Source organism: Muscardinus avellanarius (assembly GCF_963383645.1).
Source record: "Muscardinus avellanarius genome assembly, chromosome: 14".
NCBI lineage: Eukaryota > Metazoa > Chordata > Mammalia > Rodentia > Gliridae > Muscardinus > Muscardinus avellanarius.
In genome coordinates this window covers 17,440,841-17,512,929 of record NC_137800.1, presented here as the reverse complement: position 1 = coordinate 17,512,929, position 72,089 = coordinate 17,440,841, and the positions used below count along the sequence as shown (strand labels likewise).

At 42.9% G+C, this 72,089-nt stretch overlaps 2 protein-coding genes across 2 annotated transcripts; one reads left to right on the top strand and one right to left on the bottom strand.

Moving 5' to 3' along the window:
• Nucleotides 1-16,589: 16,589 nt before the first annotated feature.
• Nucleotides 16,590-25,831, bottom strand: TMA16 (translation machinery associated 16 homolog; the record flags this gene model as incomplete). The annotated part of the gene is made up of 7 exons (XM_080710219.1): nucleotides 16,590-16,779; nucleotides 18,146-18,188; nucleotides 21,556-21,704; nucleotides 22,809-22,893; nucleotides 23,622-23,659; nucleotides 24,337-24,449; nucleotides 25,805-25,831. The coding sequence occupies 7 exons, from the start codon at nucleotides 25,829-25,831 to the stop codon at nucleotides 16,590-16,592; spliced, it is 645 nt and encodes a 214-aa protein (XP_080566345.1).
• Nucleotides 25,832-57,319: 31,488 nt separating this feature from the next.
• TKTL2 (transketolase like 2) lies at nucleotides 57,320-59,188 on the top strand (the record flags this gene model as incomplete). The annotated part of the gene is made up of 1 exon (XM_080709745.1): nucleotides 57,320-59,188. The coding sequence occupies exon 1, from the start codon at nucleotides 57,362-57,364 to the stop codon at nucleotides 59,186-59,188; it is 1,827 nt and encodes a 608-aa protein (XP_080565871.1). The 5' UTR covers nucleotides 57,320-57,361.
• Between the last annotated feature and the right edge of the window lie 12,901 nt (nucleotides 59,189-72,089).

The following is a 72,089-nucleotide window of genomic DNA, read 5'->3' as shown; positions in this document are numbered from 1 at the left end:
CTTTCTGAGTGGATAACAATGATGTCATTACGGTGCTGGTAACAGGAGGCAGGAAGGCCAATTAGGGCATTCCCGTGCTTACTACAGGCGCATCATGGTGCTCATCAGGGTGAAAGGCAGAGCCAGCCTGAAACACACCAAGACTTTCGTTTTGGAAATTGAACCAGTAATACTTACTATAGTTAAATTAGATTCAAGAAGAGCACAGAAGAGATAGGGAAGAATTGAGGAAGCCTTACAGAAGGATTTCTGGCTTGAGATATTACATAGAAAAAAACAAAACAAAATGGGACAACTGCAGTTCTGGGCAGACAATAGGGAGTAGGATCCAGAACACAAGTTTAAGCATTTGCCTTTTAAAGGAGAAAAGATCCTACACTCATTAAGTCATGCTGGGATCCAGCCCTAGCAGGAGTCGGGGTCTGCGAGCAGTGGGGTGAGGAGTCGGTGAAGTAGAGTGGAGGAACAGCTCACAGACTCAATGGAGGGTGAAGCCGCTCTCTTTATTTTTTACTTTTCCTCTCTCTACTTTTGGTTTTGGCAAGCATTTTATTTATTTTTTGGCTACCTTTTACATTTTTTTATGATCTGCAAATCAGAAGCCTTACTCATTAGAATAGCATGTGGTGCATTAACACATGCTCTAATAGCATACCCCTGAGGAGTTTGTCTAGAGCAAATAAGCAATACCATATTAGTGGCTGCCAATAATCAAAATAAATCATAAAAATAGGTATCTTGAGTATGGGGAGACTCACTTTTAAATATAGGAGCTACCTATCCTGGTGTAAACCACCTATGGACATGAGAAGAAATCATGCCTGGAGAAGAAGTTATCTGCATTAGATTTTAAATATGTGGCATAATTAAAATCAGTAGAAGAAACAGACCAATCATAAATCAATGTTTCTGAGCTTTCTGGAAAATATTGAATAGCATATTTTATAAAGCCACAATCAAAACAATGAGGATAAATATTGTTACTACACAAATTATTCCAATATAAGTCCTTTTGATCTAACAACAGTTCACAAGGTTCCAGGGCTCCGGGTAAGGATTTTTGTATATATTGTTCTTCATTATTATATTGTCCAATGGAAACCATTTCCAATTGCCATAATAAACGACGTATGCCAGTGTCATCTGGAGAATCAGCAAAATAAGACCTATAATCAATTGATAAGCATCCAGAAGGGATTCTAGTTTTTAAGGTTGTAAAACATATTGGAGTATTTTCAGCAAATCCTGAAAAATTAACATTATGAGAAGTTTTATGAGGAATTAATGAGTCAGCAGTGCCCCCAAGAAGTTGAGGTTAGTTTGTAAATTTGGTGGTACTGGGGTTCCTGGAAACGCTTCTACCTCCGGGCTACACTCCCAGACCTATTTTTTATGTTTTTCTTTGGAAACAGGGTCTCTTAAGCAAGCAGGGCTGGCTTTGAACCTGCACTATCCTCCTGTCTCCACCTCCCAAGCACAGGGATTACAAGTGTGCTCCACCATGCCCCGTGACTTTAACATTTTTATGTCCCCAATCAGGAACTCGCAATAAAGGAGGATCTGGAAAATAAGCCCAATAAGAACTAGAGGCAGAGACAATAAGTACCTGACAAGCAAGAATATTTAGCATAGCTATAAAAAGTTTTTTTTAGGAGTAAGAGAGCCTCTTTACAACAGGACCAAATTTTTAGCCCTTGAGGTCAGTTGTTTTAACTATCCCCAAATAGGAGGTTGAAAAGAGTAAGTTGTCTGAGCCTGTCATGGTGAATGAAGATTGAGATTAGCAAATTCGTGTTGAAGATGGTCAGCCGTTGTCTAGAAGGTCTGCGGGTATGAGCGAGGTGGAATGTGAGCCCCCCCCCCCCCATGGCAATGCGGTGTAACGGCAAATTAATTGATCAGGAATCCACAAAGGTGCTTGAGCATCCTGTGGAAAAACACAAGCATGCCCTCAGCCGGAAGTTAACAAAATGTCAGGTTTTGTTTCAGAAGAGAGCAGAGGTGCTTGCTCCCAGGTAGCTACTCTAGTGGCCAGACAAACTGCCTCATGAGTTGGATCTAAGGCATCTTTAAAAAGATTCTATAAAGAAAAAGCATCTACAGGGACCCTCTACAGTTCATGATCAGTATAGTACAGTTTCATTTCCTTTCCTAACTTGTTCCATGTTTCTTTTTTAAATAGATTTTTATTGGTGCATTATAGTCAAACATCTCAATGGAATACAAGCACACATTACCCAATTAGCCTTTATCCAATCCCCATCCCATTTCCTCCCCCTCCTTTGATCCCATGCATGATTTACTGATTGACTTTGATATATTTGTTTAAGTATATCATGTGCTTTAAAGAGATTCCATCTTCCCCCTTCCTATCCCTTCTGATAGGTCACTGTAATTGCTCCTCCATAAGGCCCTTTCTTCAACTAGATTTCCTCCTATTACCCATTTCATCCTAGTTTTTGAATATTGGGGGAAGCATCTAATTTTTTTATTTTCTGTGATATTTCCCTGTGGATGCTGCATTGCAGCCTCTGATCCCACTCTCAAAGGCCCCAGCACCAGCCTTGCCGCCTGGCAGGCTTCGAACCCAGCTTCAGAGGCCCCAGCACCGACCTTATCTTATGGCAGTCTCCTTTCCAGGCCTTGCTGGTCCCAATACTGGCCTCACCACACAGCAGGCTCCAATCCTGGCCTCAGAGGTCGCAGAACTGGTTTTGCCTTACAGCAGGCTCCTATTTTGGCCTCGCTGGCCCTGGGACTGGCCTCACCACATGACAGGCTCTGATCCTGGCCTCAGAGGCCCCAGCACTGGCCTTGCCTTATGGCAAGCTTTAATCCTGGTTTTGCTGGCCCCGGCACCAGCCTCACTGCATGAGTCTCCGATCCCAGTCTTGGAGGCCCCAACACTTGCCTTCCCTCATGACAGGCTCCGATCCTGGCCTCACTGGCTCCAGCACTGGCCTCGCCACATGGCAGGCTTTGATCCTGGCCTCGCTGGCCCTGACACCAGCCTCACTGCATGGCAGGCTCCAATCCTAGCCTTGCTGGCCCTGGCACCGCCTCGCCACATAGCAGGCTCTGATCCTGGCATCAGCCTCACTGCACAGCAGGCTCTGATCCCTGACATAGAGGTCCCAGTCTCTACCTTGCCTTATGGCAGGCTCCTATCCTGGCCTCGCTGGCCCCGGCACAGGCCTCACTGCACAGCAGGCTCCAATCCCAGCCTAACTAGCCTCAGCACCAGCCTCATCACATGGCAGGCTCCTATCCCGGCCTTGCTGGCCCCAAGCCAGCCTCGCCACATGGCAAGCTCTCATCCAACCTTGCTGGCCCCGGCACTGGCCTCACCACATAGCAGGTTCTGATCCTGGCCTCGGAGGCCCCAGCACTGGCCTTGCCTTACAGCAGGCTCCTATCCTGGCTTCGCTGGCCCTGACACTGGGCTCACCACCCAGTAGGCTCCAATCCCTGCCTCAGAGGCCCCAGCAACTGGCCTTGCCTCACAGCAGGCTCCGATCCTGGCCTCACTAGCCCTGGCACCAGCCTCACCAAATGGCAGGCTCTGATATTAGCCTCAGAGGCCCCAGAACTGGCCTTGCCTTATGGCAGGCTCCTATCCCGGCTTTGCTGGCCCTGGTACCAGCCTTACCACACAACAGGCTCTGATCCTGGCCTCGGAGGCCCCAGCACCGGCCTCACCTAATGGCAGGCTTCATTCCTGGCCTCATTAGCTCCAGAACTGGCCTCACCACGTGGCAGGCTCTGATCCAGGACTCGCTGACCCTGACACCAGCCTCACTGCACGTCAGTCTCCTATCCCGGCCTCAGAGGCCCCAGCACCGGTCTTACCTTGTGGCAGGCTCCTATCCTGACCTCTCTGGCCCCAGCAATGGCCTCACTACATGGCAGGCTCCCATCCTGCTGCTACCTTTGTGGAGATTTCTTCCAAAGTTCAAGGTGGATTGGATCAGATCTCTATCTCTCCCAACTACTGGCCGCCACCGCCATCTTGGTTCTTCTCCCAAACAACTTTCCCACACTGCATATTGTCCAGAATTCTCAAGCATGTCCTGGCATCACCCCACGGCAGGCTCTGATCCTGGCCTTCCTGGCCCCAGCATCGGCCTCACCCCTCAGCAAGCTCCAATCCTGGCCTAGGAACCCCCAGCACTGGCCTTGCCTCATGATAGGTTCTGATCCCAGCCTCGCTGGCCCTGGCACCAGCCTCACCCCTTGGCAGGCTCCAATCCCAGCCTTGGAGGCCTCAGCACTGGCCTAACCCCTGGGCAGTGTCCGATTCTGGACTTGCTGACCCCAGCACCAGCCTCACCCCTCAACAGGCTCCTATCCCAGCCTCCGGGACCCCAGAACCAGCCTTGCCTCATGGCAGGCTCTAATCCTGGCTTCAGAAGCCCCGGCACCAGCCTCACCCCTTGTCATGCTCCAATCCCAGCCTCGGGGGACCCAGCACCAGCCTTGCCTTATGGCAGGCTCTGATCCCGACCTTGCTGGCCATGGCACTGGCATTGCCTTAAGGTAGGCTCTTATCCTGGCCTCGCTGGCCCTAGCACAGGCCTCACCACATGGCAGGCTCCTACCTTGTCCTTTCTGGCCCTAGCACAGGCCTCACCACATGGCAGGCACCTATCCTGGCTTCCAAAGCCCCAGCTCTGGCCTTGCTGTGCATCGGGCTCCGGTCTCTGATCTCTGTCACTATGAGCAGGTCATCTACAGATGTTCCTTTTTTTCTTCCTTTTTTTAAATAAATTTTTTGGTGGTACTGGGGTTCCTGGAAACTCTTCTATTTCCGGCCTACACTCACAGACCTTTTTATTTAATCTATTTTTTTTGAAACAGGGTCTCTTAAGCCTCGAACCTGCTCAATCCTCCTGTCTCCACCACCCAAGCACAGGGATTACAAGTGTGCACCACCACGCCTGGCGTTCTCCCATTTTTTAAAAAATATATGATTAAGCAGTACATTTCTTTTGCAAAAGCTGGGACCCCAAATACCTAGTGGCAATGATTTTTGTCTCCCCTCCAAAGGCAGAGGTCCATAGCTTCACTTCGGAGAGCAGGCTCTGCTGCTCCATGTGCACTCTGGCCTCCTGCTTTGCACAGAGGAGCGTGGTGGCCATGAGGACTGATGTCTCCCAGAACATGCAGCATGGTGGCCCATCCCGACTATGCGGGGCTCCTTCTGAAACCCCCCAAACCCCTTTGCCACTTAGCATGTTTTCCAGAATTCCTGAGCTTGTGTGGCAGGAGCAGTCTACTGTTGGGGAGATTGCCTCAAAAGTTCAAGGTGGATTGGACTAGATCTGTCTGCCCTTCCAAATACTGGTTACCACCACTGCTGCTGCCGCCACTGCTATCTCGGTTCTCTCTGGGATGCGTGGCTGTGCTTCCTGCCCAGCACTGCTGGGCTCCTTCTATCACACCCGGATCATTTTTCTTACAAGGTATGTTGTTAAGTGTTCCCCAGCACATGCGGCTGAAGCGGTCTTTTCTGTAATCTCTTCTGGGATGTTCTTCCAAAAATCACTTTTCTTGCATGGTAGGCGCCTCCTTGCCATCTTGCTTCTAATTCTGCCATTTTCCACTCTCTCTCCCGTATTCTAGATAGTAAGTCATGGCTGGAAATATCTATTTAAGTTGTCCCACTCAGATATTAAACCAAAATCTGATGTCCAGGGCTTCTCTGAGGAATGCATGACCTTTTTGGTGTGCCACTGCGACTGCGGCTGTGGCCATCTTCCCTCTGTTCCCCTCCAATATATTTTATTTTATTTTATTTTATTTTTTATTTTTTTATTGGTGCATTGTAATCATACATGACACTGGAATACAAGATTTGAGAGGATATACAAGCACACATCATCAAATTGGCCTCCATACAATCCCCATCCCATTCCCTCCCCCTCACTCGATACCATGTTTGATTGGTGGTTATCTTTGATACATTGGTTTACGTGACTCCTGAGTTTTAAAGAGGTTCTATCTTCCCCTACCCCATCACCTCTGATTGGTCACCTTAATTACTTCTCTATAGGGCCCTTTCTGCAACTCGACCTCCTGTTACCCATTTCCTCTTAGATTTTGCTAGCTAAGGAAAGCATCTGGTTTTTACTTGCTGTGATATTTCTCTGTGCATGCCGCATTCCATGTTCTGATCCCACGCTTGACATCCCCAGTAGAGGCCTGGCCACCCAGAGGACTCTGATCCCGACCTTGCTGGCTCCAGCACTGGCCTTGCCTCATGGGAGGCCCCAATCCTGGTCTCGCTGGCCCCCGCACCAGCTTAACCCCTTGGGAGGCTCTGATCCCGGCCTTTGAGGCCCCACCACCGGCCTTGCCTAGTGGCAGGCTCCAACCCTGGCCTCACTGGCCCCGGCGTTGCCCCAAACCATCGGCAGGCACCAATCCAGACCTCGAAGGCCAGGCACCAGCCTTGCCTCAGGGAAGGCTCTGATCCTGGCCTCGCTGGCCCCGGCACCGGCCTTACCCCTCGGCAGGCTCTGATCCTTGCCTCAGAGGCCTCAGTAGTCTTGCCACATGGCAGGCTCCGATCCCGTCCTCACTGGACCCAGCACCATCCTTACCCCTTGGGAGGCTCCAATCCCGGCCTCAGAGGCTTCATAAGTGGCCTTACCTCATAGAAGGCTCTGATCCCAGCCTCGCTGGGCCCGGAACCAGCCTTACCCCTTGGCAGACTCTGATCCTGGCCTCGAAGGCCTCAGTAGTGGTCTTGCCTCATGACAGGCTCCGGTCCCTGCCTCGCTGGCCCTGGAACCGGCATAACCCATCAGCAGGCTCCAATCCACACCTCAAAGGCCCCAGCACCGGCCTTTCCTCATGGCAGGCTCCAGTCACGGCCTTGCTGGCCCCGGCACCAGCCTTAACCCTCAGCAGGCTCTGATCCTGGCCTTGGAGGTCCCAGCACCAGCCTTGCCTCGTGGCAGGCTCCGATCCTGGCCTCGCTGGCCCCAGAACTGGCCTAACCCATCAGCAGGCTCCAATCCAGACCTCAAAGGCCCCAGCACCAGCCTTGCCTCAGGGAAGGCTCTGATCCCGGCCTTGCTGGCCCCAGAACTGGCCTAACCCCATGGCAGGCTCTGATCCTGGCCTTAGAGGCCTCAGTAGTGGCCTTGCCTCACAGCAAGCTCTGATCCCCACCTTACTGGCCCTGGCACCAGCCTTACTCCTTGGCAGGCTCTGATCCTGGCCTCGGAGACATCAGTAGTGGCCTTGCCTCATGGCAGGCTCTGGTCCCGGCCTCACTGGCCCCGGAACCGGCCTAACCCATCAGAAAGCTCCAATCTAGATCTCAAAGGCCCCAGCACCGGCCTTGTCTCATGGCAGGCTTTGATCCTGGCCTTGCTGGCCCCGAAACCGGCCAGGCTCCAATCTAGACCTCGAAGGCCCCAGCACTGGCCTTGCCTCAGAACAGGCTCCAGTCCCGGCCTTGCTGGCCCCGGCACTGGCCTTGCCTCATGGCAGGCTCCAATCCCAGCCTCACTGGCCCCTGCACCGGCCTAACCCCTCGGCAGACTCTGATCCTGGCCTTGGAGGACTCAGTAGTGGCCTTGCCTCATGGCAGGTTCTGATCCCAGCCTCGCTGGCCCCAGCACTGGCATTTCCCCTTGGCAGGCTCTGATCCTGGCCTCAGAGGCCTCAGAACCGGCCTTGCCTCATGGCAGGCTCCAATCCTGGCCTCACTGGCCCCCGCATTGGCCTAACCCCTCGGTAGGCTCTGGTCCCCACCTCAGACGCCCCAGCACAGGCCCTGCCTCATGGCAGGCTCCAATCCCAGCTTTGCTGTCCCTGTCTCCGGCCTCACCACTTGGCAGGCTCCAATCCGAGCACCCTGTTCACTCAGCAGGTTGTCCCATGTTCCCGAGGGTGCATGGTGGTGGCATTCTGCCGCTGGGGTTATTTCTTCAAAAGTTCCAGGTGTATTGCATCAGAACTCTGCCTCCTCTGAGTACTGGCCGCTGCCATTGGCGCTGCCACCACCATTTCAAATCTTTCCCATGTTATTTTCCCACACTGCATGTTGTCCAGTGTTCCTAAGCATGCATGATGGTAGCATTCCACCTTTGGGGTAATTTCTTCAGAAGATCATAGTGGGTTGGATCCGATCTCTGCCTCTCCCAAATACAAGCCTCCACCGCCATCACAGTCACTGCTGCCCATACCACCTTCCTCCTAGGTCTCCGCTAAACTCTCTCCTAACAGATGATGTCCAGGATTCTTAAGGATGTAGAGGAGAAGCAGTCCTCTTTCGTGGGGATTTTTTCCAAAAGTTCCAGTTCAGTTGGATATGTGCCGCAAACCGACTCAGTCAGGACTGGGGTGATCCCACTCGCAATAGAAAATCTCAGAAAAGATGGGGGAGGATAGGGTGACGTACTGCAGCCTCTTATCTGCAGCGATTCTTTCCCTTCTAGGAAATAAATTTCTTTAAGTTCCTACTCGTGGCACTTCTTGGAAAGAACCTGACATGGACAAGAGCTTCTTGAGCTAATGACACTTTATTACAAGAACCCAGAAAAATATATACCCTTCACCAGTAAAGTTAATAATAAGAGAAAAAGAGGGGAATGCAGTCACTGTAAAACAATAGTGAATGACATGTAAACAAAGGTAAAAAGAAACTAGTCCGGCTTTCGGCTTTCAAGAGATTAACTCCAGATCTCCTCCTGGATCTTGCAGACAGGCAGTTCCAAAGGGCAATCTCCCAGAAGAAACGGGCACGCCCAAGGCTTGGAGGCCTCTCGGGGAATCTTCTTTAACTTTCTTGGAACTTTCCATCTTTTGGGCTCAGTCCATATGGCAGGCATGGGGAGATGTGGTGATTCAGGTGGATGTGATAGAGATTTCTCAGGTATTGCCGCCTTACCTTCTAAAATCTGAAAGCTTAAGCAAACTCACAACACAGTTTGGCAGACAAACACCAAAAATACCATGTAGTTTTTAGATTTAGTTGTCAGATATACTTCCTTAGCTGTGAAGCACTTTTCTTCAAACGATAGGCTTATTAGAAACCTATTCATCTTATAAATAATCCATATTCCTGTCCCAGACCCTTTGCAATATCCTTTCCTTGGCCGCATGGCGCCTCCCCCATCTCGGGCAGGGCTCATACTGGGTGTAAAGGTCAAGAATCTTCCTAGCCTTCAGCTCCATTGTATTGGGCAGTATTAGTTGCTTATAAACTGGGTTGCTTTGATGGTACACCCAATGTTTGTCTTCCTGTATCTGGGCAGGATCACAAAGAGTGGGGAAAATAGAGGCATCGGGTCGCCTCCCCCTCTAGGTTAGTTAGTGATTAAGTTGAAGGTCAGAGATTGAGGGGAAATCTGCATTTGTAATTAGTGACTGGAATGCTACCACTGCATCTAATTTCTAACTAGGTTTTATTACCATTTGAACAAAGCTGAGGACATTTAGAGGTTTGGACAAATTACCAAAAATTTTATTTTCCACGGACTCAGTTTCTCTCACAGTCCTGATCTTACACCATCGAAGCAATTTGTGTGGAGAGTTAAAGAATCATTGCTAAAAGAATAATAGTTATGAAAGAATATCTAAAAGTAGAGGAGTTTTTGGCCAGAGACGACGCCCTCTCTCAGGGTTAATCACCAATATGACTACGTGGGGAATTGTCACACACACGCAGATGCCGAGAGGTAGTGGGCGGTCTTGGCAAATATGTTTTGTCTGCATCTCCAGTATACTGGCTGCCGTCACGCCATCTTGACTCCTCTCCAATATTTTTTTTTTCTTTTTTCTTTTCCTTTTCCTTTTCCTTTTTTTTTTTTAAATAAGACAAGACAATATGTGTGGTTTGAGGAAGTTGTGGCTATCAGGCACTCAGTAGCAATACATTTTTTTTTTTCCTCGCTTCCAAAAGGATAGTTCAACAGTCTCACCGTGCAGAGCAGATTCTGCTGTTCTAAGCGCACCACAGCCTGGTGTAGCACAGCAGAGGTGGGTTCCTCTGTTCCTGCGGTTAGGTCTCCTGTTTGGTACCGGGCCTCCCAGAACTTGGGCTCGGCTCGGCCTCCTGCCAGACACCATGCCTTCCCCAGGGTAGGCCGGCTGCCTGCCCCCCACCCAGGGCCAGGGTCTTGCAGCCTGGATCTCCGGACCTTCCAGTGGGCAGGTGTGCCCCGCTCAACCTCCACCCAGGGTCCAGGGCCTTGCAACCAGGACCTCCGGACCTTCCAGGGGTCAGGTAGGCCCTGCTCGACCCCTGCCCGTTGGACCAGGGCCTTGCGGCGCAGACCTCTGAAACTTCCAGGGGCAGACATGCCCCGCTGGACCCCGCCCGGGGCCCAGGGCCTTGCAGCCGGGACCTCTGGACCTTCCGGGAGGCAGACATGCCCTGCCCGACACCCGCCCGTGGGCCCAGGGCCTTGCAGCCGGGACCTCTGGACCTTCCGGGAGGCAGACATGCCCTGCCCGACACCCGCCCGTGGGCCCAGGGCCTTGCAGCCCACCCCGGTCCTTCTGGGGGCAGGCATGTCCTGCTCAACTCCCGCCCGGGGGCCCAGGTCCCTGCAGCCGGGACCTCCAGACCTACCAGGGGGCAGGCATGCCCTGCTCGGCCCCCACCCATGGGGCCAGGGCCTTCTGGCCTGCTCCGGTCCTTCCGGGGGGCAGGCGAGCCCCGCTCAACCCCTGCCCGGGGGCCCAGGTCCCTATGGCCCGCCCCGGTCCTTCTGGGGGCCAGGCGTGCCCCCTCAACCCCCGCCCAGAGGGCCAGGCCCCTGCCTGAACCTTCCGGGGGGCAGGCGTGCTCTGCTTGACCCCTGCCCAGGGGCCCAGGGCTCTGCAGCCCGGCCCGGCCTGAACCTACCCAGGGGCAGGCATGCTCACTTGATCCCCACCCAGAGGCCCAGGGCCCTGTGGCCTGGCCTGGTGCTTCCGGGAGCCAGGCGTGCCCCCTCGACCCCCGCCCAGGGGCCCAGGGCCCTGTGACCTGGCCCAAACCTTCCCGGGAAGCAGGCGTGCCCTGCTCGATCCCCGCCCAGGGGCCCAGGGCCCTGCAACCCGGCCCGGCCCAAACCTTCCCGGGGGCACCTCTCCAATATTTTTAATAAAAGACAGTATGTGTGTTTTGAAGAGGTTGTGCGATCCATCACTCAGCAGCAATGGATTTTATCTCCTCTCCAAGAGCAGAGGCCCACAACCTCACCGTGTAGAGCAGGATCCGCTGTTCAGAGCACACCATGGCCCCCAGTGCAGCATAGTGTAGCGTGGTGACCAGGTGCACTGAGCTCCACGCGCCGCGCCGCTGAGCTTCCCAACCGGCACTGCTGGGCTCCCTCCACCACGCCGAGATCATTTTTCTTACAAGGTATGTTGTTAAGAGTTCCCCAGCATGTGCAGCTAAATCGGTCTTTTCTCTAAACTCTTTTGGGATGTTCTTCCAAAAATCACTTTTGCGTGGCAGGCACCTCATTGTCATCTTGCTTCTAATATCTACTCTCTATCCTGTATTCTAGATAGAAAGTCACAGCTTGGAAATGCCTCCTTAAGTTGTCCCAATCAGATATTAAACCAAAATCTGGTGTCCAGTTCTCCGAGGAATGCATGTCCGCCATCTTGCCCTCCAATGACCTTGTTCCATGTTTCTAAGTTAAAAGTTCCTTCTTCAGGAAACCAAGGGGCGCATTCTTGACAAAATGAAAGAATTGTCTCAGCTGGAAGGTGCAGCAAAGTAAACAAAAAACAACAGTAATTTTTTTCAGAGACATAAAAGGCAACAGTTGAATGTTGCTGATAGTAGTTAAATAGTTAGGAAATATGAAAAGGCAGTACAGAAGCTGGGCGTGGTGGCGCACGCTTGTAATCCTTGTGCCTGGGAGGCGGAGACAGAAGGATTGTGCTGGTTCAAAGCCAGCCCCACTGGCTTAAGAAACCGTTTCCAAAAATAAAAAAGTATAAAATAGGTATGGGAGTGTAGCCCGGAGGTAGAAGGACCTACAGGAACCCCAGTACCACCCCCCCAAAAAAAGAATAAAAATTAGGTCTGGGGATGTCTTCTCAGAGGTAGACTGGCCCTGGGTTCCATCCCCAGTAACACCAAAAAAAAAAAAAAAAAAGGCAGTACAATCATTATCTCAAAGTTAGAAAAAGAACATATGCATACCCAGGTTCATAGCAGCAAAATTTGTAATAGCCAAAATATGGAACCAACCTAGGTCTCCATTAACAGATGAATGGATTGCAAAATATGGGAAATACACACAATGGAATTCTACTCAGCTTTAAAGAAGAAAATCATTTGCGAGAAGACTGAAAGACCTGGAGAACATTATGGTAAGTGAGAAGAGCCAAGCACAGATAGAGAAGAGACATATGTTTTCTCTAATATGCCCAAACTAGGGAGTATTAGGGATAGCAGAGGGACTCCAGATAATGGAGGGGAAACCTCAGCAAAGCTGGAATGGAAGGATAGGAGAGGAAGAAGGCTGAGGTTGATTAATGGAGGAGCTACATCTGAATATGTGTAAAAGTATGAACATAGCATGGTCACTCAATCAGGACACTCATTGTTGGGAGGGGCAAAAGAGGAAGCAGAGGGGAGGACACCAAAGCACAGTCTGAATGTATGCAATTTTTAATATGTTCAACATACAAAAAAAAAAAGAAAAAAAACTGGTGACGGTTGGCAGAGGCTGAATAGGACATGTATTCCTCTGAGAAACCCTGGACAACAGATTTTGGTTTAATATCTGATTGGGACAGCATACAGAGACATTTCCAGTCATGACTTTCTATATAAAATATTAAAGTGACGGATCATGATGGTGGCGGCAGCGGAGGCAGAGGCCAACATTTGGGAGAAGCAAACGGATCCAGTCCAAACCACCTTGAACTGTTGAAGAAATCTCCCCAAAAGTAGACTGCTCCCGCCCCACATGCTCAGGAATTCTGGACAGCATGCTACGTAAGAAAAATGTTCGGGACATGATTGAGGGAGCCCCACATGGCCCGGCCAGGACCTCCGTGCCACATGTCCCAAGAGGCCTGAGCCCTCATGGCTGCCACACTGGGGGCAGTAGTGCACTTGGAGCAGCAGATCCAGCTCTCCGTGGTGAAGCTGGGGGCCTCCGCTTTCGGAGGGGAGGTAAAATCCATTGCTGTTAGGTATTCGGGCTCCTAGCTTCTGCAAAAGACATGTACCATTTTCTCCTACTTAAAAAAAAAAAAAAAAAAAAAAACTACCAGACATCCTGTCCATAGTGACGGGGGTTGAGGCCTGCCAGGAGTCAAGGCTGGGACTGGAGCCTGCAAGGCCGGGACCAGGGGCTGTCACTCAGCGAGGCTGAGCTCCGGGCCTGCTGCTCGGCGAAGCCAGGAATAGAGCCAGTGAGGCCAGACCGGGGCCTGCCATTCAGTGAGGCCGGGACCAGGGCCTGCCACTGGGCAAGGCCAGGACTGGGGCCTGCCACTTGGAGAGGCCAGTACTGGAGCCAGCGAGGCCAGGACTGAGGCTTGACGGGCGGTGACTCAGGGTCTGGAGCCAACAAGGCCAGGCCTGGGGCCTGCCGCATGGTGAGGCTAAGACCAGGGCCTGCCCCACAGCAAAGGGCCAGCAGGTCGCTGCAACTCCGCAGTCAGGAAGCACTTGAAGCTGCCGCTGCGTCACCTCATCTCTCAGCACACTCCCAGATCCAAGCGAACTCTATTTAAAAAAATGGGTTGTGAGTGGATCATCTCATCAAAGTTACTCACTTTCTGGCTTTTAGGATTTCAGTAAGTAGAAATAAGTATGGAAAATAAAAGGACTTCCAAGGGAGAAAGAAACTGTAATTGATCGGATGTGGTGAAGTAGAAACTCCAATACATTGTTGGTGGGATTGCAAATTAGTGCAACCACTTTGGAAAACACTAGGGAAGATCCTCAGAAGAATGTGAAGAAACTTATATGATGCAGAAATACCACTTCTGGGTATCTACCCAAAAGAATGAAAACCAAATTACCAAACTATTGCAGGAGTATCTATGGTCATAGCTGCACAATTCATTGCCAAACTATGGAACCAGCCAAGATCTCCATCAACAGATGAGTGGATTACAAAACTATGGGATATGTACACAATAGAATTTTACCCAGCCATAAAGGAGCACAAAATTATGGCATTTACAGAGAAATGTCACAAAAAATAAGTCAGATACTTTCCCTAACATGCAAAAACTGGGGAGAGATGGGTGACAGGTAGAACTCTAGATGAAGAAGGGATCCTATAGAGGAGCAATGAAGGTGACCTATCTGAGGGGGTGGGAGGGAGAAAATGGGAAACTATTTAAAGGACATGATGTACTTAAATATATCAAAGTCAATCACGAGACCAAGCTAGGAAGGAGGGATGGGAGGGAAGAAGATAGAAATGGGTAATGGCTAATTGGGTGATATGTGCATGTATATCTCCACAAGATTTATACTTCAATGAGAATGTATGACTATAATGCACTAATAAAAATTTATAAATTAAAAAAAATAATTCAAAAATAATTAAAAAAAAGAAAAAGAATAAGGAAAAAATAAGATTCCTCAGTAGTATTGAGGAGCCACCGGAGACCTGCAAACATGCAAATGGAAGTGGTCTTGTCTGACATCCTTCAGCAATGTTTAGCTGCTCCAGAACAGGAATGAACAGGTTAACTGGGAGTTACTTGGTTTGGATATGAAGAGGAAGACTCTGCAGAGTGAGGGGCAAAGGAACTGAGGGAGCATGCAAGGAAGCCACTAGGAACTCTGCAACTGAAGAGAACAAGACAGGAGATAAGTAATGCACAATGGGAAGGGACAGGAGACAGCAACAAGAGTGGGATTCTTCAAATCAACTTTCCACTGTGTCAGGTGCTCCTAAGATTCCAGGTGTGACCACCGAAAGGCCTCTGACAAAATGGAGAAGAGGTCTGGGAAACTGAGTCAGTGTTATAGTTGTCATCCCCACGGCATCACTAAAATGATTACCAAGGGTGAGAAGAGGGAAGCTGAGCCAAGAGTGAGTCTACTGTGACAGACGGACAGACAGAGGGTGTTCTTCTGGAAGGTAAGACAATAAAGAAAGGGAGATAATGGTAGAACTTCAAAGAACTACGGGAGACATTTTTTTGGAAATAGCAGTAGAGGGAATAGGACACCTAGCTAATCTCCAGCCCCCAAAGCACATGTGATGTAAAAAGAGAAGAAGCTTCTACTTGAAAATAGGGCCTAAAGAGATACTTGTGTTAACAAGAGAGTAACTGAAAAAGAAACATATCATTAACCTACATAGGTGGAAGTCCAGACCAGGGGCCAGCAACTACCACATGTGAGTCAATCCAGCCTGTGCCCACTCTGTGTAGCCATAAACTAAAAGTAAGAATGTCTTTTAAATTTTACATTTTAAACACACACACACACACACACACACACACACACACACACACAGCAAGTTAACCTTTGTTCCAAGGCTATGGACTGTGAACACCAGCTTACAAAGATATACCAGTAACCTAAAAGGTCAAAATAAAGTCAGAAAAAAACCAAACCACACCACTCTAAAGCTCTTAAGACAAGTTGTCTCCAAGGCTACTCTGCCCCAGCCAAGAGTAGCATGACGTCGATTATGGTCCTAAATGGCACATGCACTTGTTCAACAAATTGCCCGCTGTCCTAGCTCCCAGCAGTACAGCCCATTAGTTGTATTTTTTGAATTGGTGGCATAGAGAAAAGTGGAAACAAATATTTGATAAATCTGTCACCATTTTGACAAGTTACTCATCTAATGTCCTTGTAAGAACCAGGCCACATAAAATAGTTTTTATTTTCTTTACTGCACTTTATGACTAAGTTTTCACTAATATTTAAAGAGAAATCAAAAAAGAGAGAAACTTGCTGATAACTATAATAGACAATAACTTATGTAATCATAAAACTATATTTTACACAGTTTACTAAGAATAAATCAGCATCAGTTATATCACTGAAAAATAATTAGAATCAAGAGGTGAAAATATAGAAATAAATTTTATTTTAATTTTCCAGAGTAAAAATGTCATAATGATATAAACTATTAACAAAACTTATGCAATAGATAATTAACATTCATTTTTTCCTTTTCTTGAAAATATACTTGTATTTCATCCTTTAAAAAACAGACTAAAGAATACTTGAATTTAACAGGTTTTGTGAATAAAAAATTTTAGAACATCTTTATTTTTCATGACATTTGAAATATTAAGTTATAAATCAATTTAATCTCTCAGTACCTATACTTTAACATAATGAGAAAGAAAAAAATTCATGATCAAAAGGCACTACCCTCTTTTCTTTATAAGTACCGAGCCTTAGGTATTTCACCATAGTAAGTGAAAACTAATATATATATATATTCTATTTTAGGAAACTTCATGTAAATGAAAAGTAATCTTGGGATTTAAAAAACATAACATTTTTAATACTGCAAATGAACTCTCACGTAAAAGAATTAAATAGCAAAATTTTCTATCCAGACAAGTCTTTGCTACAACTGATGAGGATGACCCGGAGCGCTCATGATTTACTTTCAGCTCCAGTACGACAGTTAGGCCACTGGTGTCATCTCTTCATCTGAGTCACTTGAGTCGCTCGATTCACCTTTTAGCTGCATTTCCCCTAAGTCTTTGTCTATAGTTAAAATAGTTTTCCTCTTGCGCTTCTTAGGTTCTGCATCATTAGCACAAAGTTTCCTCATTTTAATATTTGGCAATTTCTTCAGATCACAATCCCATTCCCTAGACAAAAGAAAGAGCACAGCATATTGGGAAGAGTTGAGGTGAAACAGGAATCAGTAAATCTTCAAGAAGAAAGTATACAAATTTACAACAGATTTCAAATGCACTACAAAGAACCAATATAAATGAACTAGAAAAAAAGTCTTAAGAACCGATGCTTGCGTTTTCATACTTATTTTATCTTATCTATAGTACCACCACCTGCATGTGGAAAATATTCAAAACTTTAGAAACAAACAGGAAAATATTAGACAGAAGTTATAAGAAGGCTCTGCTTCCTTCCTTTATTCTCCTTAGGCTATCAGGATATACAGTCTCAACATTCCCAAAGCCAGAACAATCCCTGGCAATTCTAAAATGCAGAGTCAGAAAGGGACTTTTCTTTTCACATACAATGATGTATCACAGTTGAATTTCAGTAATCAAATAATTGTTATTCTTTCAAGAGAAAATTTCCAGTTTTCAACCTCAGTATTTTCTGTGACAATTCTATGTTCAGTTTCTTTAGGAGCAATGTGGAGATTGAGGAACTGAGTTCTAGCCAGCAACGCAGACTATGCTCATTTCTGACTTTCTTGGAAAAAGCAAAGTAAACAATGTTTCAGAAATAAGAACTTCATTTTAGATTTGTTTATGTCTAGATTTAAATTTATCTAATTTCAATTAGAAAAAATTTAGACCTACCAACATGGTCTAGCTAAAACCAAAACAATTAATGAAAAGCATTTTATGTGGTACTTGGGATTGAACCCAGGAGCAGTTTTACCTCCAAGATACACCCCAAGCCCTATTTTTATTTTTAAACTGGGCCTCGCTAGATTGTTGAGTCTCACTACTTGCTGAGGCTGTCCTCAAATTTGAAAAGCATTTTCTGAAGATAAAGAATTTATGTTTGAAAACTAAAAAAATTAACACCCTACTCAGCAGTCTCCGTGATTTCAAGGGTACAGCCAGACCACTGGACCCAGGACTTCCCCAGCATGACTTCCCATCACCATCTTCTGTACAAAGAGGGGGCTGCAGAACAGCCTGCGATGTGATTGAGGCGTCATGTCTGTTGCTGCAATTTTATCATCTTTTAACAAAATAAGAATTGGCGAGGAATAGTGACACTTCTAAAGTGCTGTAGAAGAGTATTCTAAGCTATTTTGACAAACAAAAGGTATACCATGTCTTTTTCATTTTAGCATGTATCAGGTATTTCAAGTGAACATGACTGCGAAATATTTTTACTTTAATAAGAGGAAAACGTTAAAATAAACCTCTAATTTTCTTTTAGCTCTCATGTCTAAACTCAAAAAGGAAAAAGTTTATATCTCATATATTTTACAAATAGCTTCCAGAGAACACTAAAAGAGACACTCACCGAAAAGTTTTCAGATTATTTGCATTTAAAATGTCTGGAATCTCTGGGGGAAAAAAATTATAGCCATTAGGCAATATTTTTCTAAATCACATCATCTTATAGTTTCTCTTCATTTATTTTATCAAATAGAACAAATAATTAACACTAAGAATATCCAAAAAAACCATATTATAGCATTGCCTTTATTAACATAAAAAGCTTGAAAGTAAAAATATAACTGTTTCAGAGGTTATTTAAGAAGAATGCTATTAAATATCAAATTCTAGCACAGAACATGTGAAATAAAACAAACCAACCCAATAAAACAATATAGCAGAGTGGCATTATATTTTTCTAGGTGAAAAGTATAATTTCTTTAAGTACATACTAAACCATGATCTTACAGAATTTCTCTGAGGAATACAAATATTATTTAATATTAAAAATATCACATTATTCCAAATGTAAGAAATTTAAGAGTATACTAAAGAGGCACCATAAACATTTAATAAAATTTAAACCCATTTTTAATAAAAAAAATAGGTGTATGGCAGGTTCCTTACCATAACTAACATCTGTCTTTAAAAAATTAATATGCATAACCATACTTACTACTGAAATACAGATTCTGGCCAATGTAATAAAATATTAAGTAAATTCGGTATCAATTAATGAAAAAGATAAAAACAATAATGTTCTATACAACTATATACTGCTTTTCAATAGTTTCAAATATAAGATTATGAAGGACTAGAGGTTAAAATGTGTAAAGAAAGAACAAAAGCTTTAATAAGAGGAATCCTAATAAAATGACTGAAAGACAGTTATAGTACCAGGCAGCACAGGGGAGGTGTTCATATCTGCTCTTCTCAAAACCTTATGAAACAGAATGTGAAGATGTGTCCGCACATCTACACCTTTGTGAACTAGTCAGAGTTCATAAGCTTCTTTTGCCAGAAGCAGCCCCTGGTTCTGGAAGAGGCACTGGGGTGCTGCTGGGAGCTCTGGTCCTGGCTCCATCACCAGAGGGCATTTTACTTGGACATGCGCTATTATTGCCAGCTACTCTGGCTGCTACATGTTGAAGTCTCCATCTGGAGGCTATAGCAATGGGATAGCAGAGAGGAAGATGGTTTGAACCATGAAGTGGCAGCAGAAGTAACAGCTGTCAAAAGTCTAAACTGTTTTATTGGTGGGTGGAATGTCAAGTGGAAACACCTTCTGAGTCTGTGACTTGAACAACGGTGATACCACTGACTGAAACAGGAAACCTGCAGAAAGAGCAAGTTTTCGGAGGAAGGACTTTGCTTTCTAACATATCAAACCTGAGATGCCTAAAAATCACTCAAGTTGACAGTTTTGAGATACTGAGGTTTGATAATGCAAGTCTACAGCTCTGAGGACAAGCTAGGGTTGGCAATATAAATTTGGAAGTTAGCCGGGCGTGGTGGCTCACGCTTGTAATCCCCGCGCTTGGGAGGCAGAGACAGGAGGATCGCGCAGGTTCAAAGCCAGCCGTGCTGGCTTAAGAGACCCTGTTTCCAAATAAACAATATATATATATATATATATATATATAAAATAGCTCTGGGAGTGTAGCCCGGAGGAAGAAGGGTTTCCAGGAACCCTAGTACCACCAAAAAAAGAGAAAGTAATCGGTATTTTCATGGTATTAAATGAGAAAGAGAAACTTTTAAATAGAAAAGAGAGTTGGATATGGGCCAACTTTCAGTTCCCTAAAATGAAGGGGATTTGACTTAGCAAAGTCATAACAGTAAACTATGGAGAAAACTAGGAGAGGTCAGAGGTTTTTTTTATTTTTGTTGGTGGTGGTGGTACTGGGGACTGAACCCAGAAGCATGCTACGTCTGAGCCCCAGCCCTTTTTATTTTCTCTGGCTTTGAACCTGTGATCCTCCCATCTTAGCCTCCCAAGAGGTCAGGGTCTTCTATACCTAATAAAAAGTATGTCAAAAAATAAGCTATAGAGCTGGGTGTGGTGGCGCACGCTTGTAATCCCAGCATTTGGGAGGCTGAGACCAGAGGATCTCCGTTCGCGGACAGCCTCAGCTACTAAGTGAGGCCCTCTGCAACTAAGTGAGACCTTGTTTCAAATAAATAAAAAATTGGGCAGGGGATGCAGCTTGGAGGTTGATTGTCTCTGGGTTCCATCCCCAGACCCCCCCCCCGCCAAAAGCTATAATTTGCATTAAATGCTGCAAAAAGATGGCTGAGAATCAATGGCCAGTGCAGCAGCCATTTGTCTTAACAACTTGAAGGCCATCAGTAGTGAGTACTTTTGGTTAAGTGCTGGGGACAAAATCTAATTAAAATAAGTTCTAAAGGAAGGTAAAAATAGGACATGGCGACTACGGCACAAACTATAAACTCTGAGAAGGCAAAACAGGACCGGTCGGGTAAACTGCTTTGCCAACTTCTTGCATTGAGTACTATGTCAGACACTCAAGTCTTGCTTAACTTTTAAAAAAGCTGAGTAAGGTGGTATACTATTTATTTGTTCTTTAAATTGACCAATATAAGACCTTAGGTCTTGTTATGTAACTTGCCCTCTTATACAGCAGACTATAAGGATTTGACTCTGGATCTAAATCTATTATTTTTTCTAGTTATGAAACTCACGTCTTAGGAATGAAGAGGAACTGTCATCCACTTCAGTTTCTAGTACTATCCACACAGTATTTCCTTTGGGGCCATACACACACACACACACACACACACACACACACACACACACACATATGCGCCCAGGGCTAAGTGACAGTTGCTTTCATACTCTAAGAGATTATGTTGCTAGATCATGTGACTTTTATAAAAAGCCAGAAATCTACACATACACACATACACACACACACACACACATGCTGACAATTATGTTAATAAAACACTACCTGCAGCCATGCAGCCCCTGGGTACTCACCAATATTTGACTTGGCAAACTTCAGTACCCTTTTTTTACTAAAGTGCTGCCAGACTAATGACATACTTATCTTTAGGAATTAATTAGACATCTTACAATGCAAAGAAAGAAAATTCAATTTCTAAAGTTTCTCAAGAATGACTATACTTGTAGCTAGTTAAAGTAAGAATTAAAATATGAGAAAGACATAGTATCTGCTCTAAAGAAGTTCAGATATGGTTACAGGTGTCAGGACTAAACCTGTAACAAAGTCGATCAGGTACATACTAGAAAGGAAAGGACATCATTCCTGGCACACTAGAGAGAGATGATGCCACTGTCAAAAAGTAATAGCTTGGGCAGGAATACAGGGCAAAAGGAACCCAAAGATTATCTACATAGCAAGAAAGGAAATCAAAGGAAGAAAACCTAAATAAATAAAATTAAACCTTTGAAATAAATTACAAATCTGATAACAACATGTATTTTGAAGAGAAGCATCTCAGAGAACACACCGAAGCCGTATCCTTGGTACTGCTGCCGCTCGCGCTCCAGGGTCTGCTTGATGACTGCTTCCCGGGAATGGTGCCGCCGGCCCTGCCTGTCTTTGATGCTGTTATGCAGCTCAATCTGCTCCAGCTCACCGCTGAATCTATCTAAATACCTGAAAACATTAAGGGTTCTAAAGTCTTTATACCTGGGCTCATGCACATTCATTTAAGTTAATCCCCAGCCTTCGCCTGTCCTTTATACTTTAATACTCCTCTGGGATCCTTGTGTCCTCAGACCTGTTAAATTCCTTTACTAGATAGCTCCTCCATTTCCTTAACCTCAGTGACCAAATCACAGCCAGCTGTCTGTGAAACCGAGGCCCCTCATATTCACCCCCTACTGGCCATCTGCACGGAGATGCCCCCTGGTGGCTCTGCCCTGAACATACTCAAAGTGCATGCCAACACCCTGGCCACACCCATCCCCTCCAAACCTACTCCATCGCTTGGGCTCCCTCCCTCATCCAGCCAGCCATGCAAAGTACAGAGGTATCCTGCCTGACTCCTCTCACTCCTGGTTCTTGTGCATCTAAATTTTCACTAGAGTGAAGTTTCTACTAATATTTCTGGAATCATTCAATCTTCTTCCTCACAAAGATAATCAAGCCGAGGCCACTATCATCTCTTACCTACATCAACCTCTCAGTGGTCTCCTGTCAAAGCCATGTGTCCTCAGAACATTTTCCTTATTCCCAAAGTTTAAATGTGCTTCTCTTAGGGGATTGCTGTAAAAGCCTCCCATGGCTCTGAGTGTCCTAAGATGAGGACCAATCTCTTAGGCTATCACCTGAAACCTTTCCTAAGACAGTGTCCCTCCTTGCACCTGCCACACATCCCACCTTGAACTTGTTATTTCAGTCATATTAAATGTCCAACAGGTCACTACATCACCATCTTTGCTCTCACCTGTGGACCTTTTAGATACCGTTCACTCAGGCTAGAAGTTCTTGGATTATCTGACATAGATCAACTAAGCCCTACCTCCCAGTGCCAGTGTACACAGGAAGCCTCTTCCGACCCTAAGAAACCAGGGTAAACTACCACTCTGAGCCCCAGAGAAAACAAACCGACTACAGCGGATATAGACCCCAGGTCTGCCTGATAACAAAGCCTATCAGCTCATCTACAATACAAAGCAGAGCTCTTTCTCTTAGGAATCAGGCTGGAGAGTTCCTTTGTCTGGCTGACCCTTTGCTCATGATATGCTCAGTGTTTACCTCTCAATTAGTTTACAAGCATCTTTCTTTGAATATCCCACTTTTTTTGGATCCAAATGACTTTGAAACCACTGGAGTTTTTCACCTATAAACAACAAGTACCAAGATAATAATTTAACACCACAAGTCATCATTCAAACAAAGATATTTGTTATAATTCTCAAATGAATGTGTTTAACAGAACCAAAATTTATTTCAATGTTAAATATAAAGTTTTATAGAGTGTGGGCTCAAAAAAATTAACTAGGCTGTCAGAAATTATACTGTCAAATTTTCATTAAGGAAAGAGATGCTGGCCATGGTGGCACACGCTTGTAATCCAAGCATTTGGAAGCTGAGACAGGAGGATCGCGGATCAAGGCCAGCCTCAGCTACTTGGGCCCTCCACAACTTAGTGAGATGCTATTTCAAAATAAAAAAAAAAAAAAAAAAAAGGAAAAAAATAGAATACTCCGGGTTCCATCCCCAGTACCTCAAAAATAAAATAAAGGGTGGGAGGAATGGTCTTTGGCATATATTTTTTTATCTAATATGAATGCAAAAAAGAAAAACCTTACAGAATATGAAGTTCCAAATATTTGAAGAAGTAAAATGGAAAACTCTTCTAAAATGGGTAGATAAACTAAACAGTTTTTGGAAAACTGAACCAGGAATCATTAATTCTGTCTACTTTGAAAGTTTTGGTGATTTTGTTTTGATTGAGCTTGATTAAGAAATTTACTTTGATAAAAATAGAACTTCACCTGGAAAAAAAAATTAGTACAAACATTCAATATAATATAGCCAGAATTAAAAAAAAACAAACCCACTTACCAATAAGGTTGAGACGCAAGGCCCTTTCATTCTTCAATCTTGGGAGAAAAGGTATACACGTTATAAATTTTATTTAAAAATTTTAGAAATATGTCAAAATCAATATCAACAACAAAATGCCCGAAGAACTTTAACGAAATGATTCTTTTATACGTATAAAAAAGTCAATTTTAACAACACAGCAACACAGAATGTTATGCTGTCTTAAATCACTGGAACATCATGTTATTAGAACATTTAGCTATTCGATGACTAAAGAAGCTTACAGAACACACCAATTCTGAGAATGCAAATGAAAGCTTGATTAGACTACGAGTGTTCTGGTGTCTGTTCTGTATCTTCTCTTAAATATCAATGATGCATGACAGTTAACCTATGCCCAAGATATATCAGCATAGCTCCCTCCCTGGCAATCTTGCACCTCTCTACTCAAATACAACTTCGTGAAAAGCATTTCATGACTATCCTACAGAGAACAGAACCACTTCCTCTCTTTACACCCCACAACCCTCGTCACAAGTGATTAAATTTGTGCTTTAGGTAGGCTCAGTGAGAGTCCCTGTAGAGCTTTACCTTCAGTACAGAGAACATTCCCAACCAATATTTATTATGGGAAGAGAGGAATGGAAAATTGAGAAATAAATGCTTGAAGAGTAAATATATAAAAGGCTTTTCACCAATGCATAACACAGATGATAAAAAAAAAGACACTCACTTTTCCCTTTTTTCTTGTTTGTGGGTCTCTCTTGTGATCTGAGCTGCTTTTCTACTATATGGATGAATGACTTTTTTTTCCCGTCCTGTATTTCTTCCCTTTGGTATTTTAGGCTAAATTATAGGAAAACATATGACACAGATAGTCAGATACACTAAGTGAATCGTGTCAATTCTCTTTAGAAATAAATTTTAAGCACAATGATACAATAAACATGAGTCATTATACTAGGAATTAGCACAGGACAAACTAGTTAATTATAAGTCTTTGTTCCCATGATCATAATAGAAGTGATACAGTCAGAACTAATCTCTAAAGATACAAAGAAAGGCATAGACAGGGTCAATAAACTCAGCTGTTCAACTGTTTCATCTTCAAAGAAGGTACAAAGATTCAGACAGTGAGGAAACTCATGGCTGAAAATTAGTGTATGGTTGAGATTAACAGGGAAGAGACACAGAGGATATTAGTGGTAGCAGGATTCTGAAGTTGTTCATGGAAGAGCAGGCAGTGCAGCAGGCAAAATAAAGTTGGCCTCCTGGTCTGTTAAAACCACCAACAGTAACGTTAAATTTTATTGTCCCCACTAGCGCCTTATACTAGTTAACTAGGTGAACAAGTCTTTTGGGCCTCCAAACTATGTATCTCAGTTTATTTTTAATTCTACACCTCCCTGTATCTTATCCCACCTATATAAGAATCAGGTTTGGCTCTCAAAATAATGGCTTAACCCAGATAAAGCTTCATTCCCTCTGGTGTGGGTGCCAGAGGCTCTACTCCAAACCTTCAGGAATCCAGGCTTCTTCCACCCTGATAGGATATAACGTCTTACATAGTTCAAGATGGCTTAACACCAGGCCTACTCTGCAACCAGTGAGGAGGAGGAAAGAAAATTCAGAAAGAATATTCCTTTCCATTAAGAGCATGAGCTGCCAAGTGACAGAAGCTTTTGCATGAGCTAAAACTTAGTCTAATCTTTAATCACTGAAAAAAAAGTACATTACTATAGATTAGGAAAAGGCTGGAGGTCTCTAACATACCTAATCGCCAAAAATACCTAGTGCTTCTAGAGTGTTCTTTCAAAATTAACATCAATTGCTTTAGTTTATCCCTCATGATCTTTCATAATTAGGATGCCCTTTGGCTTCTCCCTGTGGGCCCTTTTACAGAATCAGATTTTCTTTCTAAAACACTAGTCAATTTCCTCTCCCTGCTTCAAGTGTTTCCCTCGTTCAGTCTGGTCATACATCTTCAGCCTGGACAACTGGACAAGCAGCTTCCCATTATTTCCCACACTCCTCCACAGAAGACCTGTCACCCCATTCCCACCCAGCTTCTTACCATTTGGAACCACCCTGTTTATAACATCTTCAGATCACACTTTCACCTCTGCCTGCAAAATCCTTCCTTCTCCTTTTATAACAAATACAGCTCAAAATCACTTCCTTTGTGCAAGTCCCTCAGATACCAACTCCTCATTCCCACAGGCGTTCATTCTCCCCACAGATATTCACCGAGTGCTCCTCTCACTTCTCAAAATCCTTGAGCATGTCCAAGTTTAAACCCTAGGGTGTAATGGGATGTGGGCTACAGACATAGGGAAATAAAAAGCAAAACCGCCAAAACAGAGGAGATATGTGTGTCTGCACACATGCAAGAAGGGCAAATAAGGTGTGGTAAGAATTTTTTGAGCATAACGTCTACCTAGCAAGCAGGAGACATGTGTAGGCAGTCTCTCAAGTGGCCTGCAAGAAGCCCCGTCCTGACACTGGCTTGGGTAAGTTCCTGACTGCGGGCTGCACCGAGTGACTCGCTTTTCATGAACAGCATCTGATAAAGGTCAACTCCAAGATCAGGCCATGAAAGGATTCTGGCTTCCATCTTCCTCACTCTCTTCCTCTCGCTGGGCTTGCTTGGATGAAAACCAGATGTCACGGTTAAGGTGTCCTACGGAGAGGCCCCCAGGACAAGGCCCACGCAGCCTCCGCCAACAGCCAGTGAAGAACAAAGGCCTGAGTCCAAGAGTCCAGGAGGGGCTGAACCCTACTAGGAACCACGCGAGTGAGCTTGGAAACAGATCCTCCCTGCTGTGACGCAACACCAGAGCCCAAGGACCAGGATGACCATGAGAAACGTGGAAGCAAAGGCCCGGTAGGTAGGCCATGCCTGGCTCCCCACCAACAAGTCCATGAGATAATGGTGTCTTAAGCCACTACATTTCAGATAACATCTATTACAGAGAACTGTTCCAAGAACAAAAAGATAAAGCAGAGATGCGCTCTTTGAAAAAATATCTTGATCTCACACATCATAACAAGTACTTTATTTTATTAAAACAATGAAAAAGGCCACACAATCCTAAGAAAAAAGATAAAGTCTATAAAGCTACTATAACTTAAGTAACATAGTTGTTATAAAGTTTCAGCAATATATCTTAAGTCCATAAATAGCTTCCTGTGACAACTTACTTTTATTAGTTTGAGACTCTGAAAAATGTCCTTAGTGTTAGAAGATTTCGGTGAAAGAATCCTTAGTACAAAGTACAAAGAAACTAAACATTGATTCAACTGTAGCTTATTATTCCTTATAATTTACTTATTAAGTTTGCCTCAACACAGTATATGAATAAATGAGACAAGGAAATATGTACAAGATTTACTATTTTTCATATTTTTCAGTACACTATTTAAAAAAATGCTTCAACAAGAACTGAAGTAAAACTCACACAATAAAATGTTAAGCTACTAAACAGTGAAACACTAGCTGAAATCAGTTTGACAAGATTATTTTTTATTCAAATTAATTGCTTCTAGGGGAAACCATAGAAGCAATTAATTTAAATAAAAACAATCACCTTGGGCTGGCCCTGACTGGTAAGATGGACAGGCTCCCTACACATAAGATGAACAACTCTGCCCCTGTCCCTGAAGAAGGCACCTTGTTTCCACTTACACTCAACCACACAACAAGAAAAAAAAAGCCCTGCATTGCTTAAAGTAAATCATCACCCACCAGGACCACCCCAACACACAGATTAAAAAAACTGTATTGAGAAAAAAATTCTGAATAAGTTCCAAGTTTTTAAAGTATTTAAACGAGGAGATATCCATTGTAAGTACGTTTGTGGAATTTCAAGTGCCCTTTACAGCCAGGTGTGGTGGCGCATGCTTATAAGAATTTGGGAGACTGAGACAGGAGGATCACGGTTCGCAGACAGCCTCAGCTATTTAGTGAGGCCCTTCACAACTTGGTGAGACCCTGTTTCAAAATAAAGAATAAAAAATAGGGCAGGGAGTGTAGTTTGGAGGTCAAATGCCCCTGGGTTCCATCTCCAGATCCGAAAAAGAAAAAATGCACTTTACCATAGAAAATAATCATTCCTTTTCAAGCCATGAATTCAGAGTGCTGGAAAAATAGATGGTACCAACATAATAAATCTTTATTATTTAGTAAAACAAGACAATGAATAGAATTTGATAACAATTCACTCCTTAGATCACAAAAGCTTAGCTGAGCTTATTTTTTTTTAAAGAGGGGAGGAGGTAATATGTCCTGTTCAGTTTTTATTTTTATTTTTTTATTTTTTTGCGGGTCTGGAGATGGAACCCAGGGGCATATGACTCCAAGCTACACCTCCTGCCCTAAGTTTTATTCTTTATTTTGAAACAGGGTCTCACTAAGTTGCAGAGAGCCTCACTAAGTAGCTGAGGCTGTCCATGAACCAAGATCCTCCAGTCTCAGACTCCCGAATGCTAGGATTACAAGCATGCGCCACCACACCCAGCTCTGTTCAGGTTTTAGATTAGCATTAAATATTTCAAGCACTCAAAAAAATGCAAAGTAAAAAGCATATGAATGTCTTAAAATCTGGTATTTCACTACACACTCTAATTTGCTCAAAGGTTGTTCATACTAAAGCATAAGAAACGAAACATGAATTCTAGGGAAAAAATCTCAGAGTAAGAAAGAGCTTTCTAAATATTACATAAAATCCAGATGATTTGGCCAGGCGTGGTAGCACACGCTTGTAATCCCCAGTGCTTGGGAGGTGGAGACAGGAGAATCGCGCAGGTTCAAAGCCAGCCTCGCTGCTTAAAAGACCCTGTTTCCAAATAAAAACTTAAAAAAAAAAAAGGTCTGGGAGTGTAGCCCGGAGTTAGAAGGGTTTCTAAGAACCCCAGTACTACCAAAATAAATAAATAAATAAATAAATAAATAAATAAATAAATAAATAATCCAGATGATTTTAAAAAATAACAACTCTAAACTGGGTGTGGTGGCACACACCGTAATCCCAGTACTTAGGAGGATGAGACAGAAGAATCACAGATTCTAGGCCAGCTTCAGCAACTTAGCAAGGACTTCCACAGCTTAGTGAGATTCTGCTTCAAAATTCAAAATAAGATAGAGCTGGTGCTGTAGCTCAGAAGTAAAATGTTCTTGGGTTCAATCCCCAGTACCATATACACAAAAAAATCCCTCTAAACTACAATTTTAAAGTTCTACACTACAAAAGATATCATAAACCAAGTCAAAAGTCAAAGTATCTATTGGCCCTACATCATTGGCCATCAGGGAGATGCAAATCAAAACTACACTGAGATTCCATCTAACTCCAGTCAGAGTGGCAAGCATAAAAAAATCAAATAACAACAAATGCTGGCGAGGATGTGGGGAAAGAGGAACTCTTTTACACTGTTGGTGGGAATGCAAACTAGTTCAACCACTATGGAGATCTGTGTGGAGATTCCTAAGAAAGGTGGGAATAGATCCACCATACGATCCAGCTCTACCACTCCTGGGTATTTTTCCAAAGGGGTTGAAAACAGAGAACTACAGCAACATATGCATACCTATGTTCATAGCAGCACAATTCGTAATAGCCAAAATATGGAACCAACCCAGGTCCCCATCAACAGATGAATGGATAGCAAAACTCTGGGAAATACACACAATGGAATTCTACTCGGCCATAAAGAAGAACAAAATCATACCTTTTGCAAGAAGATGGAAAGTCCTGGAGAGCATTATGTTAAGCGAGACCAGCCAAGCACAGAAGAAGGTACATATGTTTCCGCTAATATGCCCAAACTAGGAAACACAAAGGATTCCAGTGGTACTCCAGATAATGGAGGGGAAATACCAGCAAAGCTTGAATGGAAAGATAGAGGAGGAGGAAGGCTGAACTTGATTAATGAGGGTCCACATCTGAATATATGTAAAATTATGAATATGGCATGGTTACCTGGGACAATCGTTGTTTTATTGCTGGGAGGGGGGAAGGGAAAACAAGGGCTGGAAGGCATCAAGTATAGTTTAAATGTATACCATTTATGTTCAAAAAAAAAAAAAAAGGTCAAAGTATTTGCAACACAAACATCCTTAATATAAAAAGGCTGTAAGATTACTAAGGAAAAGATCAATAACCTAAAGCATACAAACAAGCCTTAAAGAGGAAAAAGGTTTTAAAGGTTTGAAGAAATGTGTGATGTAATAAAAAAGAAATGTAAGAATGTAAATTAAAAGTTTTTATAAAATAGAATTGTTACTTTTTAAGATCAATAAAGGAAAAAAATTACCTTTGCATGAGTGAGAGTGTGGATGAGTTAGGACTTGTAAATAGCGAATAAAAACAAGTCTTCTAAGACAACAATGTGATAGTCCTTATTAGATAAAAATCGCACTTTCTGACCAACGAATTCTACTTCTAATAATTTATTCTTTTTTTTTTTTTTGGTGGTACTGGAGTTCCTGGAAGCCCTTCTACCTCCGGGCTATACTCCCAGACCTATTTTTTATACTTTTTTTATTTGGAAACAGGGTCTCCTAAGCCAGCGGGCGGGGCTGGCTTCGAACCTGCGCGATCCTCCTGTCTCTGCCTCCCAAGCGCGGGGATTACAAGCGTGCGCCACCACGCCCGGCTCTAATAATTTATTCTATAAATATATTTACACATAGACCAAAAGAAAAAATAATAATCAATGCAGCAGTGTTGCAGCGTCTGCTAGGCAAAATGACGGGAAAAACTTAAATAGCCATCAAAGATCAGGATAAAGAAAGTTTGGTAAAAGCAAACAAACAATGGAATAGTGACTGTTTAAAAAGTGTCTTCATCCAATTTCTACTTCTCTAACACAGTATCTGAGGATAGATAATTTATAAATGAAAAAAAGGTGGCAGAACTCTCAAGACAGCTAGCTGACCTGCTCCCAGAGAGAAAGGTACTAACCCACTCAAGAGGGCTCAGACCAAACACCTTCCAACTCAGGGACTTTTTGGGAGGTACCTTCAAGCCACAACAAAGAGATAGGTCTACATATTTATATGGATTGCTGTCTAAAATCAAGGTTAAAACAATAAAGGCAAGGCCCAAAAGAATGTGTAGTGTACACTATTTACATAAAAATAGAAGATAAAGGACCTACACATGTGCGGGTACCTGCATATAAAGTATCTGAATGGATAGCTCAGAACTGGTAACTCTGGTTGTTTCTCAGTTGAACTGAAGCATTAGGTAACAGTTAGAGGGAAACTGCCCTTGTGTGGTTGGCTAAATAATGCTCTGTTCTCCCATCACCACCTCACCAAAGATGTCCATGCCCCAATTTCTTGGAAACTGTGACTATATTACCACACATGATAAAAGGACTTTACAGATGCAACTAAAAATCTTGAGATGGGGAGATTATCCTAAATTATTTATGTAAGCCTAATATAATCCTAAGAATTCTTATAAAAGGGAAGCAGGAAGATCACTCAAAGGAGATGTGACCTTTAAGATTATTTATAGATATTAAGCTGCTGCCTTTGAAGAAAGGAGCCAAGAGCCAAGGAATGTAGACAGCCTCTAGAAAATGGAAAAGGCAAAAAAAAGCAGCCCTGCCAACACCTTGATTTTATCTCAGTAAGACTCGTTTTGGATCTGAGACCTTTATAAATCTATGTAGTGTTAAGCTATTAACTTGTACTAATTCTTTATGGCAGTAATAAGGAACTAGTACATTATTTACTGATGACTATGTTTGAAATCATGTACATGAGCCAGGCATGGTGGCACATACTTGTAATCCCAGCACTTGGGAGGCTGAGACAGAAGGATTATGCAGGTTCGAAGCCAGCCTCAGCTATTTAGTGAGGCTCTCGGCAACTTAGTGAGACCTTGTTTCCAAATAAAATAGAAAACAGGTCTGGGAGGGTAGCTAGAAGGTAGGAAGCCTCTGGTTCCATCCCCAGCACCACACAAAAAAAAAAAAAAAAAAAGAAAGAAAGAAAGAAAGAAAGAAAGAAAGAAAGAAAGAAAGAAAGAAAGAAAACATTTGTCCAGCATGATGGTGCATGCTTATAATCCCCGTGCTTGGGAAGCAGAGATAGGAGGATCACACAGGTTCGAAGCCAGCCGCACTGGCTTAAGAGACCCTGTTTCCAAATAAAAATATAAAATAGGTCTGGGAATGTAGCCCAGAGGTAGAAGGGTTTCTAGGAACCCCAGTACCGCCAAATAAATAAATAAATAAACCATGTACATTTTCTAAGTTGATTAACAAGGTAGATTTTCACAAATATTTCTGTTTAGTTTTACTAACTTTCAGGAGCAAGTTTTCACTAGCAGATTAATTCACTGAGACTTACTAATCTGGCTTTTGAAAGCTCACATTTACTTAAGTTAGCCCAAGAGCACACAATTCCTGCCATGACAGAATTCATAGGTGATCACTAATAGTTACTGCCCACAAGTAGTGCACATAAATCTGGTAAATCAAAGAAAGATAATGACACATTTTTTAATGGTTTATAATCTAGCTAGAGAGGAATTTTAAAAAACACACTTAAAAGTGTAACAGGCTTATGTAAAAAAAAAAGTTCATCTATGAGTGCATTGTACAAACCAATCTTAATATTACTACAACCCTTTCTTATAAAGAATAAAGAAATATTGAGTGGGATGCTTTAATTAGAAAAGTTCTCTCATACAGCTATACTGATAAAAGAAAAAGATAGGAACTCGAGGAGCTCCAGGAAAGAGTCACAATAGAATATAAATGAACAAAGTAAAAAAAGTGAAATAAGTACAAGCTGTACTCTGCTACATTTACTTTCATTATTAAAGTTGATAACAATTTTTATGTTACTCCTTTGACTTCTATGTCAAAACAATAGAGTTCTACCATAAAACCTGGCAGGAGTGAAGCTCTAAAAGTCAAAGGCAAGCACTTGCCAATCAACCTCCTAACACCTATAATTACATGTAATTGCTTTAATATTCTGAAAAGAAAAAATTCATAAAGGGTCGGAGATAGCACAAACCATGGTATAAAGCAAACAGACTGAACATATGCAACCTTAAGCAAAATGATAGCAGATACACAAAAGACTGGCATACAGGGAAAAAAAGCAATAAAAGAAGCAAAAAGGACAAAAGTCAGACTTTTATCAGTTATCACTTAGCCAGGCATAACAGCTGAGACAGGAAGCCAACAAGATGGAGGTCAGTCTAAGCAACTTAGTGAGACCCTGTTTCAAAACAAAAATAAGAGCCGGGTGTGGTGGCGCACGCTGGTAATCCCAACATTCGGGAGGCTGAGACCGGAGGTTCGCAGTTCGCAGACAGCCTCAGCTATTCAGTGAGACCCGGTTTCAAAATAAAGAATAAAAAATAGGGCAGGGGCTGGAGCTCAGAGGTCGAATGCCCCTGGGTTCCACCCCAGACCTGCAAAATTAATAAATAATAATAATAATAATAATACACAGTTCAGCTGTATAGCGCCCTTAGGTTCAATCCCAGGACCAGGAAAAATAAAAAAAAGACACTGTATAGAGAACATTATAACTTAGGCTTAAGCTTTCAAAGGCTTACTTTTTTTCTTAACTACATGAGTCAAGGAGAGTTCCTTATATTGCTAATCTTTACACTTAGAGGTGTTCTGCAAACGATCGTTTGCACCTACTCAACTGTTAAATAAAAATAAAAAGCCGCTCCAGTGCCTGGGTGGCAGTGGGGGCGAGGGGGCGGGTCCCGAGGCGGAGGGACGGAGCTTAGGGCCGCCTTTTCCTGACCACAGGGACGCGGTACCGAAGCCACGGCGCAGAGGTGCGGGAGCGGGGCGGGAAGGGGGCCCAGGGGAGCGAGGGAGGCCTGCGCCGCTCCGACCCGCCGAGCGCCGGGATCCGCCCGCACCGCGTCCTCCCGCTCCCGCCCCAACGCGCCCGCCGCGCCTTCCCCGAGCTGGGGCAGGAACACGGGAGGGGCCCACCATGGCGACGTCCGGGAGGCCGCGGAGGACCCGCCGTGCAGCCCACAGTCGCCGGCCGCAGAAGATCGCCCCGCTGGTCCAGCCAGAACACACGTGGGTCCGCCGGAGCCCTGGCTGGACGGACCGGAAGGGGAGGGGCGAGTCCGTCGCTCTAAAACGTCCCCGGAAACTGGAATCCTGTCCTTTTCGTCCGCGCTGGAAGTTAATAAAGCCCTAGGCTGGGGGTCCGAGCTCCCTGTGTGCTCGCGGAGCAGCCGTGGAAGAAAGTGGACGCGGGACGGCGAAGTTGGCCTGGTTCTTAGCCTCAGGCCGAGGAATGAAACCTGACTCGCCCAAGCCCCGTGCTCTCCACGGGGTCTGTCTCTGCCCCAAGCGCAGACCTTGGGCATCTGTGCAGGAGTAGCTGTAGAGGCTAGCAACCTCTTCAAAGGACAAGGTCTCTTTCGGGAGGCTCCCGCCTGGCAGAGAATGAACCCCTCCCAAGAGGCCAGGTGAAGGTGGTTCCCGCCTTCGTGCAGTAAAGGGCCTCGCCTTCGAAGCTTTTCAGGGTACTGGGTCACCTTAACCAAATCTTTTTCCTACCTGAGCATTAGTTTCTTCTGTAAATGCCACTGCCTGCCTCATAGGCATAGCTTCCTTTCCACCCCAGTTTTTCTGTTTTCTCGCAGCATATTAGAATTCCATGGAATATAAATGCATTCCGTAGGGATGTACTGAATGTCTACTATATGCCAGGAATTGGGGGTACTCTGACAATCTCTCTTCCCTCAGTTCATATTCTAGGATATTTTGAATAGTATAATGCTGAAGAAAGCAAGGCTAGTGGGCTGAGCAGAAAAGCTGTGTGTGTGTGTGTGTGTGTGTGTGTGTGTGTGTGTGTGTGTGTTCTCCAAAATCTTTTGGAAATGAAAGCAGGAACCTGAATAAAAGAAAACAAGGACATGGAAGAAGCTCCAAGCAGGGTGAGCCAGGGTATGCAAATGCATGTGTTTCATCAGCATATATATCTTCTTTTAAAATATGTTCAAATTGTAAAGCCGGACGTGGTGGCGCAGGCTTTTAATCCCAGAGCCTGGGAGACTGAGACAGGAGGATCGCAGGTTTGAAGCAGCCTTGCCAGCTTAGTGAGCAGCTCTCGGCAACTTAGTGAGAACCTGTTTCCAAATAAAATATAAAGTAGGTCTGGGGGTATACCTCAGAGGTAGAAGGCCCCTGGTTCCATCCCCAGTAACACACACACACACACACACACTGTTCAAATTCACACAAACAGGAGTGTGTGCCCAGTGGATTCCAGAATCTAGGGGCCATTTTTACATGGGTTTTAAGTGTATGAATGCATGCTGTGCAAATCTACTCAATGAAGGTCACCTTTGCAATATATTCTGCGGTGACATTATTGAAGACTCCAATTGATCCAGACTGTTTACATTTATGTTAGTAAGCCTTCTGTTGCTGTGACAAAAATACCTGAGGAATAAACCCTCAAAGTTGAAAGGTTTATTTTGACTTGAGGTTCCGATCTGCGGCCCGGAGCTCCATTTATTTTAAGCCTACAAGAAAAATCATGGTAGCTGGGTGTGGTGGCGTACACTTGTAATCCCAGCATTCCGGAAGCTGAGACTGGAGGATCGCGGTTAGCGGACAGCCTCAGCTACTTAGTGAGGTCCTCTGCAACTCAGTGAGACCCGGTTTCAAAATAAATTAAAGAAAAAAAATTAGGGCAGGGGGTGTAGCTCGGAGGTCGAGCCCCTGGGTTCCATCCCCAGACTCGCAAAAAACAAAAGAAGAAGAAGAAAAAGAAGAAAAGAAAGAACATGGTGGCGATCTGGTGGAGCAGAACTGCTCATGTCATGGGGGCCAGTGAGGTGGGAGGGAGAGAGAAAGAGAGAGACAGACAGACGAGAGAGAGAGAGAGAGAGAGAGAGAGAGAGAGAGAGAGAGAGAGAGAGAGAGAGAGTGTTCCAGGAACAAAATAGACACATCAAAGGCACTCCAAGGCCCTACCTTCTACAGTTTCCATCACTTCCCAGTAATCCATTCCACTCTAAACTCATCAATGGAGTGAGTCATCACGTCCCAAAAGCCCGCCCTCTAACACTGCTGCTTTGGGGACCTAGCCCGCGGGCCTGGTCCTGTGAGGCTTTGGGGGACAGTCCAGATCCCAAAGCAACACTATCCTAGCTTTATATTCTTTTTTATTAATTATTTATTGGTACATTGTATTTATACATAATAATGGAGTAAAAAACTTGTGTAGGCATAAATGCACACATCACCCAGCCAGCCCCACCCAGTCCCCACCTCCTCCCTCCCCATCCCTCCCTCCCATGCCTGGTTTAGTGGTTGACTTCGATATGAATAAGTACATCATGCATTTCAAAGCATTTCCCTCTCCCCACCTCCCATCCCCACAGTTAGGCTGTTTTATTTGCTCCTCTATAAGATCTCTTTCTTCACCTGGAGTTCCTTCTATGACCCCTTTCACCCTAGCTTTCACATATTAGGGAAAGCATCTGATTCCTTACTTTTTGTGACTGACTAATCTCATTTAGCATAATGTCCTCAAGATCCATCCATTTCCCTAAAAATACCGCAATTGTATTTTTTTTATGGGTGAGTAAAATTCCATTGTGTACATATCCCACAGTTTTGTAATCCATTCATCTGTTGATGGACATCTTGGCTGGTTTTACAGTTTGGCTATGGCGAATTGTGCTAGCTTTATATTCCTTTTTTTTTTTTTTTTTTTTTTTTTTTTTGTGGTACGGGGGTGGAACCCAGAGGCTTTCTACCTCCGGGCTATACTTCCAGACCTTTTTTATATTTTATTTTATTTGGAAACAGGGTCTCACTAAGTTGCTGAAAGCCTCACTAAGTAGCTGAGGCTGGCTTTGAATTCGTACGATCCTCCTGTCTCAGCCTCCCAAGCACAGGGATTACAAGCGGGCGCCACCATGCCCGGCTAGCTTTATATTCTGACACATCCTGTGAAGTCTTCTACCCATCTTACTCTATTCCTCAAATCTGGCCAAGTACAAGTCAGCCTTCTGAGTTCCATGTTACTGTAAATCCAAGAAGCTTTAAATCCTCACTCTGGGTGTGGCAATTATTACTGACTGCTCTTTAATCACAAAAAATAAAAAAAAAGAAAAACTTCTACAAAGGAGACGTATTCCTGGGCGTGGTGGCCCATGCTTGTAATCCTAGTACTTGGGAGGCTGAGACAGGAGGATCACAGGTTCGTGGCCAGACTCAGCGATTTGTGAGGGCCTCCACAACTTAGACCCTGTTTCAAAATAATAAAATAGGTCTCAGGGTGTTAGATCAGAGGTAGAATGCCCGTGGGTTACATTTCCCAGTAACACACACACACACACACACACACACACACACACACACACACACGTGAATGTGTATGTGTATGTGTTATATGTTTATATAAAGGTTAAGTATTGATTGATACTAGATATTGATAAAATAATCATATGTGCATAACTTAAGAATCTCCACTAGAAGAACAAAAATCTTGGACATATCTTCATACAGGCTACACACAAGGAAAGAAAGAAAATAAATGGAATGATGAAAATAGTGATTTAATAATCCAAAACCTCGGAAATAAAGGAGAAAATGAAACAGAAAGGCAGAGTAAATAAAAAGCAAAAATATAGCAGTATATTTAAATCCATAAGCAGTAATTATGGACTAACTGTCCCCAATTTACAAAGATAGATGTCAGGTTGAACGTAAGACATCCATCTGTGCCCTGCAAGGACACATGGAGAATATGAGGAAATTGCCACATGGAAGGGGCATGCTAAGCAAATACTGATTGAAAGAATCCTGGTGTAGATGTGTGACTGTAATACAAAATAGACTTCTGTTAAAACAGAATTATAATAGATAGAAAAGATCACTTCGTAATGATGAAAAGTTTCTATTTTAAATGCTTATCATTTCTAGTCCTATGGTAAGCCCTAGAATACATAATAGGAAAGCGGATGCAATTTCAAGGAGAAGTAGAAAGACAAGCAACAGCTTTGGTTGGAACTTTAACTTGCCTTTCTCAATAATTAATAGAATAAGCAGATAAAATATCAACAATGATTCAGAAGTCTTAACAACAACACAGGTTGACCTAACATATATAAAGACTACCGTTTCCAGGGCTTATAAGGATATACTTTTGTGTACATATAAGGAATAGTAGCAAAGTTGATCATATGTTTGACCAGAAAGTCTAAATAAATCTAAAAGGACAGCAATCATACAGAATGTGCTTTCTGACCACATTATAATAAGTAAACTAGAAATGAACAAGAAGAGAGTTAGAAATTTCTCATATACTGAGGAATTAAGAACTATACTCTTAGCCAGGCATGGTGGTTCACATCTGTAATTCCAGTACTTGAGCGGCTGAGACATGAGGATCACAGGTTCAAGGACAGTTTCAGGAATTAGCAAGGCCGTTGGCAACTTGGCAAGACACTGTTTCAAAATTAAAGTATAAAATAGAGTTGGTGGTATAATTTGGAGATAGAGTGTCTTTCGGTTCAATCCCCAGTAAAACACACACACACACACACACACACACACACACCACATGTACATACAATTATACTACGTGACTCATAGGCTAAAGAAAAAAATCATAATGGAACTTAGAAAATAGCTTGGGTTAAGCAATAAAAATATCTAAATCTGAAACAAAAATTAGCACCTTTAGATTAAATATTGAAAATAAAAGCAAAGCTGAAAATTAAAGAAGTATCCATATTACTAGAGGTTAGAAAAAGAACAAAATAAATACAAAAAAGAAAATAAAATAGAAAAAAAGAGCAGGAATTATTGATATAGAACACACACACACACACACACACACACACACACACACACACACGCCACAGTTTAGGAAACCAGGAAAGTCAAAAGTTGCTTAATAAAACTGATAAATCTCTGGAGGAGAAAGCAGAGGAAAAGAAGAAAGAGGAAATGAAGCCAGACATAGTGGAGCATGCTTATAATCCTGGTACTGGGGAGGCTGAGATAAGAGAATTGCAGGTTCAAGCACACCTCAGCAATGTAGCCAGTCTTTCAGTAACCTAGCAAGACCCTGTTACAAAATAAAAAATAAAAAGGCTCAGGGGTGTTGCTTGGAGGTAGAATGTTTCTGGGTTCCATCCCCAGTACGAGAGAGAGAGAGAGGGGGTGGGGGAAGAGGAGAGAGAGTTAGTTGTGTGTGTGTGTGTATGAGATCCCAATTAACCAATAATCAAGATCCCAATTAAAATCAATTCAGCATAAGAAAGCATAAAAGGATCTTATGAGTCCTATTGATTTTTTTTTTACAACCAAATGAGTCCTATTAAATTTTAAAATTTAGTAAAATGGAAAAATTCTTAGAAGATATATCAAAACTGACACAGCCTAGCAAACCCAAATAGTCTCATGGTCTCTTCATTGTTCAAAATGGTTACACAAATTTATCTTCCCACATAAAATTTTTCAGGCAAAGTACTTTTAGATTTTATAAATATAAATAAATAAGAATAGAGCAGAACTTCCTTAATATGCTAAAAAGTGGATTAAAAATAGCAACAGTGGGTATCCTTTTTGTATTCCTAAAAAAAAAAAAAAAAAAATGAGCAAGTTTTTATTTGACTACATTGGGAAGCAGTTTGGCATTACCCAGAAAGTTGAAATCTGTACATCCTCTAAGCCAGCAATGTCATTTCCACACATAAGCTTTAGACAACTCCAACACACACCATTTCTCAGAATACACATACTAGAATACCAGCATCCACATTGTTCACAATAGCAGCGTCATCCTTAGCCGTTGTTATAGTTAGATATAAAATGTACCCTAAAGAGCTCATTTATTAATATTCAGGATTGATACAGTAGAGTCATGAGGGTTGTAAGCCCAGCTGTGGAGGAATCCATTGTAATGGATTACTTGGGCGGTACCCAGTAGACCTGTAGGGTGTGGCTAGAAAAGTTGGAGGTCCTGGGAGTGAGGCCTTGGAGATGCCTCACTCTTGTGTGTGGCCTCCATGATGTAAAGAGCACAGCCTATGTGCTCTCTCTCTCCCTCTGACTCCCACCACCATGCCCTGAGACCCATGGTCCCAGCCTCATATGGACTGAACTCAAAACCGAAAGAAAATAAATCTTCTTTTCTCCAAGTTAAGTGAGAGTGGACTGTAACAGCCATGTTGTTCACAAAAGCCCAAACTGGAACAAAAGTGAATATTGTTCATTGACAGACTTGGAAAATAATTGTGGTAAATTTTATATAGCAATGAAATAAACTACGACTATGTTAAGGATTATGGATGGATTTTTCGTCATAATATAAAGAAATTACGCTTAACGTGTGTACAGTATGATTCCACTTATTACATTTTCTACAGATACTTTCATAGGTGGCCAGCAATATTTCTTAACCTGTGTGGTGGTAACCTTGGAGTTCACTTTATAATTATTCTTTATACTCAACATTTACAGTCTATACATTTTTATGCTTTTTTTTGGTAGAGACCAAAAATTGTGAATGCTTAAGTCCTTTTTTAGATAAGATGGCACAGTATTTACTTAAAACTCACCCACATCCTCCCATATGCTTTAAATAACCTCTAGATAACTTATACCTAAAACAATGTCAATGCTATATAAATATTTGTTATACTATATTGTTTGTGTAATAATGACAACAAAACGTCAATACATGTTTACTTCAGACACTATTTTTCCTTACATTTTCTATATGAGGTTGGTTGAATCCACAGATACAGCACCTATGTATATGAAGGGCTGTTAATTATTTTTAAAAACCCACAAATAAATGACTTCTTTGCCTCTTGATTCCAATAATACTACTGTGAAATCTCATGTTTGCTAATTGTTTGTTCCTTTAAAGGTGGTTTAATTTTCTTTTGTATTCTTTGACATTGCCACAAAAAAGCGTATTGTTGGTCTTCTTCAATTTCACTAAATGTGTTTAGGTGCTGGCATTTCCTCATACATCTTTGGTACCCTGTGGCTTCTTTCATTGTCATTCTGATTGTTCCCTCCTCCCCACCTTTTAGCCCTTCTTTACATTTTCCATCTCTATTCCTTTTTCGCTGCCTCCTAAGAGGGTTTTAGTAATTTGATCTCTGGTTTTCTTTTTTCTTCTTTGATGTAATCTTCTTGTCTTATATTTCACATATTGTTATCTTGTCACCTATCTTATTTTTAAAATATAATATCAACACTTATTTCTTAAGGCAGTTTCATAGTTCATTTCTGTATTATCAACCACTACCTTACCTCTCAGGATACATATTGTATTTGTTTTAAATTGTTTCCCATCTGTTCCAATAAAGCTCCTTTATGCACCATATGTCATTCCTGTTTTTTTATTTTTTTTAATTGGTGCATTGTAATCATATATCACATTGGAATACAAGACTTGAGAGGATATACAAGCACACATCATCCAATTAGCCCTCCTCCAGCCCCCATCCCATTCCCTCCCCCTCCCTGGATCCCATGCTTGTTTGGTGATTAACTTTGATACATTTGTTTATGTACCTCCTGCATTTTAAAGAGGCTCCATCCTCCCCTATTCCATACCCTCTGATTGGTCACCTTAGTTGCTTTACTATAGGGCCCTTTCTATAGTTCGACCTCTTCCTGTTGCCCCTTTCTTCCTAGTTATTGCTGGTTAGGGGAAGCATCTGGTTTTTATTTTCTGCGATATTTCTCTGTGCATGCTGTGTTGCAAGTACCGATCCCACTCTTGACGGCCCCAGTAGTGGCCTGGCTACCCGGAGGACTGATCCAGACCTCGTTGGCTCAAGCAGCGGCCTTGCCTCATGGGAGGCCCCAATTCTAGTCTCGCTGGCCCCGACACCAGCCAAACCCCTCAGCTGGCTCCGATCCCGGCCTCGGAGGCCCCAGCACCAGCCTAGCCTCACGGCAGGCTCTGATCCTGGCCTCACTGGCCCCGGCATCGGCCTAACCCCTCGGCAGGCTCCGATCCCGGCCTCGGAGGCCCCAGCACCGGCCTTGCCTCACAGTGAGCTCTGATCCCAGCTTTTCTGGCCCCAGCACCAGCCTAACCCCTCGGCAGGCTCCGATCCCGACCTCGGAGGCCCCAGCACCGGCCTTCCCTCACAGCAGGCTCCAATGCTGGCTGCTGGGCCCGGCATCAGCCTAATCCCTTGGCAGGGTCTTATCCTGGCCTCAGAGGCCCCAGTAGCGGCCTTGCCTCATGGCAGGCTCCGATGCTGGCTTCGCTGGCCCCAGCACAGGCCTAACCCCTCGGCAGGCTCTGATCCTGTCATTGGAGGCCTCAGTAGTGGCCTTGCCTCACAGTGAGCTCCAATCCTGGCCACGCTGGCCCCGGCACCGGCCTAACCCCTTGGCAGGCTCCGATGCTGGCCTCGGAGGCCCCTGCACCGGCCTTGCCTCGCGGCAGGCTCTGATGCCGGCCTCTCTGGCCCCAGCACCGGTCTAACCCCTCGGCAGGATCCGATCCTGGCCTTGGAGGCCTCAGTAGCAGCCTTGCCTCACGGAAGGCTCCGATGCCAGCCATTGGCCCCGGCACCAGCCTAACCCCTCGGCAAGCTCTTATCCCAGCCTCGGAGGCCCCAGCACCTGCCTTGCCTCACGGCAGGCTCCAATGCTGGCCGCTGGCCCCGGCATTGGCCTAACCCCTTGGCAGGCTCCCATCCCAGCCTTGGAAGCCCCAGTAGCGGCCTTTCCTCACGGCAGGCTTCGATGCTGGCCATTGGCCCCGGCACTGGCCTAACCCCTCGGCAGGCTCTTATCCTGGCCTCAGAGGCCCCAGCACCAGCCTAACCCCTCGGCAGGCTCTGATCCTGGCCTCAGAGGCCTCAGTATCAGCCTTGCCTCACAGAAGGCTCTGATGCTGGCCACTGGCCCCAGAACCAGCCTAACCCTTCAGCAGGCTCCAATCCAGGCCTCGGAGGCCCCAGCCCCGGCCTTTCCTCATGGTGAGCTCTGATCCCGGCCTTGCTGGCCCTGGCACCGGCCTAACCCCTCGGCAGGCTCCAATCCCGGCCTTGAAGGCCCCAGCACCGGCCTTGCCTCACGGCAGGTTCCGATCCCAGCCTCACTGGCCCCAGCATCGGCCTAACCCCTTGGCAGGCTCCGATCTTGGCCTCGGAGGCCCCAGTAGTAGTCTTGCCTCATGGCAGGCTTTGATGTCGGCCATTGGCCCCGGCACCGGCCTAACCCCTCAGCAGGCTCCGATCCCGGCCTCGGAGGCTCCAGCACCGGCCTTGCCTCACGGAAGGAGGCTCCAATCCCAGCTTTGCTGTGTCTGTCGCCGGCCTCACCCCTCGGCAGTCTCCAATCCGAGCACCCTCTTTGCCCAACCAATTGTGCCACGTTCTCAAGGGTGCGTGGTGGTAGCATTCTGCCTCTGGGGTTATTATTTCAAAGGTTCCAGGTGTAATGCATCAGATCTCTGCCTCCCCTGAGTACTGGCCACTGCCATTGCCACTGCCTCCACCATTTCAAATCTTTCCCAAGCTCTTTTTCCACTCTGAATGTTGTCCAGTCTTCCTAAGCATGTGTGATGGTAGCATTCAACATTTGGTGTAATTTCTCCCAAAAAAATAAGGTTGGTAGGATCCGATTTCTGCTTCTCCTGAATACAAATCTCCACCACCATCATGGAGACCACTTTCAATACCGCCTTTCTCCTTGGTCTCCGCTAAACTCTCTCCTTACAGGTGATGTCCAAGATTCTTAACAATATAGAGAAACAGCAGTCCTCTTTCATGGGGAATTTTTCCATAAGTTCCAGTACATTTGGATAAGTTTTGTCTGCATCTCCAGTATCCTGGCATCCGCCATGGCCTTCTTAACCCCTCTTCGATATTTTTCTTTTCTTTTTTTTCTTTTCCTTTTTTTTTCTCAATAAGAGAAGACAGTATGTGTGGTTTGAGGAGGTAGTGGGATCAGGCACTCAGTAGCACTGTGACCCGGCCCAGTTTCCCCATGGGTCCAGCGTGCTCCATATTACTCCGCCTGGGGCCCAGAGTCCTGCGACCCAGTCCCTGGCTGTTCGGGGGTCTGGCGTGCCCCACCCGACCCCTGCCCAGGACCCAGGGTCTTACTGGGCCCAGTTTCTCCAGGGGTCTGGCGTGCTATGCGCGGTCTGGCCCAGGGCCCAGAGTCCCGCGACCCGGGCCCTGGCTGGCGTGCCCCGCGCGACCCCTGCCCAGGACCCAGGGTCTTACTGGCCCTGGCTTCTCCAGGGATCTGGTGTGCTACGCACGGTCCGGCCCGGGGCCCAGAGTCCACCCGGGCCCCGGCTGGCGTGCCCCGCACGACCCCTTCGCGGGACCCAGGGTACTGGGCCCAGTTTCTCCAGGGGTCTGACGTGTTACGCGTGGTCCGGCCCGGGGCCCAGAGTCCCATGACCCGGGCCCGGCTCGCATGCCCCATGCAACCCCTGCCTGGGACCCAGGGTACTGGGCCCGGTTTCTCCTGGGGTCTGACATGCTACGCGTGGTCCGGCCTGGGGCCCAGCTTCCTGTTTTTGAATGTCATGTTATGGCGGTTGTATGCTTCAGGCATATATAATTTTTCTTTGGACCTGTAGCATCACATTTATGTCACTGGTGGAGTCAGCTATCTTGTCTTGTCACATGTGTTGGAGAAGCACTCAAAGTCATGCATGTGTGTCCCTCTTGGAGAATTTGAGGAGAGCAGAACAGAATATCTTCTGATGGGGCAGCTGGATGCAGGAGCTTCCAGGGCATCCCTTCCCTGCTCCTGTTCTTGTCTGCATCTTTCTTTTCCTCCTTCTGTGATGCTCTGGTTTGAACCTCTCAATGCTGGGAAGCCACGTGTTTCCGATTTCTAAGGTGATGCCCAAGAGACAGGAACTAAAAGTGCAACCTTTCTAGATCCTTTCAGGATGCCACAGATGTCCTCTTTTCCAACAGCTGCCGAGACCTTCGCCCTCCCCCATCATGCACTGGGCTGTCTCACAAAGCAGTTTTACTTCCAACACCCTATTCTTTTTTCTTTCTTTCCTTTCCTCTCTTTCTTTCTTTCTTTCTTTCTTTCTTTCTTTCTTTCTTTCTTTCTTTCTTCTTCCTTTTTTGTATGAGGAGTAGTATGAGGAGTAAATCACGGGGCATACTCCAATCCCTATTTCATTTTGAAACAGGCTCTCCCTAAGTTGCTACAGCCTCGCGAAGTTGCTGAAGCTGGCTACGAACCTGCCATTCTCCTATCTCAGCCTCCTAAGTACTAGGCTTACAGAGGTGTTCCATCACAACACCTGGCTAGTCTAGTCCTTATTTCCTGTAGTTTTTCAAAATTGGTTTTGGAGAATACAATTATATATAGGATTTCTTTCTTTCTTAATTTCTTTCTTCTTTTTTTAACTTAGTACTAGGGATGGAACTCAGGGACATTCTACCTCTGAGCTACACCTCCAACCCTATCTTATTATTACTTTTTTGAAACAAGATCTCTCTAAATTGCTGAGGCAGGCCTTGAGCCTATGATCCTCCTGTCTCAGCCTCCCAAGTACTGAGATTACAGGATTGTGCCACCATGCCTGGTTTAGTCAGGAGTTCGGATTATTTTGATAAAATTAGCGTTTTTCTATATGTGCTGTAAAATAGTAATTTTTCTTTTGACCTGTTTGTGACATCCCGGCGTGGGGGAGGTTGCAAAATGTTGTTCACTATGGAGCTAGTTATTACATACATGAGCATAAAGATGGTTGCTTTATATTGGTCCTATGTTTGTTAAACAGCAGGCTGAAGCCTGTCTGTTAACTAAAAAACCTGCCAATGCTAAACTCAAAGTTTTACACATCCAGTTATTTTAAGTATAGAACACAAAAAAATAGGTTCTTAGCCATCTAGAGCCTGCTGCTTCGCAGACCCTGGGAACTGCACCTGACATCTGCTAGCCATATATACCGCTCATACGTCCATTGCCGGTGCTGAAGACCCCAAGACAGAGGTTTGGGTCTTTGGAGGTTCCTGCCTGATATTTCCCACCACGCTGCAGAGTGGCTTCACTTAGACACATAACCCCCTCTACAAAGACCTCTCAGACCCCCCTTTCTGGGTAGTAGCCTCTGCACTTTTGCCTCTGGAAGATATCCGGGGGAGTAGTGTCCCCACAATCCCCAAAACACACACTCAAATCTGGCAAAGCTTTTCCCAAATCGACTGTGCGCTAGTGCCACCTTGTGGACATATCCTTTCCCCTGACAAGCCCTTAAATCCCTAGTACTCGCCACACTAGTCAAACATGTTATAAAAAATTATTCACTGCTGTTAAAAAAAATGAAACCTATATGTACCTATGTGGAAAAAAGCGCTGTAAAGTGGAAAACTATGAGTTATAAAACTGTGCATAATACATTTCATTTACAATAAAATGTGGAATGATGAACTGTGTACCTGCTCATTCATGCACAGAAAATAGCTGAAAGAAATTAAAATAAACTGTAGTTAATGAGGTTAGAATTGAGGTAGGAAAAGTTCAGGGAAGAACTTTTCACTCCATTCTTTTCTGATGTGCCTTTTCTCTTCCTTCCTTCCTTCCTTCCTTTCTTTCTTTCTTTCTTTCTTTCTTTCTTTCTTTCTTTCTTTCTTTCTTTCTTTCTTTCTTTTGGCATTGGGGATGGAACCCAGGTACATTTTACCTCCGGACACTCCCAGCCCTATTTTTTATTCTTTGTTTTGAAACACAGTCTCACTGAATTGCAAAGGGCTGAGGCTGTCCGCAAACTGCAATCGTCCTGTCTCAGCCTCCCGAATGCTGGGATTTCAAGCGTGTGCCACCACGCCCGACTCTGATGTGCTTTTTCAAAACATTTTTATAACCTTTTATAACTTTTTATAAGTTTTTCAATTTAACAAAAAAGATTGAAAATGATAAAATGGATCATTAAAATGGACAAGGATTGTGGTGCATTAGGGATAAGTTGATGCAAACCAGAATACAGCGGTTGATGACTAAGATGAGGTTGTGAATGTTTTATGTCCCTTCCAAAAAAGACAGCAAGCCAGGTGTGGTGACACACACCTGTAATTCCAGCTACTGGGGAGGCTGAAGCACAAAGATGACAAGTTCCATGCTAGCTTGGGCAACTTAGCCAGATCCTGTCCCCCCTCCCCGCCCCCCCCCAAAAAAAGAGCTGAGCTGGGAATATAGCTCAGTGATAGAAGGACTCCTGGATCCAGTCCCTGGTACCAAAAAAGAAAAAAAAATTAAATCAGAAGCTTCGAAGTTGAAAGAAGGAAGCTCTGGTTAGTCTTAATAACATGTTTAAAAATTTATATTACTGTAGCTCATCTTCTTCCTGCATGTGCATAATAGCAAAAAGAAGCAGTAAAATGGAATTTGCTAATGTTTTGTTCCCAAGGAGGTTATAAGCCTAGAATTCTCTATATCTTCAGCAATTTTTGAGTGATATGTTTTTTCCAAATGTATTTTTTTAGAATAACATATAAATTCAGTGAGTCCTCCCTGTTTTTGGTGGAATTGTGTTCTCCCAAAATTTATATGTTAAAGTGCTAATCACAAGTAACTCCAAATGTGAGTTTATTTGGAAATAGGGTTTTTGCAGTTGTAATTAGTTAAGATGAGTCATGCTGGAAAAAGGTGGGCCCCTAATTCAATATAACAAGAAGTGTGTGTGTGTGTATGTGTGTGTGTTACTGGGGATTAAAGGCAGGGACAATCTATTTCTGAGCTACACCTCCAGGCCAATTTTATTTTATTATTTATTTATTTATTTATTTATTTTGGTGGTACTGGGGTTCCTGGAAACCCTTCTGCCTTGGGTTACACTCCCAGACCTATTTTTTATACTTTTTTATTTGGAAACAGGATCTCGTAAGCCAGCATGGCTGGCTTTGAACCTGTGCGATCCTCCTGTCTCCACCTCCCAACACAGGGATTACAAGCGTGCGCCACCACGCCTGGCTTATTTTTTTATTTTAAAATGGTCTCAGTAGGTTGCTGAGAGTCTCACTAAATTGCTAAGGCTGACTTTGATCCTGTGATGCTCCCATCTCAGCCTTCCAAGTAGTGGGATTAGAAGCATTTGCTACCATACCTGGCAAACTAGTATCTTTAATATAGCTGGGAGCCTGAGACAGGAGGGTTGCACAGGTTCGAAGCCAGCCTGAGCTACTTAGTGAGGCTCTCAGCAACTTAGTGAGGCCCTGTTTCCAAATAAAGTATAAAATATGTCTAGGAGTATAGCCCGGAGGTAGAAAAGTCCCTGGGTTCCCCCCCTAGTACCACACACACACACACACACACACACACACACACACACACACAAACTAGTATCTTATAGCCCAGTATGGTAGCACACGCTTGTAATCCCTGTACGTGGGAGACTGAGACAGGAGAATCTCAGGTTAACAGCCAGCATGAGCTACTTAGTGAGGACCTCTGCAACATAGTGAGACCCTGTTTCAAAATAAAGAATAAAAAATAGGGCTGGGGATATATCTTAGAGGTAGAATGTCTCTGGGTTCAATCCCTAGTACCACAAACAAGCAAACAAACAAACAAACAAACAAATATTTTGTAAAAAGAAGTTTAGGCTCAGAGCCATACATAGAGAGAGCTCTATGTGAAAACTCCAGTTATACAGGGGGTGGGGGATTGTATCTCCCCAAACAGATTTGTTGGAATTCTAATTGCTAGTGTATTAGAGTGTGACCTTCCTTGGAGGTCTTTACAGGGGCATTTATAGAGTCTTTAAAGAGGTCCTTGATCCAAGTGAGGTCATTAAGGTGGGCCCTAATCCAACAAGACTAGTGACCTTATAAAAAAAAAACATTTAGACACAAGCACGTAGAGAGATGTGAAGACAGAGAGATGGTTGTCTTTTCTCCGTGTCTTCACATCTCCTTCTGTACATCTGCGAACCCTGGAGGGAGCCCGAGAACAGAGCCTTCCCTCAGTTCTCAGAAGACAACAACCCTACCGACAGATTGATTTTTTACTTCTAGCCTCCAAACCCCATGAGACCCTAAGATTCTGTTGTTTAAGCAATGGATTCGTGGCACTTTGTTAAAGCCAATCTAGCAAAGTAGTATAACCACCAAAGCATAGCCACGGTTTTCCTCGTTTCTTGTCCTCAATCTTATCAAATGATTCTATTTTTCTGCATTACATTTAATGCTCAGAACTATCCTTTTTATTAAAAAGGAGACTTCCTGGAGCTAACAAGACAAAGAACTCCCTATTTCAGTCCTCTATTATCAGATTTACGAACAAACAGCTCTATCTGCCTTACCTTTATCCTCTTCCAAACTCCACCTATCTTTCCTAACATTACCAAAATAATTTCTTGGAAGGAACACTGCTATGATCAAGACACTCAGATGATAAAATGATACAAATCTCCCCATTATCCTTTGCCCTCGAGCCAAAAGCAAGAAAACAAAACAAAACATCAAGACAACCCACTTGGCTCTGTTTTCAAGGCCTTGTCAAGATTTGTCTTACTGCTTTCCCCACTCCCTGTTTTTCAGTGTGAATCTTTTCTTTCAGAATAAAAACTCTCAGCTGGTTGTGATGATGCACGCTTGTAATCCCAGTACTGGGGAAGCTGAGACAGGAGGATCGCGCAGGTTGGAAGCCAGCCTCAGCTACTTAGTGAGGCTCTCAGCAACTTAGTGAGACCCTGTTTCCAAATTAAATATAAATAGGTCTGGGAGTGTAGCCTGGGGGTAGAAAGCCCCTGGGTTCCATCCTCAATAACACACACACACACACACACACACACACACACACACACACACCTCTTGTTCCCCATTCACAACTTTGACTTCCACTCCTACTTACTTGAACCCGAATTCTACCCAGGATTCCTCAGCATTAGGTCAAAGATTATCCTCTTATAAGCCAGGCGTGGTGGCACATGCTTGTAATCCCCGCGCTTGCGAGGCTGAGACAGGAGGATCGCATGGGTTCAAAGCCAGCCTCAGCTACTTAGTGAGGCTCTCAGTAACTTAGTGAGATTCCTGTTTCCAAATAAAATATAAAAAAGATCTGGGAGTATAACCCGGAGGTAGAAAGCCTCTGGGTTCCACCCCCAGTACCACCCAAAAAAACAAAAAAAAAGGTTATCCTCTTCTATGACACCTCCCTACCTCTAGATGAGAGGAAACACTTGCTCCTTTGCCCTCTTCAGTCATGCACTGACGAAGTCCAGCATCCAGAGGATGAGGGTCATCTCTGACACTCCTGGAGAACATGGCATAAGGCTGTTATCTATCAGGCATGAGGTAAAAGATGAATACATCATTACTATTTAATGGGGAAAGCTGCTTTGTTTCTAAAACATGCTTTGAAGACAGCCTATGTTGAACTTGAAAGCACTGTAAATACAGTAAGCGATGTGTGCAGGTCTTTGTCTCACCTTGAATCTTACTATGATGTAGGACTACAATGCATCAGTACAAGTACTTCAAAATAAAAGGCGGTGGGTCAAATTCCATAATAAAGGGGAAAATAATGTTGCAAGATATGTGTCTATAGAGCACAACCAAGAGTTAAATATTAAAACAGTAAGTGGAGCGGGGTGTGGTGGCGCCCGCTTGTAATCCCCGCGCTTGGGAGGCTGAGACAGGAGGATCACACAGGTTCTCAGTCAGCCTCAGCACTTAGGCTCTCAGCAACTTAGTGAGACCCTGTTTCCAAATAAAATATAAAATAGGTCTGGGAGTATAGCCCAGAGGTAGAAAGCCCTTGGGTACCATCTCTAGTACCAAAAAATTAAAAAAAAAAAAAAAGTGGTGGTGGTTCTGAATTTTCTACCAGTATTGGGTTTTTTTCTCTTTTCTTCTTATTACATATAATTTCCTATCCACAGTCTTAACAAACCAATGGTAGATTGCTACATTTCCCAATCTCCCTTGATGCCAGATGCAGCTAGCCAAGTAAGTTCTCTCCAAGTGGAAAAGGAGAAGCAAGGTTTACCTCTGGGCTGCTTCCTTAAAAAGGATTGCCTGCCGGGCGTGGTGGCGCATGCTTGTAATCCCCGCGCTTGGGAGGCGGAGACAGGAGGATCGCGCTGGTTCGAAGCCAGCCTCGCTGGCTTAAGAGACTCTGTTTCCACATAAAAATGTTAAAAAATAGGTTTGGGAGTGTAGCCCGTGTGAGTGTATCCCGGAGGTAGAAGGGCTTCCAGGAACCCCAGTACCACCAAAAAAAAAAAAAAAAAAAAAAAAAAAAAAGTATTGCCTGCTTGAATTTTCTTTTTGTTTCTTCCTGTGGTGGATCAACTGGACATGATGGTTTCTGGCTTCATCTTCACAGATGAGGACAACACCCGAACCCATCACAGGTCACTGAGGCAGAGAGAATCTGAAATCTTGTAAAACCCTGTTGAGCAGAGCTGCCCGACAAGCCAGGACTCCCCCATCCTCTGAACATCCATATGACAGAAAAGCAAACTTCAATCCTTCTTGAAGTCACTTTCTTTTTTTTTCTTCCTCTGGTCATTTTTTAAACCACAGCCATATAACCTGAAAAATATACTACAGTACAATAATAAAAGCTGAACATTTATTCTGAACAAAGATCCTGGAAATAACTTTCCTTGGACACTATTCTCAATAGCTATTTTGATTTATTTGATTGAATTTCAATAGAGCATAATAACCAGTGTTTATAATGATGACCATTAGTCATCAAAGAAAAGGTTAATGCTTCACATAACCTTTATAAGAAAAAAAAAAGGTAGTTATTGGATGTTTTAGAGAGTTTAATTTAAAATCATTCAAATGCAAAAGGGTTTTGTGTTTAACAGAGCAATATTCAATCTCTGGAAAATTTAACCATAACAATGGAATTTTTTATATTTCTTAATGAATGAGATTTTATCAGGAGAACGTCTTTTTTAAATGATATAAAAATGTTAGCAATAATTGATGTCCTTAAGAGTTCCAAACTCCAAAGTCATCCGAGGTCAGAGAAGCATTTGAGTGTGTGAATCAGGGCGGATGCTAGACAGCAGGAAGTAGAGTAGGTTGAACTACTGTTACCTGGAGAGCTTGCACCTTGTCTTAGGTTCTGACATTTAAATTATTTGGAGCTGCTATTCTGAGGCTATGACAAAGTTCCTGGAATAAAGATCCTTACCATCTGGCCATCAACAAATTGAAAACAAGACAAACTAAACAACAACAACAACAACAACAAAACAGACAATAGTTTGCATCTATTGGAAAGAGGCTTCATAAGCCTGTGACTCGTTAAAGAGGAAAAACAAATGAAAAAAAACCAAGTCATCTTTCTGTTTACTTTGCAGATGGTGCTCCAGGGAAGCGCATTGGACAGAGCCGGGTCTTACTAACATTTGGGAGCATGGCCGAGATCCCAAGAGGCTGAGCTGGTTAGAATTTTGCAGGCAGATGCTTGCCAGGAGAAAACTACCTGATCACAGATCTTCAGAAATGGTTAATGAGAACCCGTTTCACAAAGAAAACTTCTACAAGGCCACGGGAATGGGAGCGGTAATGCATAAAGTGGTTCCCAGAGCACATGGAAGGAACCAGGCACATGGATGGAATCAGACATCAGGAATAAAATACTGATGCTCGGTGGTGGCGCACGTTTATAATCCCAGCATTCAGGAGGTGAAGATGGGATGATTGCAATTCAAATACAGCCTCAGCAACTTAGGCCCTTTGCAACTCAGTGAGACTGTTTAAAAAGACCGAAATAAATAGGACTATGGGGTGTAACTCAGAGGTAGAATGGCCCTGGGTTCCAACCCTAGTATTGCAAAAACTAATAATAATAAATAAGTAAAAAAGAATAAAATACTGAAGCCAGTGGTGGCACAGGCTTGTAATCCCTGTATTTGGGAAGCTGAGATGGGAGGATTGCAGTTCTCAGCCAGGCCCAGCTACTGAGTGAGGCCCTCTGCAACTCCTGTTTCAAAATAAAGAATAAAACATAGTACTTGGGGTGTAGCTTGGAGGTAGAATCCCCCTGGGTTCAATCCCTAGTACCGCAATAAATAAATACGTAAATAAATAAATAAATAAATATACTGAGCAAACTATACTCTCCAATGCCCCTTCTCTTCTGTTCTGATCTTCTCTGTTGTTGGTTTTTTCCCCTAAGGACTAGAGTTATACATGGTTAAGTGATGTGATCAATTATTTGCATATAGTAAGAATGCTTTCAGTTGCAGATAATAGAAACCCACCCCACAGAGTTATATAAGTCACAAGAATGTTTAATGTTTTCTGAAACATTAAAGGAGTCTGGAAATCATAGTTCCACGTCTAGCTGTGAATCCACAAAGTTAGCAAGTATCCAAATGTTCTTTCCTCCCATCCCATCACACTAAGCATGTTAACTTTCATTCCTCAGCTTGTGGTAGTAAAATGACCAGAAGGCAGCTACGGTGCCAACATCACATGGTCAGGTGGCAGAGGTGATGTTGGAGGAGGGAACCAAAATATGACATTCAATTTGTGCACTCACTCCTGCTACCAGAAAGAAAATTTTTCACAGAAATGATTCTTACCAAAGCAAAGCTCTACTTGTATCTCACTAAACAGACCTGGGCCTAGCAAAGGAAAATACTATTATGATGCTGGTCTTGGGTCAATTATATCCATCACTTGAGGTTAGGAGGTAGGCTGAATTTTCTAAAAGAAAGAGGTGATACCTCTTCCCTATTTCCCTCCATTTCCACCCCAAAACAGATTTATAAACTTTAGAATAAGTAGGGCAAGCAATAATAATAACATCTGCTGTAATTTTTGAAGCAATAATCCAGAGAAGTAATTTATTTATTTTGGTGGTACTGGGCTTCCTGGAAACCCTTCTACACTCCCAGACCTGATATATATTTGTATATATATGTATACACACACACACACACACACACACACACACACACACACACACACACATATAAATTTGGAAACAGGGTCTTTTAAGCCAGAGCAGCTGGCTTCGAACCTGCGCGATCCTCCTGTGTCCACCTCCCAAGCGCGGGGATTACAAGCGTGCACCACCACACTCGGCTATTTTATTTTATTTTTTACTCTACTCACTAAGCCAACCAAATTCCAATGATAGGAGAAAAAGGCGAATTCAGCATTTGGGTCTTTTATATATTTCCCTTTGAACAAAACTCAACAGTCAGTTTAGATAAGATAGAAAACAAAGTTCGGTGTTCCAACCTCTACATATTACTCACCCTTGCGTGGTGAAAATGTATGTTTTCACAAATTGGGTAGACCTCCTGAGTAATCAGTAATTGTGTACTCTCTTTTCTCTATTGCAGCCCAGTAGAAATTGCACTTACCAATTTCTGCTATTTATATTTTCCCCTTCATAGCTACTTTGTATTAGTGATCCTGCTAGGTTTTATTTTCCTTGGAAGTCCACACTGCAGTAAGTACTCCTGCATACTAAGAAGGGAAAAAATATAGCAAGAAATTTAAACAAGGGTAAAAAAAAAATAAATAAATTTGCTGTCATTTTTTAAGCAAACTTTAAACCAGAAGTAAAAAGAAATGGGCAGACTGAAAGTCTGTTTTATTTTTCCTACAAAATGTTCACAAGTTTCTCAAGTTTGAATGGAGTTCAGTGGCATCCACCTGTCTACCACAGGCCCCTCCAATCCCCCCTGACATTTATGCATTCATGGTACCAACCCCCCACCCCAGCCCAGTAGGCACTTGAATTTGCTAATTCCTACTTTATGAGGATAAACCAAAATTAATACAGGAATAATTTGTCCCTATTTGCCAAAACCTTTTGACTGGCTTCCAGAATGACATCTCAAATTAATAATGCACTCTTTGCCAAGACAACTAAATTTTTGGCATGCTGCCTTTCAATTTTTTTTGGCTGGCCTTTTGACAGTAATTGCTTCTCCTAGCTAGGGAAGACAAAAATGTGGTTCCATGTGTTTGTCTGATTTATGTGTCTAAGTTGTGTTCATGGCCACACTGGGTAATTTTGCATTATCAAATCCTGCATAACGAACATTAGCCGGGCATGGTGGCACACGCTTGTAATCCCAGCATTCGGGAGGCTGAGATTAGAGGATCATGGTTCGCGGACAGCCTCAGCTCAGCTACTTAGTGAGACCCTGTTTGAAAATAAAGAACAAAAAGGGGGTATAGCTCGAAGGTTAAATGCCTCTGGGTTCATCCCCAGACCCACGCACAAAAAGAATATCAGAACATTTTATATTTTACAAAAACTTACAAAAAGTTATTTTCCATAGTACTAAAAACTCACCAAGTTTCACAGAATGTCAGTAGGAAATGCACACTTATTATCTAGGGTATTAAATTTCCAAGACCACATTCTTTCCTTAACGAAATTGACATTTACTAATGTTAAAAAAAAAACTTTCTACTTAATACTTTAGGAAATAATTGTGCAATGCTTGAAATGAATGGAAGAATTTGGGAACTTGGGAAGAAATGTTAAGTAGTTCCTCTTGTTCATGTGGACACAGCTTCATAGATCATTTTTATACTACCATGTTTACCAGTTATGGGAACTAGGTCTCTCCAGCCAAAATAGCAATGAACCCCAGTGTTTCTCTTCCTTGCTTTCCTCTCAGCCCGCTGTAGTTTGCTCTTATGATGCTGTATTTTCCCCTTCTAATCTCCATCTTCTTTACTCCCAGTCCTAGTCCCTAGTCCTCAACTTGTATTTCCTCTCCCTTTATTTGCCTAAGAAGATAAGCAAACATTAATTTGCAAAGGACACAGGAAATGATAAATACAAGAGACTCTCTTAAGGTCTTGTCCAACTCTAACATTCTTTCCACAAGCTTAAAATCTTGACTGTCATACCAATACTATTTATCCTAATAAGGGTCCTTAGAAAGTAAACTGGTAGAACTAAATGAAATGGCAAACAATATCTAAAGTATTTTTTCTAAAGAGACAGTAGAAATAAAGAGTAGCAAACTCCTCCCTTCCACTCACCTCCTTTAAGTTGTTTACAGTTCTCACTAAATACTGAAATTGTCTGGAAAGTTTACTGGTGCCTAGGCCTATCATCCAGAAATTCTGATTTAATTGGTTTGGAGTGCAGCCTGAACATAAGATTTTTAAAAAACTTCCCAGATGACTTTAAAGTCAAAACAATGTTGAGAACCACTGGGCTATCTCCAGATTGTCTGTTCCCAGCCTTGATTTAACCATATTATCTGTTCTTAACCTTAACCTTTATTTGAACTAATGGGTGCATTTAAAACATACAACCTTCTTCCCCCCAGACTTCAGTTCCAGAAATTAAAGTTCCGTCCCCCCCCCCCCCCGGGGTGGAATACAGGCAATTTTTTAAAGTGTTGTGATTTTAGTGTGATGTCAAGGTTAAGAATTATTGCTCAAGAACCACGAAGTTGAATGCTATGACATGGGAGAATATGCTACGGCATTGTTTTGTTTTCATTTCTGTTTTTTAAAAGGGTTTGCTGGCCAGAAGAGCTTAATGGCACAAACGCAGTCTTATAACTAAAGTAAATAAATTAACTTTGGAAATTCCTTTATAGTAACAGTTGTTTAAAGTAAACTGAGGCACATGAGACCCTGTTTCAAAATAAAAAATAAAAATGGGGCTGGGGATGTAGCTTGGAGATAGAATGTCTCTGGGTTCCATCGCCAGTACCAAAAAAAAAAAAAAAAAAAAAAAATTTGATTGGCTAAAGTCGAGCAGTAGCCTTACTTGAGCCATCGGAGTGGAAAGGCCCTTGGTAGAGGTTAGTTGACAGTTTCTGTCTGATAAAGCTTACATGTCATTTTACTGTTTACACTGAAGTGGGTTGTGATCTGCTTAAGTAGGAACGTAGGCAGGTAGAGCTGCTTCTGCCTAATGGCGTCCTGATTAATTATCTTAACACAATAATAGTACTTCAGGATTCTCCGGGAAAATTGGAGCTCTAGCTATTCTCCTGGTGAGTGGTTTTAGATGTGTCCTTCGTGTAACTTTTGTTCAAATTACTCGCTGTACTTTTGCTGTGTGCCTGGGATTTGGAACTCCAAGTTACTCCACGGAAAGCTCGGTTGAGATTGTGTTATCAACAGTGACTTTGGATCTTTTCTGTTACTGTGTTGATGTAAATGTGTGAAGATGTCTTCAATATAATGTTGATGTATTTAAAAGGAACGGTCCTGAAAATAGTTTCCTATAATATGTGGATATAAGAATGCCTCCTTTTGAGAAAAATTTTCTAATGCACATGATGTACATTCAAAATCATATCAAAGACAGTCACTAAGCCAAACAGGAGGAGGGAGGGGGAATGAATGGGGCGGGAGCTGGATAAGGGCTGACTCGGTGATGTGTGCATGTATGCCTCCACCATCTTGGACTCCATTAAGATGTATGACTACAATGTAGCAATAAAAACATTTCTAAAAAATTGTGAATTTTCCCTCCAAACTTTTTTTATTCTTTTGAATAATGTTGAAACTGCAAGTGACAAGGTGAACTTGAAAAACCCACCCAATCTGGCGCTGAGGGGTGATTCCTTGCTGCCTGCAGCCTGCGAGCTGCGCATGCGCAGAGCTCCTCCAGGCGTGGTTCTCCAGGAGGCGGAGCTTAGCGCCCTAGTCGTGTGATGCCGCTGCCGTGCGTGCTCCGGTGACGTAATTACGGCGCACGCTCTCTTCGACGTTTGTTCAACCGCAGCCGGCGCCATGGCCTCAGCCAACGGCGCCAAGCCCGACGCCGAGAAGGTGCAGGCGCTGCAGGACATGGCCCACCGCCTGCGCATCCACTCCATCAGGGCCACGTGCGCCTCCAGCTCCGGACACCCCACGTCGTGCTGCAGCGCAGCGGAGATCATGGCGGTCCTCTTCTTCCACACGATGAGATATAAACAGACAGACCCGGAGCACCCAGGTAACGACCGATTCGTCCTGTCCAAGGGCCATGCCGCGCCCATCCTCTACGCGGCGTGGGCAGAGGCCGGTGATGTCCCCGAATCCGACCTGCTGAGCCTCAGGAAAATTCACAGCGACTTAGAAGGGCATCCAACCCCTCGCCTCTCGTTTGTCGATGTGGCTACAGGGTCCCTGGGGCAGGGCCTGGGGGCGGCGTGTGGGATGGCCTATACTGGCAAGTACTTCGACAAGGCCAGCTACCGCGTGTTCTGCCTCCTGGGGGATGGCGAGTCCTCCGAGGGCTCTGTCTGGGAGGCGCTGGGCTTCGCTTCCCACTACAAACTGGATAATCTCGTGGCGGTCTTCGATGTGAACCGCCTGGGCCAAAGCGGCGCCGCGCCCCTGGAGCACTGCACTGAAATCTATCAGAAGCGCTGCGAAGCCTTCGGGTGGAATGCTTCCTTAGTGGACGGCCATGATGTGGAGGCCCTGTGCCAAGCATTTTGGCAGGCGGCCCAAGTGAAGAACAGGCCTACTGCGGTCATTGCCAAGACCTTCAAGGGTCGGGGTATTCCAAACATTGAGGATGCCGAAAATTGGCATGGAAAACCGATGCCAAAAGAGACAGCTGATGCAGTTATCAAGTTAATTGAGAGTCAGATCCAGACCAACAGAAATCTCACACCGAAGCCTCCCGTTGACGACTCACCTCAGATCAGCATCGCTGATATAAAAATGACCTCTCCACCTGCTTACAAAGTTGGGGACAAGATAGCGACTCGGCAAGCATGTGGTGCAGCGCTGACTAAACTGGGCCATGCATATGAAAGAGTTATTGTTCTGGATGGGGACACAAAAAACTCCACGTTTTCTGAAATATTCAAGAAAGACCACCCTGAGCGTTTCATAGAGTGTTTTATTGCCGAGCAAAACATGGTAAGCGTGGCACTGGGCTGTGCCGCACGCGGTCGAACCATTGCTTTTGCTAGTACCTTTGCCGCCTTTTTGACGCGAGCGTTTGATCAGATCCGAATGGGTGCCATCTCTCAAACCAATATCAACCTTATTGGTTCCCACTGTGGGGTGTCCATTGGTGAAGATGGACCCTCCCAGATGGCCCTGGAGGACCTGGCCATGTTCCGAAGCATCCCCAATTGCACGGTTTTCTACCCAAGTGATGCCGTCTCAACAGAGCATGCTGTTTTTCTGGCCGCCAATACCAAGGGGATATGCTTCATTCGAACAAGCCGACCAGAAACGGCTGTTATTTATACCCCGCAAGAGAATTTTGAGATTGGACAGGCCAAGGTGGTTTGTCAGAGTGATAACGACAAGGTCACAGTGGTTGGCGCTGGGGTTACTCTTCATGAAGCCTTAGCCGCTGCTGCTGATCTGGCTCAACAAGGTATTTCTATCCGTGTTATCGACCCATTTACTATTAAACCCCTGGACACTGCCACCATCATCTCCAGTGCGAAAGACACGGGCGGCCGGGTTATCACGGTGGAGGATCACTACAGAGAGGGTGGCATTGGCGAAGCCGTCTGCGCGGCTGTCTCTAGGGAGCCTGGCATCTTTGTTCATCAGCTGGCAGTGACACAAGTGCCTCGGAGTGGGAAACCCAGCGAACTGCTGGATATGTTTGGAATCAGTGCCAAGCGCATCATAGCAGCTGTGAAATGTACTCTAATGAACTAAAATGGCTCATTTCTTAACAGAGCAAGTCTGTTGGCTTTGGTCTTAAAATACTGGTATCTATATAGTTGTGCTTGTTACAAAATCATATCTGTGTAGTTGTGCTTCTTTAAAAACAAAGGCTTTTAGCAACTTCTAATTGAGAAATTCAAGTTATGAACTTTTTGCTAAACTGACTATATATGCATATGCCACTGTCCTTTGGGTTGTTAAAGTGCGATATGAAGTCTTAAGTTGCAAAATAAAAGATAAAGTAACCCCTTAATAAAAAGTTCTCTGATAAGATTACAAATAACTTAGTTAGCCAATGTAGAACTGTTTCTTAAATGTGTATAATTTTCTTGTAAGTTAAGAAAATGTGAATTTAGTTGTAAATTTCAATAGCTTTAAATTGTAGGTTTCAGGTTTTAAAGCGAGTTTGGGCATTCATAATAGTCCATTGTGTTGCAGGGGATAAGTTGGGGGGGAGAAAGGTCTGTGGTGTGAAATAATCCCCCCCACCACCAGACACAGAGAGACAAACAGAAAAACCGTGGATTCTTGTCCTAAGCTAAGAATAAGTATTCGTCGCTTGGACAGCTGCTGCAGATTTAAAAAAGTTTATTAAAAAAGATAGAAATATAGAGATAGTTAAAGCCCTGTGCTGGAGCAGACACAGGGGGGCAATTCGAACGAAAATGCCAACAAACCCCAGTTTCCTGAATTTTTATCCTGTCTAAGTCCGAGGAAGGTCCTTTGATCTGTAGATATGCTAGCCCTATCTCTAGTGTGAAATTGCATCTGGAATTTCTTCAGATTTCCCTTATGCCATTTGTTTCTCTCAGGCATCTGGGATTTCTTCAGATTTCCCTTAGGCCATTTGTTTTTCTTTCAGAAATGTAAAGGAGCCTCTCAGGCTTCCTTTCCTTCCCTTTAGAAATGTAAATTACAAGTCCCTCCTTTCTGCTAGCCCTGGCCTTCTTAGTATAAAGGATATATTTTTAAAATTGGAACTCTTTTCCCAATACTTATACCTTAATACATTTCAAACCCTCTTCCCAATACCAGTACACATTGCCCTCCTGGGCTTGTAGTTTTCTGGGTGAGATTTGACTACAGTTGCTTTGGAATTTCTTCCAAAGTTGATCTCCTTTCTGGTTTAGAGGCCATAGGGCAGGGGTAGAAGCTGTTGTTGTGCACCACACTGCTTGTGATGGCTGTTCTCTCCAGAGAGGAGAGCACAGCCACTTTCAGTCTGTGTACTGTATACACTGTTCTGCGAAAATTCAAGTGATTCACTTTGTGGTGACTAAACCAACGTGCTTGTGTTCATCTCTGAAGGATACTATAGTTAATATAATAAAGCATTTAAAAACACGCTACTTCATTTAGTTGTTGTCACATATTTGTAATTTGGTTTCTCCCCAATAAAATCATAAATAAGGAACAGACTTTTTTTCTAACTCAGAAGCAGAGAGTCACCCAAGAGCAAACCTGGAAAAAGGCTGGGGCTGGATATAAAAAACTAGGATACTGAAAATGGACTGAAAAGCCATCCCCTAAGCAGTGAGTTTGTGAACTATATAGTGTGAGTGCATAAATTATATATTTGGTATACAAGGAAGAAGTACCAGTTAGGTAAATAAAAATAAATCCTAGGTTCCAAATTAAAGTTACTCAGGGTGCCTGTATTTCTCATTTTTGTTGCCTTCATTAAGTTCCTTTGGAGCTATAACCATTTTGTCTTGGCAACTGCTATAGGTGTGATGTATATACAAATACTGGAATTGGAAAAACCAAGCCCCAGGCATTCTACTACTGTCCTTTTTCTGTGAGCTAGTTTCCTCTTTTGTAAAAAATTTCACAATAATTGCTGTTTTTCATATGATTTAAAAACTAATTTGAAAAATATTGGTTGATAGAGGAACACTGAAGAAATTTAGGAAATGCAAATGGTCAAAAAATCAGCTTACATTAAAAGCGTTTTCTAGCATATGATTTGTCTCTGGATTTTCCAATAGAGTCATTCAAATCTAGCAACTTCTCCATTAGACATAAAAACCCTCATCTATGCATATTTGGTTGTAAACAGAGCTGAAGACTAAGCATTTTATCTACTTCCAGATCCTTAAGTAAATCTTTTTGTTCCTAAAATTAATCTGCCTGAAAATACCAACATAATCCTAATCTTCTCTTTAACAATTGTTCCACCTTTCAAAAGAAAGGCAGCCTTCCCAAACACCTTTAATGTCATCATATGTAACCAGTTATGAAATAATCACAGTGCCAAGAAAATGGAACACTGCAAAGTACTGGCTCTGGGACAAAGCCTACGAAGTTACTATGAAGCAACAGTGTCTTTCCTTGTCTCACTAATTTTGATGAAGGTAAACCCAGTAATTGTTAACTTACTTTAATCCATGAGTATTGTGCGTGAGCTATTCCATTCACATAACCAAACACATTAGTGTTTTTCCACCCTGTCAGAATTTATTCACAATAAAGTCACAAGCTTAATTACTTTCATCAGTTGTGGCTCGCAGGTCACTTGGTAGCTATAAGCCAGACAACCACAGGTTCTTTTATTTCAGTCTTAATTATTAATTTCTCTAACACTCAAGTCACACAGACACTTTAGCAATGAATCAAACAAGTAACAAGGTAAGAAAGGTGTAAAGTGGCCTCAGGACTTGAGGAAATTGCATTGAGCACAAAGGCAGAGAGCAGAAAAAACTGCAAAAGAGTCACTGCAGGTGGTCAGTTAAGATTCCTACCCAGCCAAAGAACTCATTCAGGACCCAGAACTGTCACAGCACGGACTTTTATCCCAGGCCAGGGTCCAGAAGGCAGGCAGCGAAGCTGAGCTGAAGTCCAGAGACAGAGTGGAGGGAGGCTCATCCCCTCACCCTCATGATGCCTTCACCGCTGGAGGGCAGGGCCTGTGTGCCACTGCAGCCTGTCTTGGGCGATTCCCCTTTTATGGGTTTCAGGTGAAGGGGTTGCATATAGTGAGACTGATAAATTTATAAACGGGATTTTTCTGATGGAAGTTTGGTACGCCCACACATCTATGTGCTTCTGATTTAATTTGAAAAGTTTGCAGGCGGTCACTTTTTATTAGTGCCATTTATCAGTTTGTGCCTTACAGTTGTGCTGCACAGATGGTAATTGTTTACTGGTGAGAACAAGGCGTAAAATCACCCTGCCTTGACCCTTGAGCATTTTGGGTTACTCAAAATAGAGCAACTCAGAGCAGACTACTGCTTTATAAGATAGACACTTAGAGCTAGGCAGAGCCTGGGCGCTGCTGTTGTATTCACCACAGAGTAAATGAGAGCAGGGTCCAGTCTGTTCTCCACAAGGATGTTCTGATTTCAGGGTATGTTATGGATCGAGTGGAGGCAATGGTGACCATTTTTGTTTTGTTTAACTATTTCCTCCCAGCACTCAAGTATTTATTTATTTATTTATTTATTTGTTTATTTGTTTATTTATTTGCAGTACTGGGATGGAACCCAGGGGCACTCTACCTCCGAGCTATAACTCCAGCCATACTTTTTATTCTTTATTTTGACACAGGGTCTCACTGAGTGGCAAAGGGCCTCACTAAGTAGCTGAGGCTATCCACAAATTGCGATCCTCCTGTCTCAGCCTCCCAAATGCCGGGATTACAAGCGTGGGCCACCATGCCTGGCTAGCACTCAACTATTGACACAGCATTTTTGCTGAGTCTCAGGAGGGCAAAGCAAACATCAGTAAAAAAAAAAAAAAAAAAAACTGAAAATGATGGCACTGTGTTCATCTGGCCATCAGTTCCTGACAAGTCCTTGTGTCTTATTTGTGAATTTTAGCAATGGAATATTCAAGAATTAGGGAAAGCATTTTTAGCCTTTTTTTGTGTGTGTGGCCCAGGGGCATTCTACCTCTGAGCGACACCCTCAAGCCTTGTTTTACTTTATTCTTTAGTTTTGAAACAGGAACTCACTAAGCAGCTGAGGCTGGCCGTGAACCACGATCATCCTGTCTCAGCTTCTAGCCTTTCCTTTAAAGAGGAAGAAACCAGGCAAAGATTCTCATTCACTTATACCTATAGTGGGAAACTAGACTTTGCATGATATTTTGAAGGAAGTTATAAGTTCCACATTTTGGATAGATCAATAGGCTCATTATTTTGGATAGATCAATAGGCTCTAATTTTTTCTCTATTTGTTTAGATGTGTTATTTGTTGTGTGTGTGTGTGTGTGTGTGTGTGTGTGTGTGTGTGTGACATATGACAGTGTTACCAGCAGCCCAACCAGGTGACATCTGGCCATCCACCCACATAGGAAATAGACAAGGTAAAAAGGCAAAATGAATTTTAAGCAGTTTCTTCAAAGTGGGGAGAAACAGGTAGATTGTTTCTCTGCGGGTCTCATAGAAGCAGTTACATTTTATAGTATCAGAAGCCAGGTGAAAGGCATATGGTAAAAGTAGCCAGGCTGTGCTAGCCAGAGAAATGGTTTCAGTTTCCTTGGCCACTGAATCAGACAGTAGTTTTTCAGTTTTTATTTTCAACTTAAGGTAATCTGGGATGTGGGAAAGCACTTACCATGAAGTCGCTGTTCAATTCAAAGAGGTTTAGTTTCAACCTGATGGATAATGCATAGCCATACATAGGCTTTCACTTGGGTATAACCTCCTACTTGTCAACCATAAATTGTGTATATATTTACCACTAACATTCTTGGTTCTCCCTATGGTATACATTCCTATCATGTACTTAGTAGATTTAGATTGGTCTATCTTCAGTATATGTGGATTCTACTGTATAGATACAGCATTTTGAGAGAGAATCAAGCCAGCCACGGTGGCCCATGCCTGTAATCCCTGTACTTGGGAGGCTGAGACAGAGGATCATATGTTGGCGGCCAGCCTCAGCAATTTAGGGAGGCCCTCCGCAACTTAGTGAGACTCTGTCTCAAAATAAAAAAATAAAATAGGGAGTATAGCTCAGAGGTAGAATGCCCCTGATTTTAATTCCCACCAAACACACACACACACACACACACACACACACACACACACACACACACACGAGAGGGAGGGAAGGAGAGAGAGAGAGAGAGAGAGGGAGAGAGAGAGAGAGAGAGAAATATTAATATATCTGTAGTAAAACTAACATTTACTTTAGGCTCAATATATATTCTCTTTATTATTGATGATAATTTCCACAAATTGGATAAAATCTGCTGTTAATATCAAAATTCTTAAGTGTAGGTCAAAATGTACTCCCACTGCAATCTAGGACAACTCAGGACATGATGCCCTGAACTTTAGAGAACCTGCTTCTTTGAGTCAGAATTAATTTATCCCTTGCAAAGTAGTATGCCATTCTAATTTCACTGGATATATTATAAATGTGATATAATTTTGATGTAAAAATGAATTAATAATATAACAGAAGCAACATCCTTAAAACAATAATAAAAAATTAGATGTAACTTCACATTTTCTGAGAAAAAATATATGAAAAAAAATTATAGATCTCTGGTTTAGTTAATCAGGTCCTATTTATATCAGGTAGAGAAACAAACTTCTGGCCTAAAGGAAAGAAAAGATTCCTTAAAGATCATCCTGTTTCAGCCCAAGTTTTTATTTTTTTCTTATTTTGTTATAGCATTGAATTTGAATTAAAACACATAGTTTTACTTTCTCTTTTTACCCTCCCTGCTATCTTAAATCTGTTTCACAGACGTGTGTGTGTGTGTGTGTGTGTGTGTGTGTGTGTGTGTGTACACCAGGCTCCTAAGGGCATTTTAATTTGTTATTCAAATGGCAGTCAGTTTGTAAGGACATGATACCGATAAAGAGTAAATAGCTTCTTTAACAATCAAGGTACAAGCTCAATTTGCTAGAAAGTATAAAATTTTACTGAAACACATAAAATGAAGACCTAATTCAGTATAAAAACTTGCTATGTTTTAACATGGAAAGGCCCAAAGTCATAAAAATGTCAAAACTTCTCAAATAAAAATACAATTAGTCAGAATTCCAGAAGAGAGGGGGGGACTGGGGGGAGTTTGTGTGTGTGTGTGGGGGGGGGGGAGGTGGGGAAGGGTGGCTAGGATCAGGATAAAGTTTATGTAATAGGATAAATGTTTCAACATTGCCAAGATGTTTTGACAAAGAAAAATAATGAGGACTGACTACATAATTTGAGGGGCTGCTGCAAAATGAAAATGACCCTTCAAACCTTGTGAGGATTAAGTCAAATGGAGAGCTGGGTACAGGCTGCAGGCAGAAGAAGCTGACTGCAGATCTGTCCATTGGGTGATCTCTATAAATGGATTAAGGAATGTAGACACATAGTGTGAGCTGTGTCAGAGACTGTAATGGGTTTGTTGTGTCGTCTTTTGTGTGTGTTCTACATGTGTAGTTTAATCTTAAATCAGGAAGTTGAGGCCCACCAGGAACGAGAACAGCTCTCTGATATCTGGACCAGTAAGCTGCTTTGTTTCTCTGACAATGTCTCTTGACCTATGGCTAAAATGATACAGCTGAAGCTGTAAACTATCTATGTGTATGTCTGTTATTTAAAAATGCCCTTTATTTCTCATTTGTTAGGACAAAATATATCTGGGAGGGCATTAATAAATAAATTACAATGTAAGTCACAGGAATCTTTTTTTTTTTTTTTGCGGGTCTGGAGATGAAACCCAGGAGCATTTGACCTTCGAGCTACATCCCCTGCCCTATTTTTTATTCTTTATTTTGAAACAGGGTCTCACTAAGTTGCTGCTGAGAGCCTCACTAAGTAGCTGAGGCTGGCTTCGAACCTGTACGATCCTCCAGTCCTAGCCTCCTGAATGCTGGGATTACAAGCGTTCACCACCATGCCCAGCAGGAATCTTATGTTAATGGGCTGATATAGACAAGATAGTAGCATATAAATCAAATATTCCTAATGTTCAGGAAAATAGACATTAAACTTGTAATTTTAAAATATGCTAGATATTTAATTTATTTTTTTGTAAAAACTAACTCAGAAATGTTTTAAAATTTTAAGCTAATACAATTAAGATAAATATGTAGCAAATATAATTACTTTAATTATTTGGTTTAATGAAAAAAGCTATGAATTTGATTCATCAATGTTAAGTACAAATAAGCTTATATTTCTGTTTGTTCTTTTTAAACTTAATCTCGTTTGTTGATTGAGTAAGCTAGCTAACAATGTTTATTATTATGATAAATTAAGTTTCCCATTGAGTTATTCTTTTAAACATTGTTTTAAAATTAATCATATTCTCTAGTATCTGCTTAAAGATAATTTCCAAGATCTTCAGATAAACTAAAACCTTGGAATGATTCCACACTGAGTTAATTAAAATCATCAGAAATGATGATTTAGATAATTACTAAATAAGAGGTAGGCATGGTGGTGCATGCTTGTAATCCCCGTGCTTGAGAGGCTGAGACAGGAGGATAGCGCAGGTCCAAAGCCAGCTATGCTGGCTTAAGAGACCCTGTTTCCAAATAAAAAAGTATAAAAATAGGTCTGGGAGTATAGCCTGGAAGTAGAAGGGTTTCCAGTAACCCCAGTACCACCAAAAAACAAAACAAAAACTAAAAACTAAACAAAAACAAAAAACCCTAAATAAGATGGCATTGGTTACAAAGTACAATAAAGAACAAATCTTAGAACATGAATTTTATTTACTTTGATTTATCATAACTCAGACTGAAAAGAATGCATGAAATGTGTGAAGTTTGCTCAGCTTCGATAACCTTGCTTCCTGGGCTTACAGAGAATGTGCCCCCGCGGCCTGCCTGTTAAAGGTTTGGTCCACAGCTCGCCACTCCTGGGAAGTGGGTCCTGGAGGGAGGTTTAGATCACTTGGGTGCACCCTTGAGGGGGGTTGTGAGCGGCCGACCTCCTCTGCTCTCTTCGCTTCCCAGCAGCTATGAGATGAGCAACTCCCTCCACCACCTGTGCCCTTTCATGGTGTTCTGCCTGACCACAGGCCCAAGGACAACAGGTCTGCCCAACTCTGGACTGAAGCTTCCAAAACTACAAGCCAAAGAAACATTTCTGTTATCAAGCCTGGGAAACTGCCTCTTCCCAGCTGCCTGGATTCAGCAGCTCGCCCACATAAGAAATAAGCGAACAGGTGAGAAGAAAAAAATGAATTTTATGTAGTTTGATCAAACTGGGGGATAAGCAGCTTCCTTTTCATAAGTTGATTATCTTTAGCCGGGCGTGGTGGTGCACGCTTGTCATCCCTGTGCTTGGGAGGCTGAGACAGGAGGATCGCACAGGTTCAAAGCCAGCCTCAGCTACTTAGTGAGGCTCTCAGCAACTTAGTGAGACCATGTTTCCAAATAAAATATTAAAAATAGGTCTGGGAGTATAGCCCGAAGGTAGGAAGCCCCTAGGTTCCACCCTTAGTACCACCACCAAAAAAAAAAATTGATTAGCTTAAGTACTTTGTTATAGTAAGGTGAAGCTAAAACACAGATTAATATGTTTTCTCGGTTCTTTTGTATGATTACAATGCACCAAGAATAATAATAATAAAAATCTATTTTGAATTCCAGAGTTTGGCTATTGTGAATTGCGCTGCTATAAACACGGGTATGCATGTATCAGTATTCTATGCTAACTATAATTCCGGTGGTTTCTTTACTAGTGTTGAGGAATCTCCATATTTATCTCTATAGTGGTTGCGCTGATTTACAATCCCATCAACAGTGTGTAAGAGTTCCTATTTCCTCATACCCTTACCTGCATTTATCATTATTTCTAATCCTGATAAATGTCACTCTGATTGGAGTTAGATGGAATCTCAGGGTAGTTTTAATTTGCATTTCCCTGATTGCTAATGAACATTTTTAATATATTAGTTGAACACTGTCTTTCATTTTTTTGAGAAGTGTCTACTCACTTCAATAACCCATTTTTAATTGGATTTTTCTTTTGGTGTCAAGTGTTTTGAGCTCTTCATGCAGTTCACATATTAGTCCTGTACTAGAGGAGTAGCTAGCAAAGGTTTTCTCCCATTCTGTAGGTTTCCTAAAGGACTCTTGATTGTATCTTTTGCTGTACAGAGATTTTAATTAGATGAAATCCCATTTCTTGATTCTCAACTTTATTTCCTGAGCTTTCGGGGTCTTGTTGAGACGGTATCTACCCATGCCTATGTTTGAATGGTGCTATGCTTTCTTCTAGTAATCTCAAAATATGCTAAGTGGGATCAGCCAGTGTCAGAAAGTCAAGAGCTAGGTTTTTTTCCTCCTATGTGGTAGCTAGAACAAAAACAGGAAATGAAAGGGACTCCAGTTAAACAAGGTCAGAAACCGGTAGAAGAGTGGAAGGAGTTCGGGGAAGCGCAGAAGGGAGGGGAAAACGAGGCCGGAGGTACGGAACAGTTCAAAGAAGGTTATGCCCATGCATGAAGCATCACTACCAATCTCACTAAGGGGAGAGGGGTGGGGAATGAAGGGAAACACACCATATGATGTGTTAACTTATAATTTTGAATCTAACTTTTATATATCATTACAATTCACCAATAAGAGTATAAATAAAAAGGATGAGAACAAATTAAAACAAAAATTGTTAAATAAGTGATCTTTTAAAATAGTGAAGTCTATTATTTTATAATTCTATTTATTTATTTATTTATTTATTTATTTATTTATTTATTTATTTGTGGTACTGGGGATGGAACCCAGGGGCATTCTACCTCTGAGTGATACCCCCAGCCCTAACTTTTTTACTCTTTATTTTTGAAAGAGGGTCTCACTGAGTTGCAAGGAGCCTCACTAAGTACCTGAGGCTAGCCACAAACCACGAATCTCCTGAATGCTGGTATTACAAGCATGAGCCACCACACCCACTGAAGCCTATTTTTAATATATTCTATTATCCCTTTTATCAAATAGTAAAGCAACTTTTAACAGACTCTTATCTCAGTATCCAAACTTCTACTTTGTTTTTTTACCTTTTCCAAATCAGAGCCTAAATATGTAAAAAAATAGATGATGCTCTCAGGTTAATTTCATAGCTAAAAGTATCTTGAGATAGATCTTCTGTAGCGATCTAGAAAATAAAACAATTTTTTCACCTTGTAACAAGAAATGTTAGAAATAACCCAGTTTTGGACTTCCGGGAAGATGGCAACCGAGAAAAGCAGCGTTTACAAGTCCTGCTAATACTCAATTTCTATTGCCTCAAAATCAGCACTTTTCATAGTAAAAAAAACACTATCAGCAGAGAAATAAAAAACATAAACACAAGGGACAGAGAAAAAGAAGAGTAGAAGAGCAACCAGAGACCAGAAAACAGCCCACATCGTGGAGCTGCACCGGCACCATCATGCCTCACAGTACCAGGCTCCAGAGAGGAAAGGCAAACAGGGAGCTGAAGTGAGCAGCTGCAGATTATTCAGTTGTAATTTAGCAGTTCTTTCAATGCAAAGAACATCTAAAACTCCCAGTGGCCAAGCCCATCACACCTTCCAGGGACTCAGAACAGAACTCAAAACCAGAAAAAAAATACACCAGCCTCATGGCCGAGGGCATGTCAGCAGTGCCATATTGCCAGCAGGGGCTGCGAGTTCACCATGCCCTGGACTGCTCCAGATCAGCGCACACAATAACCGTAAGTGAAATTGTGGCCCCTAAAGGAGATCCCAGCACTGCATTCCCAGGGACTTGCGCAGCTTTGATAATCTTTCTGGATCTGAGATTTTGCAGTTCAACCCAGTGAAGGAGTAGTGGTGGCAAAGATACTACAACCTAGTCGCAGCTCCCCATGGGAAAACGCCCAGCTTGGCACCACGCACAGTCTTGCGCAGCTTCAATTAATTCCCTGGGTTTGAGAATTTACAATACAACCCAGTAAAGTAGTGACGGCTGAGATTACCACTAACTCTAGATACAGAGCACCCTAAGTGAAGTCGTGGTGACCTGGGGAAGAACCCAGAGAAGGCACAAACTTCTGAATTTATGGGAAAGAGGAACAACAATAGAGCAATGAACACCCACAACCCCATAATATCAGAACCTGATAACATAGAAATTCAGAGATCTCCAGAAGATCAAATCAGGAATATAACTATAGAAATAATACAGGACTTTCTAAAAGAATTTAGAGAGTCTAAAAGAAATAAAGGATGCAATCATTGAGGTAAAGGCATAAATTCAAACTATAAACAATCGATTAGACCACATGGAGAATAGAATTTCGCTCCTAGAGGATGATCACTCCAAAAACGAACGCATAATTTATAACTTAGAAAAAAAAATCCGACAGCAGGAATCTGACATTGAAGAAATATGGGCCCATTTTAAGAGAGCTAACCTAAGAATAGTTGGAATAGAGGAGGGAAAGGAAAGTGAAACCAAAGGGATCAATAATCTTTTCAAAGAATAATAGCAGAAAAAATTTCAAACACAGATACACAGGTCCAGGAAACTTATAGAACTCTCTTTAGACAGGATCAGAGAAAAGGTTCCCCATGCCACATCATTGTCAAAATGACCAATGTGGAAGCCAAGCAGAGAATCTTTTTTTTTTTTTTTTTTTTTTTTTTTTTTTTTTTTTGGTGGTACTGGGGTTCCTTGGAAGCCCTTCTACCTCCAGGCTACACTCTGGCCTCGAACCTCAGATCCTCCTATCTCTGCCTCCCAAGCGCGGGGATTATAAGTGTGTGCCACCACACCCAGCCCAAGCAGAGAATCTTAAAGGCAACAAAAACAAAAGGCCAAGTGACATTCAGAGGCAAACCAATTAGAATCACTCTAGACTTCCCAAACCAAGTCATGAAAGCCAGAAGGGCTTGGAGTAATATATTCCAAACTCTGAAAGCAAACAACTTCCAGCCAAAAATTTCCTACCCAGAAAAACTATCTATTAAATTAGATGGGAAATAAGAAGCTTCCATGACAAACAGAAACTGAAGGAATTTATGTCTTAAAAACCAGCACTAGAGAAAATACTCAAAGAGATTAACTACAAAGAAGAAATAGGTAACACACACCAGAACCAGAGAAACAAGATTTTCCATCCAGCAGACAACTAAGCAAAGAAGAATAAACAGTATTTCAAACATAAATAAAATCTTAACCTGTTAGGAATTAAAAGTTATCTCTCAATAATCACACTGAATGTAAATGGCCTCAATTCCCCAATAAAAAGACATAAAGTGGCAAAATGAATTAAAAACCAGAATCCATCCATCTTCTGCTTATAAGAAACACACTTTACAAGTAAAGATAGTAACAAACTCAAGGTAAAGGGCTGTAGCAAGGTAATTCATATTAAGTAGCCATCCTAACAAATGTGAAGTAGTATTTCACTATAGTTTTTATTTGCATTTCCTTAATGATTAGTTATATTATGATAATGATGAGTGCTATTCATGTGCTTATTGGTCATATAAAAATCTTTGGAGATTTATTATCTATTTTAGTCTTTTACCTATTTCTAAATTGTATTGTTTGCTTTTATTATTGTTAATTTTTAGGATTTATAGGATTTATATTTGGAATATCAATATACCTTCAGATATAGCATTTGGAAATATTTTATCCCATTCTATCAGTAACTTTTAATTCTGTTTACATTGTCTCTGGATGTACAATATTTTTCTATTTTTTATGAAGTTTGTTTATTCTTTTGTTTCCTGTGCCTCTGGAATCATATCCAAGAAATCACTGCCAATTTCAATGTTGTGAAGCTTTATGACCCAGGTTTTTTTCTAAAAGTTTATAGACTTAAGATTTACATTTAGTTTTGTTTCATCTATTTTGAGCTAATATTTGTATATGGTGTTAGGTAAGGACCCAATTTATTCTTTTTCATGTAGTTATTATTTTTCAACAATATTTAGTGCATGTAGTTATTATTTTTCAACAATATTTAGTGAAAAGATTATTATT